General features: G+C 48.2%; 1 protein-coding gene and 1 long non-coding RNA gene across 2 annotated transcripts; both read left to right on the top strand.

Annotated features, from left to right (window-relative positions):
- Positions 1 to 8,372: 8,372 nt before the first annotated feature.
- LOC130544547 (uncharacterized) lies at positions 8,373 to 18,534 on the top strand. The gene is made up of 5 exons (XR_008960918.1): positions 8,373 to 8,595; positions 9,663 to 9,819; positions 10,663 to 10,847; positions 11,518 to 11,682; positions 17,233 to 18,534. It is a non-coding gene; the product is annotated as an uncharacterized LOC130544547 (long non-coding RNA).
- A 27,822-nt stretch (positions 18,535 to 46,356) lies between these two features.
- Positions 46,357 to 70,392, top strand: POU2AF1 (POU class 2 homeobox associating factor 1). The gene is made up of 5 exons (XM_057316889.1): positions 46,357 to 46,472; positions 64,281 to 64,411; positions 64,904 to 64,946; positions 65,032 to 65,297; positions 68,261 to 70,392. Exons 1-5 carry the CDS (start codon positions 46,457 to 46,459, stop codon positions 68,573 to 68,575), a joined length of 771 nt encoding a protein of 256 aa, XP_057172872.1. The 5' UTR covers positions 46,357 to 46,456; the 3' UTR covers positions 68,576 to 70,392.
- Positions 70,393 to 71,023: the final 631 nt, after the last annotated feature.

Here is a 71,023-nt window from a genome sequence, read left to right as displayed (position 1 = left end):
CAAGGGCAGTGTCCCCTGGCTGGTCTAGATCTTTCTAGATTTTACTTCTGACTTTACCTGCTTCTTCACAGCTTCTGACAGGTTGGGGACTTCTTAACTTCCATGATTCTGAAGTCCTTTCAGTCTTATTTTTTTTCCTCTGTTTTTCCATTTTTACTTAAGTTTTTTTTTTTCCTGGAATATGGTTGATTTTTTTCTTGATAATTTTTTTAGAACAGTTTCAGACTTACAGAAAAATCACAAGGACAGTACAGAGAGTTCTCATACACCTCACACCCAGTTTCCCCTATTATTAACATCCTACATTAAGTTGATGTATTTGTCAGAATTAAGATCCCAATACATCATTATTAACTAAAGTCCATACTTTGTTCAGATTTCTTTAGTTTTTACCAAATGCCCTTTTCTGTTCCAGCATCTCATATTACACTTCGTTGTCACGTCTCCTTAGGCTCCTCTCGGTTGTGGTCGTTTCTCAGACTTTCCTTGCTTTTTGATGATGCTGGCAGTTTTGAGGAGGACACATAAGGCATATCGTAGTGTGCTCCTCCATTGGGATTTGTCTGACGTTTTTCTGATAATTAGACTGGAACTGTGGGCTTGGGAGAGGAAGACCATGGAGACAAAGTGGTGTATACACCACCTCACTCCAGAGGGCATACTATCGCCATGATGCATCACTGTTGATGTTGACCTTAGCCACTGGCTGAGGTCATGTTTGTCAGGTTTTCTCCACTAAAAAGTTGTCTTATTTTTCTCCTTTCCATAGTGTGCTTCTTGGGGAAAAGGGAAGACGTATGTCCCCCCCGCCCCCCATGGTGGGGCATCTACATAAAGTATATGGAATTCTTCTGCATGGGAGATTTGCCTTTTCTCCCCTATTTATTTATTCAATTATTTACTTATATTAGAATGGACTCATGTATGTTGAAAGCCTTTTTTTCTCCCTCCAAATGACCCAGTGTTAGTCGTTGGGAGCTCTTTCAGTTGGCTCCCGAGTCCTTTGACATAACCCATCATTGTGGATTTTATTTTTTAAAAGTATCTCCTTACTTTCTGGCACTATCAGAGGCTCTGGGCTCATCTTGTACACCTCGTGCCCTGGTCTCAGAATCAACCATTTCTCCCAGGAGTTCTGGTTCCTGTTCGGAAAGAGTGGAATTAGGAGCCAAGGTCTGGGAGCTCGGCACGCTCTGGTCTCCTATGTTTCAGCCACTTTCCCCTTCCGTTTCTGTTAGGTCTCCTGTTCTCTGCCCACTGACCACAGGGCTTTCCTAAAAACGAGTCATACATTCAAGCCAGCAATAGAGTCCTGACTCTGCACCAGGACTTCGTGGGAGATAAAAAATGGATAATGTACAGTGATGGAGTTCACAGTCATGTGTGGGAGGTGGATGCACACAGACGTAAAGCCAATTTCTAAGGAACTAGTGACCCACGCAGACTATGGGATCCGGGAAGTCTCTGAGCTCAGAGCTGAAGGAAGGGTCTACAACCTCTATAGCCTATTTGCAGACTCGCATCAAATCTGCCTTGACTGGGGCCCCAGGAAGTGGTCCTTCTCTGGATGGAGCAGCGGTTGCTGATGCCGAGCTCCCCACTTCTCCATCAATGCTTCTCCCCTTGCTTTTTGGTTGAGTGTGTGTGTGTGTGTGTGTGTGTGTGATTTTTGCTTTTTCATTTAAAGCCAGTTTACAAAGAAGGAAGAATATGTCTGTTGACTCTTACACACTTATTCTGTGAAAAACCCACCCAGATGCCTTAATAGGCTCTGTCAGGAGTGAATGGTCCCACGGCTGCTTCCCAAAGCCCATAGAGAGAATGAGCAGACCCTCTCCAGAGCCCTGAAAATATATGTGGCACAGAGAACTTCAGCAATACCGTAACATTTTATTTCTTAAGTTGGGGGTGCTTGCATGGGGGGGTTGTTTTTATTTTCCTCATTCCTTTTTGCGTGGCTTAAACATTTCATAATCACATTTGAAACACATTAATGAAGAAAAGGGAAAAGACGTGTGTACGGCCTTGGTCTACGTGACCCTGCACCCTTGCTCCTGGAGCAGACTGACCTGCCAGACACTGACTGCTCCCAGCCCGGAGCCAGGGAAAGAGCATCTGGTTTGGGCCAGATGGGTGTGCCGGAGCCTGTCTGACCAGGTGTTGCTTGGTGTCGATGTGACTCAACATCTAGGTGGTGTGGCAGAGAGAGAACTACCCCTTCCTCCCATTCTCCTTGCCCCCTCATCGCTGAGGCCCACCTCTGACTCCCCAAGAGCCTTAGAGCCGTGGCATAGAGCCAACCCTTTCCCTCAGCAGGGACTTGCGGCTGGCGCCATTCTATAAGGGCCAGGGAGGACTTGAGGTCTGGAGAATTATTACCCCCTCTCCCCCATCCTATGGCGACATCTTTGCCTCTGTAAAAATGGACTCACACTTCCTCATCTCCCATCTAAAGCCATCTGTGAACAAAAACCTGAAAAGGGCAGCTCTAGGTCTGGCAGCAGCCAAGAAAAACCAAAGGTCCTGCCAGCAGCCGAGACAGGTGGAAGGCAGAATAAGCAGGAGGTCAGCTGGGGATGCTGCCCTGGGCCAGGGGTAGGAAGTGTGTCGGAGTCTCTGGGGGAAAGAATGAGAATGAGGCCGGCACCCAGTGTATGCAGCCTGGTCACTGTGATATTCTATTTGCAAGGCTAGGCTACGCAGACTTCAGGCCCAGGACATTGTTCCTGGTGGGGCTGGTGGCTCCTGACAAGGAGGCATTAAGGATGTCTGCAAATTCCCTCCTCCTGAATTTGCTTGACTAATGAAACGTGGCAGAAGTGAGATTCTGGGATTTCTGGGATTTGTGAGCCTAGGCCCTCTGAAGCCTTGCTGCTTCTGTGCCATTCTTTCAGAACATTCTATCGGGGAGCCTTGATCTGCGATGTAAAGAGTCTCACTACCCTGAGACCGCCATACTGGAGTGGCCACATGTAGGCCCTTTGGTCAACAGTTGCAGCTGAACCAAGCCTTCCAGCCACACCTACTACAGCATAAGACCTGAAAGTGAAGCCTCATTAGACTGGCAGACCAGCCTATCGGTCGGTTGAATACCACAGAGTAATCCCCACAGACGTTGCATAGAACAGAAGAACTGGCCTGGCTGAGCTCGAAACACATTTCTACACTACAGCATTGTGAGATGTGATGAAAATTATTGTTGTTTTATGCATCTTGGTTTTGGGGTTGTTTATTACACAGCAGCAGATAACCGAGACAGCCGGGGTGCCTGCATCGAGGCCACCTGTCTGATTATCAACTTCCAAATCCTGCATTAATATAAGAGACAGGGGCTCATGGTTCCTTCTCAAAATGGCATGGCAGAGGGTCTGCAGGCGAGACTAAATGTACTGAGCATCTCTTCGAAATGGTGTCCCAGAAGCTCTTTGCTTGAGCTAGTCCTATGGGTCCTAGGGGTGAATTGTTGAAGTAAATAGGAAAACTGACAGAGAACGACCAGGTGGTGGGGGCAAAGGGTGTCTAACTGTGGAGAGGCTGGGTGAGCCTGGGAGGCTGAACACTGTCTGGAAGAGGAAGAGAATCAACTCCGAGGACTAGGAAAGAAGTGACTGGATTTCGGCAGGAGGATGTGGGGGCCAGAGCTTTCCAAGGAGAAGAGCAGGGGGTGGTGGGAGTATGGGAAACCTTGAGTTGATGTCTGGCCCGGGGGTTCAAGCAGCCCCTGGGGCTGGCACCTTCTCCCTGGCTCTGCCCGCTGCTGGGCTTGGCTCCCTTTAAAGAGCTCTGCTGGGCGCTGGTGATCTCACACGAGCACTGCAGGTGCAGGCCTGGCCCGTAAACCACAACAGGGCCCCGTGCTGCTACAATGCACAGGGCAAAGCATCCAGAGGGGGATAAAGGCTGATTATTTGTTTAGCATCATTAGCAAGAGTCCCAGAACTCGTCAGAAGCAAAGCAGAAACTTTTGTATGAAGGAGATTAAGCCTTAAACTCAGCTGAGCGAGCTCTGCTGTGTGGAGTGGCTTTGTTGTGCCTGGCATTGTGTGTGATTATATGCAAATCACTGGGAGGCCTCCCTGGGGTCCTGACCACAGAGGCTTAGCTGCCCTCCCAGGGTAGGAGTGGGCAGGAGAGGGGCAGGCATGTGCACCGGCCAGAGAGCACCCAGCACTCCAGGCAGGGGAAGCCTGTTTTCCCTCAAGTTCAGGAAATTGGGGTTTTAAAAAAGTGTTTAATATGCCATACAGAGGTTTCTGATGGTTGCATAGATGCCTAGGGACAGAAGTGCTACTGGGGAAGTATCACCGGAAATGCAGGGCACCATGCAGTGAGGGTGGGGGTTGCCCTTATAGTCAGGGTCCCTCTGACCGTAATACCTGGGGCATTCTCTAGCAATCTCTCTTTTGAAACTTAGAGTCATATATATGGTTGCCAAGATGGGAACATATTTTGGTTTTCTTTTTTTTTCCTTTTTTTCTCCATCAACCCCTAGCCAGAAATCCTAGTGGCCAATCAGAAGGACTTGAGATTATCCCGGATTTATTGATCCAGAAAATGTTTAATGTTTGCTCTGTGCAAGCTACACTGCTAGGTGTAGGGGGTGGGGAGTGGTGGGTGGTTGGTGAGAACAGAGATGAATAAGATAGCTCTGTTGTTCAGGAGTTTACAGATAAGATGTGTACCCAGATAACTAAAATACCTGGGGGAATTTGGCAAGTGCTGGAGAAAAGGCCCTGAGAGAGTGCTTGACTTCAGTTAGGAAGGGATCAGGGAAGGCTTCCAAGAGCCAAGCCCTCGAAGGTCTGGAGGCCAGGGTGGGCAAGGGGCGAGGGGCTGCACAAGCCAAGGCGTTCATGTTGGAAAGCATAGGGCACAGACTGGCAATGTGCATGGGGACACATTGTGTCCCTGGGGATTTGCCAAAGCAGCTTCTGCATACTGGGCCCAGTCTCTTTTTGTGCTAGAATTTGGTCTGACACATTGGAGCCCACAGTCTAACCCACAAATGTATGCAGGGAGTCTGGGGTCCTTTTCAGCATCTGTGGAACAGATGTCCCAGAGACTTCTGTGTCCCACCTGCCAATGGCTCTGTGGGTGCCCCGGTATCCTCCTCCTTTGCGTCCCCCCCACCCCGGACCTGAACAGTGTCTTCAGCTGCTTCTAAGTCCTGGAGGGCACAGTGAGCTTGGACATCTCTGAGGCTCTCTTCCAGGTGGGCATAAAATGCTGCCCAGCTGGGGTCAGGGGTGAGAGTCATCAGTTCCTCCCCATGAGAGGCTATGCGCCTGGCAGGGGTCCTGCAGGTCTGAGCTGAGCATGAGGGTAGAGTGAGCTACGCCCTGGGCTCATTGTATAAGATGTGTTGGTGATGGAGATTGCCCAAGAACATGATCAAGGCTGAACAGAAAACCCAGGAAGGTTGGGTGGCCAGGCCATCAATCAAAACCTGGACAGAACGGTAGAAGCACGTAGGAAACCATAGGATGAAAACGGGGGCACCCAGCCTGCGTTTCCGAGTTGCAGAAAGCCCACGCCATCGGAGCCCTAACCTCATCGTGGGCAGAGAGGTCACTCAGAGCCTTGCCTGCCTCTACATGCTATTTCTAGAGGGAAAGACACTAGCTCTCGGTCGCATGCAGCTCTTGGGGCCAGATGGAAGCTTTGAGATTTGGGAATGAGAACTACTAGCTTTGAAGACAGAGCTACCGATTCCTTTCTACACCCTCCACTCCAGTCCCCATCAGAGCACCTGCCTCCCCAGGGGCCTCTCAGGGGCAGTAAGAAGCTGACGGTCACCGGGCCCTCCTGCTGAGGGGAGATCTGAGCTCTGGAGGATGAGAGTTATGGTCTACCACCCACAAGATACAGTCCTTTCCTTTTGCCGGATGTTCCTGTGAGCATGGGGTCCCTGGGTTCTGAGGGGTGTAAAAGATGGAAGACTCCCTCCACCCCCCCTCCAAAAAAGAACCCAAACTCAAACCAAGTTGCTCTTTGGAACTGTGTGTCCTTTGCCCATCAGAGGAGCAGATGCTCCTGTGAGGGCGCAGGAGATATTGGGGGGCTCCAGTCAGGAGCTAGGCAGGAAGCCAGGCAGGAAGAGCCCCAGAGGATGGAGGAGTTCAAAAGAAGTTTGTAAAGATATTGTCTGGACTGGGTTGAATAAAAGACACCGGCAGACGGGGCTGTTCACCTGCTCGGCTTTTGTTGGGCTCTGCTGTGACCGCTCTCCACACAGCACTCGGGGTGGGGTGGCACTGGGGAGGGCGCGCTGTCTGCCATCTGCAGGAGCAGTACAACAAACGCGCACGTGCCAGCCAACGGAAACTCTCGGCAAAACAAACACGCGAGGAGGGCGCCGGCCTGCAGTGTGGTAGGGAGGGCGGGCGAGGTGAGAGGGCACCTGCCAGGGGCGGGTGGCCCCAGGGACTCTGCCTCGCTCTGTGCCCTGGGCCGGCTGCCTGGCAGTGCCGGGGTCAGGCAGCCAGGTGACAGCCTCTCCTTCATTCAGCGGCCAGGTTCGAAGAGCCGGGGGTTAGAACCCATTCTATAGATCACCAGTACCCACGGTCCCACCCTGGGGTCTTCAGCAGGGCATGCAGGGTTAAGCAGCTTGGGTTCAGGGCCTGGCTCTGGCGCTCTGCTGAATACCTCTCTGAGCCTCTTGGTTTCCTATCTGTAAAATGGGGAGATGATAATGCCTAACTTAGAAAGTTCTTCAGAGAATGGAAATGATATCTGTGAAAAGAAACTTTGCAAACTGATTGTCACTAACCTGTTACTTGTGAGGCTGACAGACTGGATCACAGGTGCTCGCTCCTGGCCTGTGACACCAAGAACATGTATACATCAGGGAGGAGACCTCCAGCCTGGGCAGGTGGCATCTGGGAGGTCCCTCAGCTTATGGGGAAGAAGACTGGACTTACACCGGGGTTCAGGTGCCTGGGCCAGTGAGGAAAGTGGGAACCAAGGTGGCATGGGGTGGGGTACAGAGTTAAATCTGATGGCTTGGTGGCACTAAGTGTTGGGCTCTGGCCTTGGCAGGGGTTGAGACTGGAGTATAGATCTTCCCCAACATCCTTGCTGTCCTGGCCATCGGCGTTCCTCCCCTTCCCCTGTATCCACACCTCAACACAGTGAGTGGCAGCTGGGGCCAGTGTCCACAAACCTGTTGGGACAGGGCAGGCCGCTTGTTTGCTCTTCCCAGGGCTAAGCCTGGTGGGCAGGACCCAGAAGTATTATGTTACTTAGTCAAAGAATTCCTTTCCTTGCCTGCCTCCATTATAAAGGGGAAATAAACCCTGAGCTGTCTGCCCTAGTGGCCCCAAGCCAGGTCCTCAAGTGTCATTTCTGGGGAGCTGCTCTCCCCAGGGCAGGGTGCAGCCTCCAGGGAAATACAAGCCCTTCTTCCCCTTCCTACAAGTGGTGGTGGTAGTGGTGGGCCTTCTCCACCACCCCTGAGGAGGCCCTGTGTTCTCCAACATGACCCTTGAATATTTTTCTCATTCTAGGTCTGAGCTCTTGAGAGCAGAGTAGGGCTTGGAGCTCTTCTTGTCCCAGTGGAGGCCGGGACTGGGTGGCTGGGTTTCTGGCCCAGCAGTGGGTGGTGCTGGTGTCGGCACTGGTATGTTCCAGCAAAGAGAATAATCAAAGAGGTCTTTTGCCATCGCCTGCGGCCGGGTGCCCTCGTCTGTGCTTTGAGAACCTGAGATGGGTTTTGGATCCCCCAAGGCTTGAGCTGCTGTACTTCAGAGTTCTGGTCAGAACCAGGCAGGCCTGGAGGACCCTGCACCAGACTTTCTGAACTGCATCTCACTGGAGAGTCCCAGGACCAGGTGAGGTCTGAACTTTAGAGATCCGCCAGGTGAGGTCCTCTTATTTTGCCCCCAGAGTTGGAATACCTGATGGAATGCTTTCCAGGGAATCCTCTGGAATAGTGTGATGTGCATTTCAGGACCATTTTATATCTGTGGCCCACTGCCAACAATAAATGCTGGTTTATGAATGAAGTCGAGGCATCCTCTCCTTCCTGTCTCCCCTGCTGGGCAGAGTCCGCCTGGCTTGGCCCAGCTGTGATGACAAGGGCTTCTAGAACTACTTCTCAGAGAGACAGGTATCTTGCTTGAGAAGCAGCGGCAATCAGATTCTGTTTCTGAAGAATATGAAAGCTTACTTTTTTTTAATAGCGTGAAGTCGTATATCATTAAATTTGGCTAAGACATCTCCCTGCTTCCAGACATGTTCACATTTCTTCTACCTGGCAGCACAAAACTGTATTTGACTTGCTAGTCTCTCCCCTGTCTGTTCTTTTCCTTGCATCTTACTGAAGTATTGGACTGCAGTGTGGATTGCCATGTGTTCCCTGAGCACCCATAACCCAGCTCTGAGTGATCCAGACAGAGGCGCCATGATCTACATTCTTTCATGCTGCCCCTCAAGGAAATGTCTCACTCAAGCCTTCTCCAAGACCGTCAGCACCTGGAGAGCCAGGATCACCTGTGTCTTCACTGCCCTCCCTCTTCCTGCAGGAGCAGTGCCTGGCAGCAGTGATACTCAGTGAATATTTGTTGAATGAACAGAACATCAGAGGAAGGAGTAGTAGGTGCCCATAAGTGCTCACTGGTTTACTCTGAGCCACTTTGTCTTGCTGTATCCCTCTGATGGGCTCGGTGTTACATTTTCCCTCTTCTTACCTCTCTGACAGTCTCCTTGGCTCTAGCTTCGTGTTCCTTTTTGTTCAGTTCTCTGGCTTCTGCTCTGATCCCTCTAAGTGTCCTCACTGGGAATTCCAGCCACTCTTGTGTTGATGGCTATAAACTCTGTGTCCTCAGCTCTACACTTTGCTAAGGTTGGGCTCATCCATCTCCAGCTGACGGTGGGCTAATGAATGGAGTCATGGAGTATTAGTGTCAGAAGGAATGTCAGCAGTTACCTGACCTAACCTTGGCATTCACCCTCACCTCACTCCCCATGATTCTTCTCTACTCTTGTTAGGAGGCAGCCTGTTTCATTGTCGGCCAGCCCTGGTGGCTGTCCTTCATCTCACTTCTTTCCCTTCATCTGTCATCTTGTCTAAATCATTAACCTCGGATAGCAGGAGCCATATCTTATGCAAATCAATTAACATTTGTTTATAAACAGTGCATATTTGATAATATGAAAAGTTTGAATATTTAACTTAGGTGAGAGGTACTCTTCCCCAAATGGGTTTTGGGGGTTCTCTCCTACCCTCTGGTTTTGGAATCAGAAAGCCTTGGGTTCGGATTCGAGCGCCATCATTTAGCATCTATGAACCTTTAGGAAAGTTACTTCTCCAGGTCTTGCTTCCCTCCTCGATGAAGCAGTGATAATAGCAGTCCCTACCTTGTAGGCTCGGTAGGTGGATGCATGAGATACTGTAAATTCAGTGTATAGTGCAGGGACGGACATGTATCAAGGGCCCTAAAAATGGGAGTTTTTGTTATTATGAGCAGGCTGACACTGATACTGAACTTGGGGCTTCAGACCAGCCACTAAGCAATATGTATGCAGTTCTTGCCTGTACTTCTCCATCCCCAGCTCACCTCTGAAGACCATGCTGAAACTGCAGTCCTTTGTTTCCTGGGTGAAGGTACAAGGATCAGTTCTCCCTTCAGATAAGTCCATTAATTTCTGCTTCTGGATAGGGAACGATTCCACGGCTGCCACAGACACTATGGAGCACAGAGGAGAAGAAGGAAGCTGGTCTATATGGGGGTTGCTGTGCTGAACTGCTTCTACCTCATGATGCCTGCCCTCAGGGTGCTTGTAATCCGGTGGGAAGGAAAGGCCAGTGTGTGTGGAGTAAGTAGGAAACAATACCTGCTTCATAGGACGAAGGGTTACATTGTGATGGGACCTCAGCTGAGAGGTCCATTAATATGGCAGTTCAGAGATTAGGTTCTGGAACCACAAGGACCAGGACTCTAATCTCGGTTCTGTGGGGCTTGGAGTGAATTACTTGACCTCTCTGGGCCTCCTCCTCATCTGGGTTTCCTGGGGAGGATTGAATGAGGGCACGCACTGAACAGTGCTCAGCACCGCACAGCACAGCTCCCTAAGCGTGACTGTTGTTATTATGCATTCTGCATTCAGGGGGAAAGAGAGCTCACTGACGCCTCTGCTAATCGGAAGGGGTGAGACGTAGACAGTTAGGGGGAGGGGAGAGTGCTTCGTAGACGGAAAACAACAACAGAACACAGCGACAAACAACACATAACAAAAACTCACAAAACAGCAATGGCCCAGAGCCAGGAAAGACTAATGTTTAAGGACAGTGGGATGTGCTTCAGGACCGGATCAGAGAAGGAAATCAGGGAGGATCTGAGACAGTAGGAGGGACCAGCTGAAGGACACCTGAGGTTGGACAGTCCCTTCTTTGTATCCTCCATTGTGCCTCTCGTGGCATTTGGTTCAGCAAATAGTTATTGTTTGTTGCTGAAATCCTTGGTCTAAGCAGCTGGGCTTGTGTCTCTCACAGCGAACGTACTTCGTAGGCTTACTGCCTTCTGAGGTGTTTCTATTTCTTGGTTCAAAGCCCCATAAATGCCCCTTTTTCCTAATATCCTCACATTTGGTCAGCAAATTCAGGGGAACCTTATCTGCACTATTTATCATCAGAAAGCTATGACGTATCTTTCTTCTCAGGCTTTATCTTCCAGACAGAGGTCTCCGCCTCATTTTGGAGTCAGAGCTGACTTCACCAGTTACTGCCTGACCCGAGAAAGTTACTCAGCCTCCGTGCTCCACTTCCTCACGTACAGACTTCAAGGAACGTGCCTGTGAGCAGCCAGCGCGTCTCACGGCCCCTGCTCTGCAACGCTGGCTGGACTGTAAGCCTGTCTCCCTCCCAAAAGTGTGACGTCAGACGTTGTCAATAGAGGGCGCTGCCTCAAAAGTTTGCTCTTGTGAGGAATGGCTTAAAGGGTAGGGGGTTTCTGTCTGGGTGATAAAAATGCTCTGGATTAAATAGGGTGATGATTGCACAACATTGTGAATGTACTGGAAGTCACGTAACGGCATACTTTGATGTGGTTAAAATGACGGATTTTATGTTTTGTGACTTGTATCTCAATAAAAAGAAGTAGGTTGCTATGAAGATGGGACAAATTTGTGATGGGAAAAGTTGAGAACAGTGCTTGGAACATAGTGAGTGGTCTGATACAGTGACTCTAATTTTGCTTAGTGACGTAGTGGTCTGTCACTGGACCACCTCTTCCTTAGACCCTCACACTGTCTTCCTGGTTATTGGAGCCTCGCTGCCCCAGAGCCGATTCTGTCTCTCAAGCTGGTGTCTCTCACACTGGCTCCTCAGGGAGCAGAGTGAATGCCTGCACTCCCCGTTCTCCCGAATCTCTCCAGACAGCTGGTGGCTGGGGCCTCGGTGTAGCAGCATAGGCCAGAGTGGCCAGATCACGGAGGGGAGTCAAAAGAAAGGATGTAATGTTTGTGTCCCAGGGCTCTGAGCCCTTGAGCCAAAGTTTGCCTGACTGTTCTCCCCAGGGCCCCGCTCTGGTCTGCTATCCCCCGTGTGGTGACTGAGGAGCCCAAGTGTGCAGTCCCCAGCTCCTTCTCCTCTGGTTGGAGGCTTTGGAAAGTCTGCAGAGCAGTGGAAGCTGTGGAGGCTCACAGGACAGGCATGCAAAGAAAAGCAGCAGGAAGCACGTGGTAAGGTCGGAAGAACTCCTGAGGGCTGGTTTGGGGAGAGCTCTCTTTAGAAGATGATTGTAGGTGATGATGCAGGGAAAGTGCAGAAAGATGGGGAGGTATCCTTCACCTCCTTCCTCTTCTGTCTGTGTAATAGTCCTCCCCAGGTGGCTGAGCCTGGAAGACCGGTGTTTCCATTGCACACAATGTCGTTCATCCAAACCCAGGGTTTTCAGGACGGCCTAACTCAGGCCTGTCCTGATATCCCCGTCTTACCCACGCACTTGTGGGACCACTTGGACTGTGAAACCCCTCCCCCTACATCTTCGCATGGGGCTGCTTGCCAGGGAACTGTCACAGAGCAGGAGGGGAGCATGCTGTGGATATGGGCTGCCTCCCTGCAGAGCTTGTGTGTCCTCAGCCTAATGCTGGGAGTGGGGGACACTAAAAGCACGTGCCTCGTGATGTGACATCTCTGTCACTCTGTTGCCACTTTCCATTGAGCTGACTCAGGGAGCTCAGGAAAGCAGGCTCGGCTGCTTGCTCTCAGGGCTCCTGTATCTAACCCCTATCCCCATGAGGTGGCCATAGCTTCATGGTGGCATTGGTTTTGGGGTCCCCGAGCTGCTAGGGTCTCCCTCTGAGGGCTTCCCTCAGACACAGTTACCAAACATGTTTTTCATCTTTATTAATCTGCTCGTCTTCTCACGTTTCCCAGGGCACAGCTGCATTTCTTATCTGATGGGCTGGCTGCCAGCCCCATGGAGCCTGACAGTTACAAAGGGTGGATTAGCTGCAAAAGAATATTTATTAGAAAAAAAAAAATCCTTTTTATTCTTCTGTCCTTTTTGTGGAATTAGTCATATATTGCCTGGGTGAGATAAGAGCAGCCCTTTGTGAGCTAGGAGCAGAGGTCCGGCATCTGGGGTATTGGCAATGCCAAGGTGAGTGGTGACAATCCTCCTTGCCTGCCGTGGACCATCTCTCTCCTGGCCTCTCTTGGAGGATCCGGCTCAATTTCACGGCTCAGAGAGGTCTATGATGTGGCTGGCTTTCTCCAGAAAGAGGAACATCTTTTTGTGCACGGGCCTCACTTTTCTTCTAAACTCCAGGGCTAGAGACAAGTAGAGAACTGACCACTTGGTAATTCTTTTTCAATTTTGTAGCTCCCTTGCCGGGGTTTGTTTAATGGCATTAAGAGAGAAAAGAGATGTTCCAATGGAAAAATGGAAGCAGCAGTGACTTTCCTTAGGCATTGATGGAGAAACTCTGCCACTGAGGGAGTTCTAGGTTTCCAAGGAAATCAACTCCTTTGTGGGAAATTGATTTTCATTCTGCTTTTGAGACTTTGGTGGTAGGATTGCAAATTGAAGGTGTTTGCATTTGGCTACTGCAAGCCCAAGAAATGTCCCAATTGTGCCACTCAGAGTCTGTGGGAGCTCCCAGAGGACAGGCTCTGTTAGGGCACATCACTTTGAGTAAACTCTGAAAAGATGTCAACTTTCCCACCACAACCTGGGAGCTGCCGTGCTAGACCTGCCTGGGCCTGTCTGCTTCTGATGTCGTGTGATACAGGGGAGGTAGGTAAGAAGCCCTGGCCAACGGGGTGACTTCTGATCTGGTCCTTCTGATGCCAGTGGTGGTCATCATCTGGAATTTGGGCCAGCCTGGGCTCTTGGGGTCATGGGAAAACCAATGAATCAGGATCTCTAGATGAGGAGCTGGGGTCTCTGAGCGTGGAGGGAGAATTACTGTCAGAGGAGAAACCACAATAAAGTATTAGGGCCCACAAGGGACATGGAAGATGGAGACCATTGTTCACCCATCACCACTAGAATTCAAATCCCCTTTGATAACTCCACCACATATATCACACATATTTCTGGTATATTCTCTATTGCATAGTCTCCTTGAGGAGAGACTATGGCTTTTAGAAGAGAAAGTGTTTTTCCAAAGAGTTTTGGTGTCCTCAAGAGAAAAGAGAAGGTGCTAAGATCTTAAGGAGACACGAGTGCTCACGAGCTAGACCCCCCCCGCCATTTTTTTTTTTTTTTTTTTTTTTTTTTTTTTTACTATTTTTCATTCACCTGTCCTTCCCATTGGCCCTTCCTTCATAGTTTCTTGGCTAGTCTCATCTCTTTTTGCATGGAACACTCCTTGTCTCTTTGGTGGGCAGAACACAGGGCATAACTCACATCCACTCATCATTGCTTTCCCATCCCAGCATTCTCCTGTTGACTCCCTGGTTTTGGATGATGGCACCACCATTCTCTACATCACCTGGGCTGCACAGCTCAGGTGAGCTTTGTGCTTTTCTTTTCTTTTCTTTTTTTTAAGATTTTCTTTATTTATTCGACAGAGATAGAGACAGCCAGCGAGAGAGGGAACACAAGCAGGGGCAGTGGGAGAGGAAGAAGCAGGCTCATAGCAGAGGAGCCTGATGCGGGGCTCGATCCCATAACGCCGGGATCACGCCCTGAGCCGAAGGCAGACGCTTAACTGCTGTGCCACCCAGGCGCCCCTGTGCCACCCAGGCGCCCCTGTGCTTTTCTTGCCCCACTTTCCATAGCTAGTCAGTTCCCAAACTGAGTGTGGTCTCCCTGGGTAATATCTCTTCCACTCATGCCTTTATTCTCCTTGCTACCTGTTGCCCTGGTGTTGATCATTATTTCTCATCTAGGCTGGGCTTTCAATTTTTTCCTCTTTCTCCTTAAATTTGCTTTATACTCTGGGGCTAGATTCATCTTCCAAAAGGCTCTGATCATAAACTTGCAGTATTACAAACTGTCACTAATTCCCCAGTGCCAACCTGAAAATCCTTAAGCTATTTAGAAGGGCAACGCTGGGGGTTCTCTAGTCTCCTTTTTCGGCCTTATCCTTGGAGGGACTGTAAGTGGTGAGGTCAGAGACCTGTGTGCTTTGTCTACTGATGTATCCGTGTGCTCTGCACAGAGCCTGCAGATAGCACATAGGCCCTGGCATGCAACAAGACCTCAGCAATGCTTGTAGACTTCTTCCCTGCACACAAATGCTGCTGCCTACCGGGAACCCTCACTGCTTCCCAAGGATACCCTTCATTTCCCCGCCTTCACCATTACACATATGCTCCCTAGAATGAAGGCCGTACAATCTCTGTTTGTTCTACTCCTACCCACTTTCCAAAGGCCAGCCCAAATCTCGCCTCCTTCATGAAGCCCTCTATGATTCCCCAGAGAGACACGGTCAACCCCTCTCTGAAATGCCATGGTGGTTCTTACTCTCCCGGGGCATTTGGCATAGTTTGCCCTTATTTGAGGACTTCTCATGTCTTTCTTTACTAAGGTTTGAGCTCCTTGAGGGCAAGGATCTTTTTTATTCATCTTTTCAAGACCCTCATACAGTGTCTTCCTCTGGATGTACTAACTAAAATATATTGAATACATGAATACGTATATCTTATCTGCGAGCCTGTTTGATTAGTAACCCCACAGTCTTACAGCTTTAGTGATGCTGAATGACTTTGGGGCATTAGCATTCATTTATGTAACGGCTGCTGGGGGTTGATTACCTCTAATAAATGTGAACAAATTAGCATTTGTTGTTTTATGGCAAAAATTACATCGAGGTGAATCCCATGCCAAGTTGTGAAGCGCTGGGTTACAGAAACGGGCTGTGGGTGGGCAAGGCTCTGAAGCTGCACCCGTGAGGACCGCCAGCCTCTCCTCGGCTGACTGCGCTCCTGGATCCTTTCAGAGATGCACTTCCTGGTAGCCGTCAGGCAGCAGATGCCCATCAAATCCCTGAGCCTGTGCTCCTTCCCTTCGCCTGCTTTGCTTCTCCAGTAAGCCTTTGCCTCACCAGCACTGGTGGTTCTAGATTGTGAAGATCCGGGGAGGGCCGCTCTGGGGAACTCAGTGCCCAGGGAGGGAGAGGAGCCCCTGCCTCAGAGGCTTGCTGGTTCCCGGTGTCCCCCCTCCTCAGGGTTCTCACCTCACAGCCCCTCAGCAAAAGTGACACCATGGGCGGGGGGAGCTGAGCTTTTATCCTGGCCTGTCACCTCATCTCTCTACGCCTCAGTGTCCAGGAGGCATCAGCTTCATGGGGGGACGGGTTGCAGAGGCATTGTGGAAGATTAAATGACATAAGGAATGTCAAGGTACTCCGAGAACCAAGAGTGTTATGCTATCACTCATTTCATGGGCATTGACAGTCTGTTTAGCTGCCTGTGCTGGGAGAGGGGAGCAGCGTCTAAGAATGCCTTTGGGAAGGTCTTGACCAGCTCTCTGGGGGGCAGTCAGTGTGCACACTTAATGGAGTCGCCTGGTACACATGGCTCTTTGAGGCGGGCACAGTGAGGACCCTGGAACCCATCCCATCAGTCTGGCCCCACGCTGGGTTAAGGGCCTGTCCTGGGTGTCGTTATCAAGTTCTGCTTGAAGTTCTGTGTTGTCTGCGGAGCCTGGGCAGTGATACAAAGAGCTGTGCTTCTGCAGATCTGGCAGATAAAGCCGCCGTAATTTGGCAGTGGTGGATTGAGGGGGAGCTGGAAGATATTCCTGGAACCTAATTTCACAAAACGGGGACTAGGGGAGAGACATCCCACAAGCCTTCCTGGGCGGGTCACCGGGCGAGCTGTCAGTAGGGGGAGCTCTGTCACTGTGGTGACTCCTCTTGCTGCAACTGGGGTGAGGGTCTGTCTGGGGTCCGAGGAGGGGCTCAGGGAGAGGCCAAGGGAGCTCTCTTCCGTAGACATGCGCCGAAGAGTAGCTAGGTCCAGAACTGTGGGCTGCAGGAGCCTCAGCTAGGAAAGAAGTGGAAATCCACTGGGCCTCGTGCCCAGGGGTTGGAAGGGTGCTTAGGGTTAAACACACGGAGAAAATGCACAAGTATCCCAACTGAGAGTGTCCTAGTTAGTGAGGAAGAGACGCAGGGGTGTGGCTTCACTGAGACTACAGCTGCCAAGCATCTACCTGCTAGAGGCGCCCTCGCTTCCTCACACAGGGCTGCCCGCGGGGACAGGCTGCAGGGGCCCCGACACGGTGTCTGGAGTTCCTGAGCGTGTCCCGTGTGGGTGCCTGTGTCTGTGCTCCCTGAGCAGCCCTCGTAGAGCTGCTGGGGCCTGGCCCTGGCCGATCTGCTGCACCCAAAGGCAGGAAGGTTCTAAATGAGAATGTTTCCAAGTGGTAGCAAGGCCTTGACTCAGGTTGGCTGTCTTCCTGTGCACCCAGCCCCCAGCCTCAGACTAGGAAGAGGTGAAGATAAGATTGTCCAGATTAGAATTTTTGGATTGTGAGGGACCCAATACAAGGTCAAGTCTTTAGATGAGAGAGGAAGCCTGAGGGCTCTTTCCAACCTCAAGGCCTTTACATAATGGTGCTCTTTGTTATTTTCCTGGCATATTCTTCCCTACCATATCCCATCCTTTTACCTAGGCAATTCTCACGCATCCTTCAGAGCCCAGCCAAGCTGTCACTTCCAAGGGAGTCTTCCCAAACTGCCCAGCCTGGGTTCTGGCATCGTCCTCAATGCTCTTGGTAGCATTTGCCACAATTGTAAATTGTGTAACTGATTATTTTCTTTTCCCTCTTGTAGAATGAAAGCTTCATGAGGCTAGCGCCTGTGAGTTTGTTTACCGCCCATCGGAGTGGCTGGCCGAAGTTGGATACTCAACAAATAAGAGCTGAATGATTGAATAAATGGGGTCAAGAGTCACCAGTGGAATCTCTCCCACCTCCTGTCTCAGATTGTGTGGACACTGCTTTCTGCTCTTATCTATTGAAGGGGAGAGCAGCAGGTGGGCTAAGTACTTCTACTGCAGCTCCTGTGAGTTTTGAGGCTTAGTTCTTGTGAGATGATCACTAGTCCCATCCCCTCCTGTTTTATCTCCCCCAAAGTCTCTGTTAAGTTCCACTCTCTACCATGCCCACTACCTTTTTTCTTCTGATTCTTAGCTTCTGCGTGAAAAATGTGGCTTTTTCCAGGTGAACCTCAGAATGCTACGTGGCCCTGGGAAGGTTGTTGGCTGTTATCTCCTGATACAGCTCCAAAGCTAGAGCTTCTTAGCTTGGTCTGCCCTGCCCTCAATGCAATTTCAGGATGAGATTGAGGAGCAGGTCATCTGGACCAGTGGGATGTTTTTGGAAGAAGCTTTAATACCTCCTGAAGAAGTCCACATCTGTTTTTTGCAAGTCCTCGAACTTTGTACCTTGAGACCCGGCTCAGGGGCGGCTGGGAAGCCTGCCTGTAGACTTCCCTTTCTCTAGAGAACTGGACTGTGGCTTGCTGGCTGAGCTCTGAGAACCTTGAGGCCAGACTCGCTGTGTGTAGTGGGCATGCTCCAGCCCAGCCACACCCTCATCTGCTGTGCTGAATCAGCAACATGCCTCCCCCGCCCCGCTATCTTGGCATTGTACAGCCCAGCTAAGCCAAGTCTGGTTACAATGAGTCGGTTCACCTGGAAGCTCGCATCCTGTATTCCTTTCCAGTGTGACGTTCAGCCAACTGGCACCCAACAGTAAAGAACATCCTTGGGAACCAAGGCTGCTGAGGACTTAGGACCTTGCACAAGCCAACAGCAAGGGCCATGCCGAGGGGAAGGTCGTCCTGCCACCAGGACTTTCTTTCTGTTCCCTCTTGGTTCCTGTCCAGCAGCATGTGGCTCTGGCTGGCAGTCAGCAATCCATTGCTGGTACCTGTGCCTGGCTTGGCTCTCCTCCATCTAGCCAGGGCATTTGGACCTTTTTTCTAGTTCTGCTTATGAGCTCGGGAAGCAAGGAAGTAGGTTTCCTTGCAAATTGTCTCTGTCGCTGTCATTTTCCATCCTAGTCCCAAGGGGAGTTTGTCTCTTTATTTCCCCCACATTGACACTGATCTTGCCCTTGACTCAAATACAGAAACCTGGGAAGCACCAATGGGGAGGGGAAGGGCTGATGGGGCACATATAAGAGGTGGGGGTGGCCAAATATTTACATTTGGTCATCAGTGATAGACGAAGCCTTGAAAGTCCAGGGTTGCACGTCATCCAAGGAGGGAGGTAGTCACAGGCCTATTTCCTGGCCCCTGGTTTGATTGGCTGTGGCCTTTGTCAGGAACTCTCTGGGACATCTGTGAGCATCAGTGTTGATGTCTGTTATGGGCTGAATTGCTCCCCTCCAACACCAATTCATAGGGTGAAGTCCTAATCACCAGGACCTCAGAATATGTCTGCATTTGGAAGTCAAGACTTTAAAAAGGTAATTAAGGTAAAATTAGGTCATCTAGGTGAGCCCTAATCCATTATGACTGGTGCCCATACCAGAAGAGGAGATTAGGACATAGACAGGCATGGAGAAAGGCACGGAGAAGACAAAGAGGAGGTGGTCACCTACAAGCCAAGAGAGTAGCCCTGAGAAGAAACCAACCTCTCCAACATCTTGGTCTGAGACTCTCAGCCTCCGCCATCGTGGGAAAATAAACTTACGTTGTGTAAATCATCCAGTCCGTGCTCCTTTGTTGTGTCGGTCCAAGCAATCGAATGCAGCCTCCTCCAGCGATGACGGAGAAGGTTTGCAGAAGGGCCAAGGGAGCAGTGGATTGATCGGACGATCACATTTTGACCATTTTTTCTTGGGCTCTCAAGAGTGCTGGTATCCTCCGCCTTCTCCAGTTCTTTCTTCTTCAGGCAGCCACCGACCTCAGCTTGTTTTGGTGGTTAACCAAATAACTATCATCATCGGTGGTGAATAAATACAGCATTCCTCTTCTTCTGTTATTTCTCCTTGTGATACGAACTGCAGAATCTGACGGCCACGCAGCATGGCTGGTCCTGCCCTCTGGAAGCTCACGTTCAATGGGGAAGAAAGTCATGAAGACCATTTCACTGCAGGGTGGCAGGTGCCATGATAGCGGTCAGCAGAGGGATATGGGACCACAAAGGAAGACAACCTGAGGTTGCCTCGGGAGGTCGCAGAAGGCCTCATGGAGGCGATGGCAGAGCAGAGAGTCTGTCGCTCTAGGAAGGCAGAGCTTTGGTCTTGCTCACCTTGCTTCATTCATGGAGTCCAGCATGGTGCTTTGCACACAGTAAGTGCTCATCTAGTTCTTTGGGTGAATGACACTCTCAAGTCCCTTCCAGCTTTATGACTCCATGATTCTGTGACCTTGGAGGCTCCCAGCTGTCAGGTAGTGGAAGGTGCCACCGGCAGACAGCACGGCGAGGAGCAGATGCGGGGTTTTGCAATATGCAAAGTCATTTGTGAGCAATTAACCTGGAAGTGGGGGAGGAGAGCATAATGAGCTTCCCTCCTTAGCATTTCTGGGCGCATCCTCAGGCGTAACAACAGGAACCCAGCCAGTGCACCTGCCCCACGTGCATGATCAGAGGCGACGTCTCACTCTCCACAAAGCAAAGGCTGGTCAAGCTCCTCACAGCTGTTTCCCGGAGAGAGGAAAGCCCCTAAGTTCCCAGGCAGTGTAAACTGACCGTGTGTTTATAAAATACGTGCTGTGGCCCCAGAACACGAACACGTCTCAGACGCACGCACGGAGCAGCAGCTGGTGCGGCAGGCAGTCGGGATGCTGGGGTGCAGGGTGGAGAGCGTGGGAAAGAGAAGGATTGAATGCCAGAGCTGTGTGGCTCTCCTTGGGAGAACACCCAAACGGATCTAAAACCGAAGTTTAAAAAATAACAAACATACAAGCCTTCTGAATACAAATTGTGCCCAGACATCTTTAAGGCTGAGTGGTTGACCCCTAGACAGTGCAGACCACCCAGCACCCAAATTAGTGGCAGCTCCCACTCCCTGTCTGACGGGTCCAAGAGCTTAGATTAACACCCTTCCTACCCCGCTTTGCACCATGGAATCGAAAGAGCCCCCGGGGAGAGGACCGGAGAGTGTGGAGGGCTGGGCCCCCACCCTCGGCAGACAGCGTGCTGCCTTCGGATGAGCTGTTTTGTTTCACGCTGCGCTGAGCTCACCTGGGAGATGACCTTGTGACAAGAATACCAGGCTGAGTCCAGATCAGCAAAGAGAGGACAGGAAGAGGAAGAAGAAGAGAAGCAGAGGCAGCCAGGCGAAGCAGTGACTGGCAGAAACTGAGGCGGAACGGCTGGTGAGCATCATTTTTAACCCTCAGTCAGAGTTAGTAAAGCTCTGACAAGGGCAAGTCCTGGTTGTTAATCTCTCCGTCTATAAAAAAACAACGTAGTTCACACCCAGGGACCTAAGGCAGAGGAGTTGGGGTCACTGAACTCTGTCCAAAATGTAGGCCCACCCACCGGCAGCACTGGGCCCGAGTCCCCTCAACGTTAAACAAACAGACAGCAAACCGCGTGCACTCTGCCCCCTCCAGGGCTCACGGGGACTCGGGAAGGGCTGGGGCACTGGCTTCCCCAAAAGCGTACTCTGAGAGAATTCCCCACAGGCCCAGAGAGCCTATGGACCCGGGGAAAAACAATCATAACAATGATAAAAATAAGAAGGATGACTATTATTTATCGAGCATTTTATCTGTTCAGATCGATGTTGTGCTAGACATAGACGATGTCTCATTTAGTCTTTTCAAGGATCATTATGAATCCCTTTCTACATTTGAGAAAATGGGACCCAGAGAAGTCAAATGGCTTTGCCAAGGTCACGAAGTACACGGTGGAGCCAGAATGCAAATCCAGGAGCGCTGACCCCAAAGCCCGTGCTCTTAAGGGTCACCCTGTCCTGCCCTGGGCAAATAACCTTCTAGGCCTTCTGGGGGTTCCAGGCTGTACTTGGAAGGAGGCACAAATATTGAATTAGAAGCTCGGCATGCTCTGGATTTACCTGAGGACCTGAAGGGTCCCAAATTATTCCATCCCATTGGCATGGCTGATGGCTTCGCAAATCTGTTCTTCTGACCTGAGTTCAGGAAGCCAGAGTCCTCTGAGGCCTGGCGTGTGTATGTACGGGGACCCCAAGTGAGGGGCACATGTTATCTGGGATTAAATGTAATAATATATCCAAGAAGAGGGCACAGGTCTTTCCATCCAGGATCCAGGAAAGGAACTGATGAAGACTCACTCTGTAGACTCAGTCTATACCCATTCCGGCAACCAGGCTACACCATCAGTAATGCCCCAGCTGTCCCTTCGCCACATGCTCTAAGCCAGTCTCTCTTAGCAGGTGGACGTCCTAGGTTGCCCAAAATGAAAAATAGCCTGAAACTGAGCAACAAAGGAACTGCCACATTCCACTGCCTTTTGAATCTGTGGGCCTCTGGCTCCTCTATATGTCCTCTGCCCCCACCCCTACCCTCGCTCCCCAGGACTGCCATATCCACCCCTTCCAGCTCTGCCACCAGGTGGACCTCATCCTGGAGGCCAGATTTTCTTCCTTGTTTAATGTGGATGTGTCTTGGGAGGCTGTTGGCCTGGCCACTCAGGCCACTTCTAAATCACATGGGACCTCAAGCCATATTCGCTTCCTTTTTGAACACCTGCTATTTTGAACATCAGGAGATACAAAGGAATCCCGACCTCCCTCTCTCCCTCTCTCTCCCGATCTCCCACTCTCCCTCCTTCTTTCTCTCCCTCTCTGTTGTCTTCTCCCTTCCTCCCTCCACCCCCCACCTCTCTGTACCCTCCCTGGCCTGATCTCTGGGACCTAAAGTCAGGGAGCATGATTCTTTTTAAAATACAGGAGAAATTTCTAATTCTTTTACTCCTGTCCTTTCAAGCTGTGTACTGCTATCTTTTAGGCTCATGTCCTCTGATTTCTCAGTGAACGTTAGCATCCTGGGGACTGGTCTGACCAGCTGCCAGCTTACAAAGTAAAAGGGGTCTGAAGAGGAGTGGAGGTGGAGGAGAAGCCTTGAGGGAAGGAGTGATCAGAAGGAGGCTTCTCTCCTCTCAGCCTTGTGGAACTTGCTGGTCATCAGCAAACCAGTCACAGGGTTTTACTGAGCAGGGCTAATTCTGCGTTGAGCTCTGGGCAAAGCAGGTAGTTCCCACCTCTACATCCAGAGGAGTTCGAGAGGAGTTAGTCCCTATCTTGGGGCTTCTTGCAACTGGAATCCCATATCGGAGCCAGCAGGCACACGGTTCGTGCGCATGGCCACGTATGCTTTTTGGCTGTTTCTCTGAGCATATATGACTTTCTCCTGTCTTTCCAGAGCAGTCTGCTCCCCTTTCCCCGGGCCCCCGGAAGACTTGCACACTGAGCTCTCCTGTAAGCACTCGTACCCCCACCCCTCAGGGCTGGGGAAAGTGGCAGCTTCTCTAGCAAGCTCCAGTTTGCCGTCTCCCTCTCTGAGGCGCTGAGTGGGCAGCCCATGCAAATCACTTTTGCCTGGAGACCTTCTGAGAAGAAAGGGAAGCTCAGAAGCATTGATCTTGCTCTGTGTTTTTCTTTGCTGCTGCTTTCAAGTGACCCGGATCTCATTACAGATATTAAAATGGGGTGTGATTTTGGGGAGGCGTCTGAGAAATGGGAACTTGGCTTGTGTGCTGCTTTTGAGGGTCGCTGGGAGAGAACCACAAGCCTGCCCAGATCTTATCTCCTCAGGAAGGGGCAGGAAAACAACACAGCAGAACAGTTGCCCAGATGAGAGCCTCACCTACTGTGTTCACACCACACGCCCACGTGTGGTGGGGCTGCCATTTCTCATGAATGCGGAAGGGAAGGGTGAGGCATGGCAGGGATTCCCTCGGCCCTGGACGGGGAGGCATGACTGGGCAAGGAAGGGACTGCCAGGGCCACTGTGGGGGTCAGCCTCCCCCCACTGTGGGACTGGTCACCTCCACCCCATCTGCTGTCTCCACGGACCTGGGAGAGGCCGAGCCGCTTTCCTTCTCTAGAATAGGCCCTCCACCCCCAGAGGCTTATGAAATCCACAGTGTGTCTGTCTTGTGCTCTGGGGAATCCAAGTAAAGAGAAGACAGTCCCGGCCCATGTGGAACTTAATAAAACTTGAGCGGGACACCAACTACCAATAAAGGAAAAGTTAAATAAGGCACAGCACACACACACATCACACGCGAGAACAGTTACAAGTGGTACATGACTAATTGGCAAATGAAAGACACGTTGCTCTCGGTTTGCTCCCACACTGACATTTCACTGAACGCAGCACAGAAGCACACCGGGCGGCTGCTGGCGGAGCTGGGGGAGGGCAGGGGAGGGCAGGGTGCCCAGAGCCGGGCAGCGCGGTGCGGCGGGGGGCCACCTCGGCACGTGCCGCGCTGCAGTGTCAGAAAGACTGACGTTCTGAAGTGGGTTCAGAGCTGCTGTGCCAGGCTCTCAGAAGGCCTGGCTTATAGGTCCTACCAGACAACGATCAGACCTGCTCATACCTGCTCATACCTGCTCATCTTTCCATCCCCACCGCGGGAGCCTTCCTCCACGGCCGGCCGTGGCGCCCTTTGCTACGGGGTCTCTTCCTCTGGCTTTCAGGACGGGGCTGGCCACCGCGCTCGCCATTGTCTCAGCCGGGTGAAGGGGTTAGCATATTTGAGCCCTCAAAAAGAGAGACTATTTCGGTGTTTTATAACCACAGCTCTCGCTAACTCATCTTGCCAGATAGAATCACTTTCTCTTTGGTGTCACTATGGAATATTATCATAATAATATATAGTTATTTCAGTAACAGCATATATAATACTATGCTATATGTAGACCATATGCTATATATATATTATATACTTATGTGGTATAACTATATAGTGCATAATCTCTATTCTATATGTAGAAATACTATGTGTATGCTATATGTTTAATAGTATATAAATATATAATATGATAATAATAATAGTAACATGATAACTAACTTACCAAGTGCTTACCATGTGCAGACACTGTTCTATGAGCTTTGTGTGTATTAATTCACTGAATCCTGACAAGGTAGATGAGAAATTTTTGTAGGTGAGAAACTGAGGTACAGAGAAGTTAAGCAACTTGCCTAAGGATATGAAGTTAGGAAGAGGAAGAGCAGGATTTGAAACGAGACAGGCTGGCTTGGGTGGTAGAGTTTGCCATGTGTGCACTTTGCGTCCATCCCTGGACGCCTTGCTCCAGGTTTGCAGTGGTCTTGGAATGCTCGGACAAGCAGATGCCATCAGCAAACATGCCCTTGGTAGCTAAGAGCTGGGAAGGGAGGACGCTGGCTTCCTGGGGCCCCGGTGCCCACAGCCCTGGCCTCCTGCTTATTTGTAGCCCAACTACATAGGCTCTCTCTGAGCCTGGCAGCAGATGGCAGATTTTTTTTTTTGCCCCAGGGCAAATCACTTAGAGTATACAAGATGCACTGTGATGAGACAAAATGACCACCAAGCTCGTTAGAATAAGAAAGACAGAGGTTCATTTTGCAGTTAGGGACTGTATTAGAAAAGTCAGCCGAGGTGAGGTGCTGGGCACACGCACGGCTTTCAGCATGGGGTGGTCCAACAGTAAAGAGAGATGATCCTTGGGGCACTAGCCAAGGAGACAGCCTGTTGGAGAAACAGCCTATTCTGAGCCATCTGCCCCAGCCCCACTCCGGGCACGATGGGGCCTGTCACCTGAAGGTCATTATCTCTACTATCATCAAGAGACAAGAATGGTGCAATGAAATGAGTGCAGACGGTTCACAAGTCACTGATGTCTTCTGATCTTAAATTTCCTCTTATCCTCTTAGCAGTAATAACATCTAACCTACATATAGGACTTACTATATGCCAGGAACTCTCCTAAATGCTTTATATATCTTTAATCCTCACAACACTCTGATGAGACAAGTAGGAGTATTATATCCATTTTACAGATGGAAAACTGAGGCACAGAGAGGTGAAGCAAGTTGCCCAAAGTCACACAGCTAGTAAGCAGCACAGCTGGCATCCGAATGCAGGTGATCTGGCTCCCAATCTGTGCTCTCAACGCCGTGTGGTTAAGATGACTGTGAGCACGTGCATTGGTAGATGTCTCAGGTGATCCTCCCTGCTCCCTGCTTAGGGGAGCTCTTGGCACAGAGGAAATCGGGCTGTTCTTTGCACTGAGCTCAGTCTACTTCTTGGAGAAGGTTCTTGAGTCTCTTCAGAGCCCAAACCTGGGAAAGGTTGCCTGATGCTTGCAGGAAAATATCAAGAGGGTCATCTTGGTTCTTGAAGGGAGGCCAGATAATCTCTCCGAACTGTCTGGGTCCTCACTGTTCTGACACCTCGGTGCCCAGCAGAGTCCCTGGGAGCTGCCCCTGGCTGCAGTACAGATCCGTCAGCAAAGCAGGTCACAAAAATTCATTAGGCACTGACATCGTGCCTGCACGGTGCAGGGGACCAGGGGCATGACGCATAAAAGAAATAGGGTTATTTATGGTCTCCAGTCACGAAAAGTTAGAAGTCGAGTTGGAAAGATCAAACAGAGGAAAGAACAGATTAAGATGACAAGACAATACCGTTGGGTAACAATGTGATAACACACAAAGTTGTTCAGTCTTGCCAACATAACTGTGGGAGGTGAATGGAACCTGTCGCTAATCGTGTCCTCCTTCATGTCCTGGTTTTTTTCCCCCTCAAAGTTCTAAGTTTTCTTTGGGACACTGTACCCAGCATGGGTGACCTATCTTCCCTTCCCAGAAAAGAAAAGAAAATTGCTTGCAAAGAACATTTTTCACGCAGCAACTCCTTCCATGTTCATCCGGACGTGTGTCTGTCCCTTCCTATGTATTTCTTCGACAGAGCTGGAAGGGAAGGCAATTTGACTGTTGCCCCTGCGGAGTGACTGTCCTAGCACTGTGAGCAAAGGGGACTCGAAGCCAAGGGGTTAAGTCTGTCAATGACCTACCTACCCTCTACTCCTTTCTTTTTGTGCTCTTACCTCCCGTGTCCCATTCCCTTAGGACCTTTTCCATCGACTGCCTGGCTAACCTGATAAGTATCATGCTCTCCCAGTGTGGCAATGGCTTACCTGGTCACCTCACTCAGAATATATCTCTGTGCAAGGTTTCAGAGGCAAGGGAGTAACTTGCTGGAAATCCATGCTGACAATTTTAGTCCCTGTGGTGGGACAGTAAGGGTATTCGTTTTGGTTGGGTGGCCTTTTGGATGCCCCTCAGATCACCTGTTAGGCCATTCCCAGAGATAAATTCTTCCACTGAGTTCTTCCTGTTTTCCCATGAATAACAGTGGTAACAGTGCAGGCAAAGGAGACCTTAGCCCCCTAAAATCATTTCCCTTTTCCCCATTAATTATAGTATCATGATAAAGAGAAGATCATTTCAATTTCAGTCTCTAATAATGGGAGTGCCTGGAGGAGAACAACAGTGTTTGAGGTTGGGATTCTGAAGCCTAAAACACAGAGTTAATTACCTTTGGCTTCCCAGACAGATTTCGTGTACACAACTGCGTTTCATCTTTGTAAGCTGTGGCTCTGCTTTGAGGGTTTCTGAAGTCGAGAAATTCCCTGAGCTGTGTCCAGAGCTGGGCCCAGGTTAAGAGCTTGCACGTAGATGGACAGAAATACCACTCGGGGCCCCCAGAAGAGAAGCCTTTCTTTGGAGAGGTGTCTCTTTGGCGATTCACACGGGCAAAGGGACTCTTGGAAATTTTTGCTTGGGGGGCTCTCCTGAGAAGTCCCACTCTGCAAAGGGGTGTTCAGTTCCGTTGAATTTCTTCACTGAGTCCACACAGATTGCAATGTGGAAATGAGTGTGCAGAGACATTTCCGATGTGGGATTTCTTTTTTTGCCTTTGGATGAAAACACACTCAGACCTTTGTGCACAATGTGGATTCTGAGAAGCCGTGGAAGGCAGAGTGGGAGGATGTCTGAGGTATGTCAGGGGAACACTGAGCACAAACACAGCACAGGCCAACTTGCCTCAAGGCTGGGAGGCTGTGGCCTTCTCCACCAGCAACCCCTCGTCCTACACACTCACCCAAAGGAACTGGAAGGCATCCCCTTGGCTTGTATGTGAGGCTTGATCCATTCATCCACTGAACAAATATTTATTGAGCGTCAGCTAATGCCAAACCTATCCTAGGTGCGGGAAGACAGCAGCAAACAAAAATAGGCAAAAATCCCTACTGATACAAATTTCACTTTTCCTCTGATTGGCTTAATATTGTTGTTTTGCTATCTTTGATTATGTATGTAAGCACCTGTATTCTTCATATACATATATGTATATCCTTAGATTTTATATGTGAACCTTAAATTTCTCAGATTTATATGTAATCCATAATAAAAATGTAAATATATTTATATGTAGGTAAAAAAATATTATAAATACATCTTCTTAGACTGTTACAAAAGTCAGGGGTAGGGCTTATCAAACTATCTTTGTACAAAGTCTAGAATACCATCATTCACTCACTTTTTCATTCATTCACTCATCACATACTTTCGGAGTGTCTGCTTTGAGTTAGGTGATGGTGGTGCTGTGATGAACAAGACAGAAAATCTCTCATACAAATTATAGTGTAATTTAGCAAATATGGAGGCAAAGACAGTGATGCCATGGTTTCTGATGCACAAATCTCAAATCTTACGTCTGAAAAGATATACCTGGGGCGCCTGAGTGGCTCAGTCATTAATCATCTGCCTTCGGCTCAGGGGGTGATCCTGGAATCCTGGGATTGAGCCCCGCATCAGGCTCCTCCGCTGGGAGCCTGCTTCTTCCTCTCCCACTCCCCCTGCTTGTGTTCCCTCTCTCGCTGGCTGTCTCTCTGTCAAATAAATAAATAAAATCTTAAAAAAAAAAAAAGCAAAGATATACCTTGTGTCTAAAAAAAAATGCCATATTTATTGCTAGTTGACACATTTTCAGCATTAATGACTTTACCCACACCATGTAGTCTTTTTTTTTTAGCTTTTTATTTTAAGACAATTTTAGTTTTATAAAAGGGTTGCAAAAATAAAGTACAGAGAATTCCTGCATACTCGTCACTCAGCTCACCCTAATGTTAAGATCTTATATAACTATGGTAAACTTATCAAAATGAAGAAATTAATATTGGTATAATACTAGTAACTAGATTACAGACTTTATTTAAATTTCTCCAGTTTTTCCATTAATTTTTTTTCTTTTCCAGGATCCATTCCAGGATAACCCATTGCAATTAGTCATCATATCTCAGGAAAGCCTGGGGACTCATTCATACTAACATGTAAATGACTGATTCCACTACAAAGTATTTGTACTTTAGAAGGACCACTACCTTTCAATGGAGATAAACACATACATGGTTCTCAGCCTTGGTCATGCATCAGTATCACTTGTGGCATATTTGCAATACAGAAGCCCAGGCCTCAGTCAAACTGTGTAATGTTAAAAAGCTCCACAGGTGATTCTCATGCACAACCAGGGCTGAAACCATTCCTAGTTTAAGCAGAGGTTTTTAGTATGTGGTCCCTGGACCAGCAACATCAGCATCACCTAGGGACATAGGAATGCAAATGTTGGGGCCTGAATCAGACCTCCTGAATCAGAAAATCTGGGGATGGGGTCCCCATACTCTTTGTTTTATTAAGTCTTCCATGTGATCCCGACACATGGTAAAGTTTGAGAACCACTGCTTTGAGCAAAACGACCAAGGTCTAACTGGGACATTTGAGTCAGGAGTGGGGAAAAAATGGACGGAGGGCACGAGTTCCCCGAGACCACGTTCCATAAATTGTTGTCTTGTCTGTGTACACATAACGCCATCGCTGGGTCCCTGTCCTTTGACTGAGGCTGTCTCAGATTTGCAGACCATCAGCGGTGTTGGAACCTCTTTTTCCAGTAGGAAAGACAGCTTTACTTAAAGCGGCAATAATATGCTGGGTAAGAGTACTAACTGGTGGTGTCTGTCGGTGGTCATGAGTCCCCCCTTCCTTCCTCTTGCGTCCCACAAGCCACAGACCACAAGAGAGGCTGGTGGACAGGGCAGAGGCAGAGAATAAGGCTGTGGTATGGAAAGTAAGTAATTTGATTTAGTAAGCTGAAATGGCCTGAGTCTGACGTCATGGAGCTCTTTTGTGCTGTTATTTCTTTCTCTCTCTCTTTTAAAGATTTTATGTATTTCTTTGTCAGAGACAGAGAGCGAGCGAGCACAAGCACAGAGAGGGGCAGACAGAGGGAGAAGCAGGCTCCTCACTGAGCAGGGATCCCGATGCACGACTCGATCCCAGGACCCTGGGATCATGACCTGAGCCGAAGGCAGACGTTTCACCGACTGAGCCACCTGGAGACCCCAACTTATTTAATTATAAATTTAATCTCAAAAACAGTGATCCCAAAGCCCTCCCTTTGAAGGGTAATGTCTTCGTGGCCCACAGCATTGTATGTGGGGAAGATGTCCTACATGTTTGGCTGCAATGTGAGACATTTTGATTATTCTACTCTTGGAACTGGACTGATGAACAAGAGGTCCTTGTCGGTGAGCAGGAGGGTCACTGTCCCGAACCTCAAGATCTAGGTGGGGAAACAAGCAGGGGACCTCAATGAAGAGGAGACACAAGAAGGAGTTGAGCATCTGGTACTTTCTCTGATCTGCTATCTGGGGCTCAGGTAAGTCCTCCCTGGGTCAGTGAGTGTTGAACAGGAATCAGCCAGGTGAAGGGATGCAGGAGAGGGAAAAAAAGGGTGGGGAGAAGAACCTTCTAGAAGGAGGAAGAGCTTGTGTGAAGGCCTGGGGGTCAAAGGAGAGCCTGGTGTGGAAGTTTTAAGAGCTGCAAGCTGAACATGCAGGAGAGCGCAGGGCATGGCATGGAAGATGGGGTTGGAAAGGCACAAGTCCGGATCCCCGCGGGCCTAGGAAGTCAGAGGAAGGATTTGGACTAAGGCCTAAAGGCAACTGGAAACCACGAAGGGGTTTAAAGCAGTGGAAGAAGATGATAGATTTGCATGAGAAATAAATCTCTTGGCTGCACTTCGGAAAGTGGATTGGTGGGGGGAGCAGTGGTATTGGGAGACAGGAGCTGTCTATTATACGGACTGAACTTGTGATTGTTTGCTTAGGAAAAATACAAAATGAACTAAGAAATTATGAGATTAAAATGTATTTCCTCTTGTGTTCTTCCTCAACCCAGGTTTTGTTCTTTGGATGAAACATCTATAGCAGCTACCTTCAGTGTCTGGATGCCTCCTACATGCGGAGTTCCTAGTCAGTGGCACGAGTAAGTCAATGGATACAAAATTGAACACTAGCCTCTTGCAAATCACAATATAAAACACAGGGCTGGACACCATGCGGAATCCCAGGAAGCCTTTGTCCTTGCCCACAAGAAACTAACAGTGCAATTTGGAAATAAAACCATTTAAACGGTCAATGAAAATTCAAGCTGTGTGTTATTACTATCCAAAAATGAGGATGGAATCATTAATGCTCTAAAAGAAGTAATAGAAGTCATTTTGTGGGAGATGTAGGCCTGGGGCTTTGAATAAGGCTTGGAAAGCTCGTGGGTGTGGACAGATGGACAAGCTGAGGGAGGTCAGTGCAGCAGGGGGAGTGGGGTGAGCAATGGGCGTTGTGGTTCGATCAACATTTGTGGTTTCAGTTTGTCTTGATTTTCAGGGAAAGTCAACTGGGCCTCAGACATAAAAGAAAAACACACTAGCTTTTGGCAGAGAATAAGGGAGTAGCAAATGCCCCCATCTTAAGTAGTGGTCACTTCCCGGCCACCCCTGCTGGAGCTACAGGATCTGGAAAGGCGCATTGGGTCGACGGGGAACAGGTGTTGGGGAGGACAGAGGGGGCCCAGCACTGCGGCTGGGGAGTACAGCGTGCCTTCCATAACTCTGACCACCCCAGAAACCAGCGTGCTCTGCTTTCCAGAACCTTACCTAGTGCCAAGACAGTTCAGAAGTTATCTATGACAGAAGGAGACATTTCTAAAGTCACACCCGCTGGGAACCCCTGCTCTTTGCCCCTCAGCCCCTTAGCGCTGAGGCAGTCTGCTCTCATACAGAGTTCAATTGTACCAAAGGGTCAACTGGGCTCTGAGTTGCCCCTAAGCCCCAGGTACAAGTTGCCACTTGATGGCCACCCGCCACCACCCTGGACAGGAGGTAGGGAGGAGGTGGGAGGGCAGAGGGACTAAAATTGGCTTTGCAGCAGCAGAGGACCCTGCAGGCCAGGCTGAGAGAGGACAGGTATGACTCTGGGGGACACCTGGGTGAACTGTGGGGGCAGTGCAGGGAATGTGTCTCAAAGTCTGGCCAGAGACATCGGTCTGCAAGGTGAGTTCAAGGGGGATGATCACAGGGCAGAATGTTTCCAATTATGTGCGCTCTTGGAGATGCCTGTGGGCTGCCTGACTGAGGACCAGGGAAGCCAAAGGAGTGGGAGATCCCAAAGACAGCCTCTGGACCTCAATCTGCCTAGAGTTAGTCGTCTTCTACCTGTTTCATACTTTAGAGATCCACTTAATAATTGAGTTGAAAAAGAAAAGGATTCTGATGATAGAAATCAGTTGAAAATCTTTGCCCATCGACTGGCCGTTCCACAGCATTCTATCTTGATCCCTACTTGAAGGAATATCCTCAAAGCAGGGAAGATACTTTGTGGAGCACCCGACTCTGTGAGGTGCACCAGGGTGGAAGCGCTGAGCCCCAGGATCTGCTCGGCATGTACAGACCAGCCAGGGCTCTGCTAGGGTCGCTGGGGGGCAGGGATGGGGAGCAAAAGCCAGAGAGCTGCCAGCAGGAAGAACAATGGGCTAGTGTGAGCGCGGCCCGCAGGGGCTCGGTGGAGGGGACAGTCCGCCGGGGCTGCGGAGGCGTGTTTGTCCAGGCAGGAAGCCACAGGGGACCCTGAGCCAGCCTCCCCTGGCACATCTCCTGACCGCACCTGCAGCAGAGCCCCGGGCACCTTGAGGATGGCAGGAGTGGTTGCTGGGAAGCCCGCCCCAGCCCACCTGGCCCTGAAGATTTCTGACTTCCTGGTCCTGCTTGAGGACTGGGCCCGTCCCTGTCCCTGTCCCTGACCTTGTCCCCGCCACTGCTCAGGGAAGGATTCCCGGTTGTGTTTGGGTTGCTCAGCCTTCTCCCACAGCCACCTCACTGCCTACCATCTGGGAGGCATTTCCTGAGCGGGGAAACTAGGATCTAATGCAGCAGCTTCTGGAAGGGTGAGGCGGGGACAGGACACCTCCTAGACGCTCATCAACATCCGTGGAACGAGTGATTTTAGGAGCGTGCTGGGGCTCTCCCCTGCGTTAGGACTATTGGGCCAACACAGGTATAGCTATTCTTGGTGAGTGGGAGTAATTGTATCACAAGGAGACACTGTTCCTGGTGTTGGTCACATGGGGAGGAGGCCTGTTTCTCCGACCAGGCCTGGGCTGGGCACAGGCATCTGAGCGCGGAGTCAGAGCGGGCCTGCGTGGGGATAAATAGAAGTGAGGTGGCCATAGAGATGAGCCACACCATGGCATCCATTTGAACATCACGTAGGGAAAAGGCAGGACCCGTGAGCTGTTGGAATGAGCTGGTTGTGGCAAGTTCTAGAAGCGGACTTGGTTGGCATGGCTCCTTCGCCAAGCCTGGTGTTCTCTGGGCTCCTTCCCACCGTAGTCTCTTCCTCAGGTGGTGCTTAGGAAGACAGTGGCGAACCCTCGCCGGGCATCTACTCCTGCCAGGACTGTGGTGCTCCTTTTCATGTAATCTTTGATTTGATCCTCACAGTAGCCTGGTAAGGAATTATTATCTGTGTTTTGCAGACAAGGAAACTGAGGCATAGAGTGTGAAGTGACCTGCTCACGATTACAGTTCTAAGTGGTAGAACCAGAATTGGAACCGGGACTGATCTAATTCCAGAGATCAAATTCTTAACTGCCTTTTGTTGTGGAATCCTCTGGACGGTGGCAGCCTATCTTGACTGTGCTGAGTCAGGGGGTGGGGGTGGTGGTTGATTTAAGCTCGGAGGGAGGTTTTGAGGGTTGGCAGAGCTCCTGGGAGGACAGAGTTGCAGGGTGGGGCTGGTCTCGTGTTGTGGGCCATGTCACTTGGTCACTCACCCTCCCTCCGAGAGCATTTCCTTCCCATGCTGCACCTTAGACACTCTGTTCTTAGTAATTTAGGAGCCATCCCCCACAGCTTCTTTCTGCAAACTCTGTCCCGGGGCCCCCAAAGATGGGAGTGGCTAATGAGGACATTCTCCTGGGGTTCTGGTGGTGCATCTGAAATTTAGAACTAAAGTAGGTCTTCAAATACACAGTTCTCCGGAGGCCAGCATCCCAGGGACCTGCACTCAGCTACTGCCTGGTTTCAGAATGTCCTTCTCACGGGGACTGAGAGCCACGGTCAGCTGCCAGTGCTGCCTGGGAGCATTTGGAGGGCTGCACGCGGCAGGTGCTCAAATGTTTGATGCCAGCCATTTACTCTGACTGATCGAATCCAGCCAAGCTGGCATCCTATTCTTGGACAGGTGAGAGCAGAGGCCTATCTAGATTACATTGTGTGACTCACCATCATTTATAAACTGAATCAGTAACCTGGCTCCTCAACCCAGAGAAATAACAGGGAGCTCCCTGACCACGGTGGACTTGGAGGAGGCTTCGGGGAGATCTATGTAGGATCTCTCTGTGCTTCTAGTGATCTTTGCACTCACTGGTAAGTATGTTTATGACTCCAGGTGGCTGTATCGCGTCACCTACCGTCACTCGGTTACCTGTCCTCATGCCCCTCCGTGGTGCAGGCAGTACCGCCAGACCCCCCCTTGGGGCCTGGGCCCAGCCCAGCCGCAGCACTGGGATGGTCACGGCTGTCCCTTTTAGATGCTTACTATTTGCCAGGCACTTTCAGCGGTTTGCAAATATTTACTAATCTAATCCTTACAAAATTTTTAAAATCTATATGCCTAGAGAAGATAACTTGCCCAAGATTGGTGGATGTGTTGGTTCAAGACTCAAGACTCAATACCTTTAGCAGCACGAGTTTGAGTCTATTGTGAGCCATTGTACCCCGCAGGCAGCAGCCTGAATAAAGTTCCTGGTGCTTGGTGACTGCAGTTGGCCTTGATGGGCTGGGGAGGCTGCTCTCTAACTCCAGGGGCCACCACTGCTGTCCACGTGGTTGTCTCACACTCTGAGAAAGGATAAATGGCCAGTGATCAACACATCCATGAAACTTTTCCGAGCACATACTCTACAACGGGCATTGTGTCAAATTTTCTGGGCGCAAAAGAAACCCAAGATGCTTCCTTAAGGAACCCACTCTTCTTGTAGCAGAAGAGGCAGTTCGCCATGGTTTTTGCATTCCAGAGCTTGGTGCCATCAATGCATCGGGCCATCCATGCTCAAGCTGAGGGGGCTCTGGGACTGCTGAGCAATCTGTCTATAACTCGCTCTAGAGTCTGTCACCTGCCTGTGAAGGCCGCCTCCCAGTTGCAAAATGGTCACCTGGTTGCAGAGGGATAAGTGGTCTGAGTTGCATCTTCGGCTGAGCAAGTGGGACTGGCAGCCTTCGCAGAAAGAGTGAAGGCAAGGACACTGGGGTCTTATGAGACTTTTTGGCTTCTAGGCTCAGCATCCATCCCGTGGTAAAACTCCTTTAGGCATCTGTGGCAGAGTGGAAATCCCACTGGAGCCCTTGCGCCATCTTCCGCTAACTGGCTGAGCTTGGGCCTCCTTGAACTCAGTCTCTCCTTTGCCATTGTGAGGGCCGTGGTTGGTGCTCAGTTGACATTTGTTGAATATCCGGATTTAATGTCATCGATGGCTTTTATCTGTATCCCTTAGCTGGGTTTTTACAAAAATGCTTTTCTGCATGTGCATATTTCTGTGGAAATACGTATATTTGGGGAGAGGCTTTCTGACCCACTGCTTTCCCTGTTCTGGTGTGAGTATTTGTGCTGATTGTCTCTCCTCCATTCCCCAAACCCCACTAAAATGCAAGTTCTCTGAATTCAGGGACTTTCTTTGTTCACTACTATATCCTCAGTGCTATATACAGCCTGGATAACAGAATGACAGTCATCAAATATTTGCTGAATGAATACGTAGATGAATGATTGGTTGTTTGAAACTTAACTCTCTTGTGGGGAAGTGGTGTTACATGGTTGATAAGAGCTGTTCTCATCACAAGAAAAAATGTATAACTCTGTGTGGGGGTAGATGTTCATGAGACAATGAACTGATCATTTTGCAGTATATACTTACATCAAATCATTGTGTTGTGCACCTGAAATTGATATGTCAATTGTATCTCAAGTAAAAAGAAAAAAAAAGAAAGAAAGAAAAAAGAAGAAAGAAAAAAAAGAGCTATGGAATCCAAGTGCCCAGGTGGGATCCCAGGCTCTTCTTAGGAGTTGTGTGTTTTAGCCAAGTTTCTTAACCTCATTCTGTCTGTTTTCTCATCTGTAAAATGAGGCTGATACTTCAAAGCATTGCTATGAGGATTAAATGAAATAATATGTGCAGAGTATTTAGAACAGTTCCTGGCATATAGTAAATGTCCAGAAATCTTGGCTATCATTGGCTTTGCAACTGGGAGGTACATTTGATCTCTGCCTCCCTCCTCTCACTTTTATTTTATTTATTTTTTCATGGTGTGCCTGTGTCTATTTGTGGAACATATTAACTAAGGGAGATTTGTTTTTTTTTTTAATATACTCATGCCAATCAATTTATAGTTATTGTGTGCCTGTTACATTTCTAACCCTGTTTGTGTTTTTGTTTTCCATATTTGCTCTCACAGGTAACGGCAGAGATATTGGGCTTGAGTCAAAAGTTTTCATATGAATTAAAATATTTCATATTAAAAATAATAGCAACGACAACGGCCACCGTTTATAGACTTTTACTATGTGCTTGGCATTGTACACTGTGGTGGCTACGTGATGGCCCAGACCAGGGACAATGACGTGTAGGTGTTGACTGCCAGTGTCTGACTTTGTCTCTGGGTTCACTGAGCACACGCTTAGCTTCCTTGGTTCACTAGTCTCTCCCTGGTCGTACTGCGGCCACACGTACCTCGCACAGTTACTGCTTGATTGAATTAACAGCTCTGTCTTTGAAGGCAGATCTTTTTTTTTCTCCCCCCCTTGGACCTTTAAGATGTCTAAAATTTTGAGTTGTCTTTCTCTCTTTCTTATCCTTTTCCTCTTTCTCTTCTTTCTCCACTCACACTTCTATCTCCTTTTCAACTTCTCCACCTCTTCATTCATTCATTCAAGTTGCTCTCCCACCAGACTACAGCTGCCCGACAGCTCCCCCCATGACCAACGGCCGCCCAGGAGCACGGCACACATGCAAATAGACTTGCCGTGGCATGCTGCAGCCTTCTCCTGTCTGTAGTCAACTAAACCTTTGATTCACAAGGAAACAGACCTTAGCTTTATTGTAGTTGCGATTTCCATAGTGTTTGGGCACAAATCATGAACTACACCTGGTGAAAATCCTGAGTCACCAGAGGGCTTGGTGTTGCAGGAAGAGGAACTGGAGAAGATTTTTTTCATCGGACTTTAGAAGGAAAGATGATTGACAAACATCATTGGACAAACTCCCTTCCCTTTACTCTTTTGAGCCATTAGCTCAGACGTCCCTGATGTCTGTTGCCTGGGGGGCTCTGGTCACTTGAGAGACTTTCAACCCTGCACAGAAAAACAGTGAGACTGAGTGGTCTGAGTCATGGGCATGCCGAGTGGGTACCAGGTCAGAAGGCCACCTGATCACTATTCCTCGGTGGGGGGAATAAAGGAAAGGGATTTTCTCTGGGCACACAACATTCATGGTGCCAAGTGCTTCTCTGTGTGGGAAACGATGGTTATATGCTTCCCTAGACAAAGGATCTTCCACGCTACACTTGAGCTGGAGATTTTTGTTTTTCTTCTTCATCAGGGCTTTCTAGGGGCATTCCAATGAATAAGAGTTTGAAAGAGGACAGATAGGAAAAGAGATCTTGAGAAAAAAGGAAGGACTCATTTTTTTAAATTCTAATGATGAATGTGATTCATATTAACAGATTAAGAAAAACAATGTGACTATTTCAGTAGATGCAGGAAAAGGATAGGACAGAACACAGCATCCTATCATCATGTACATTCTAACTATACCAGAACAGGAAGGAACTTCCATAATCCGGTAAATTGCATCTTTAATAAAGCCCACGGTGAAGAGCACACTTAATGGGAAAAGAGATTTGGAAGTTGACAGGCTGTTCCTCTCACCACACTTATGTGGGAGATGTTTGGGTTTTGGCCCAGGAGGGTGAGGGGAGAAGGTGACCCATAAGAGATACTCTTGGAGTGCCTTGAGCTGCAGATGGTCAAGGAGGTCACCAATCAGAGGCAACAGCCACCCTGGGCAGGCACATGTGTCAAATCCAGCCAGTTAAAATCCTCCCTGGAATGGGGTCAGTCACATGAGGCTGTGCCCGGACAGGGGAGTGAGAGCAGAGGCTGCTGGCAGGGCTCCGGAGCCTCAGGAAGGACTAGCTTCTGATTGCCTAAGTTAGTGTTTCCTAAATCCCAAAGTAATGTCACCTGAATTCCTGACTTTTTTAAAATAAAAAAAAAAAATAGCCAATAAGGTCATGGTCCACTCCCAGACCTACTGTGTCAGGTTTTCTGAGGCAGGATCCAAGGATATTTCTCTGTAATAATTATCCTGTGTAATGTGGATGGAAACCACTCTTTGGGAATTCTTGCAGGACTTTCCATTTTAAAAAAATCTGATTTTTCCTATCAGTGATAATTGCTTGGGGACAGGGGCTGTGTCTTCCTCGTATGGAATCCTTAATGTCTAGTGTAATTCCCAGTATAGAGTTAGTGCTCAAAAAGCATTTGTAGAAGTTTAATGGAAGCTGTTTCTCAAAGGTGGCCATCGACTGTGCAGACCGTGGGGGAGGGTACTGTTGACTCGGAGGTGAAACTGTCAAATTAAGCCTATTACTCAGTGTGTGGTGCCAAGTAATGGTAAAGCATGAGAAAAAAAAAAAAAAAAAAGTCCCTTTGCCCTGAAAGGACCACATGTGTGTAGAGGAGCCTAGAGACTTTCTCTTTTGCAAAGGCTGTTTTTTAAAGCTCCAGGGTAACAAGCAAATCAAAGGTAATAACGACTAAGTTTTCTTGACTACCTTCCAGGATTATTTATGGCCGTCTTGAGCCGTAGATAACAATTAAAGCCACCTGGTCCTTGGTTTTCTCATCTGAAAAATGGGCACATGGACACTTGCCAGCTGCTTCTGTCGAAGAGACGTTGTCAGTATGACTGGGGGCCATCTGCTTAGCATCAGGGGGCACTCAGTACAGCCATAAAAAGAGCCAGCCATCCTCCAATTTGTCAAGAACACCAGGCTGCTATATACAAGAAAGCCCGCGCTTCTGAGTCCTGGCGCCCATCCAGGCCACTTTGCCTGGGGTGTATGCAGTCTCTATTTGATCAGAATGAATGTGATTTCCTTTTTAATTGTACCTAGTCATATCATCTAATTATTTAAGGCATAATAAAGCTGGAAGTGCCAACCATGGAGGCTACTCCCAGCTACGCACCTACCATGCAGCGGTCAGCCGGAGTTGCAGATGATGGCTGGAACTGGGGTGACAGGACGCGGTCTGAATCCCACCACTCCTTCGGCAGAGGTAGCAGAAACGGCTCTTATCTTGGAAAAGTACAAACCATTGAAGCTTGAAGGGTCCCTAGAGTGCATGAATGTTGAGAACAAAAACATGAAAGGGAATTCAGTTATTTAGTCTCTCGGTCAGAACGAAACAATGAAAATTAGTGAGTGCAGAGGACTTACGCTAGGCTATTGCATTTAATCATTGCAATAACAACAATTATTATCCTTATGATTACTATTACTATTATCTTGGTTTGGAAGAGGAGGACACTAGAGCTAGGAAAGTTGAAACGCCTTACCCAAGGCCACCCGGCTAGCAGTGCAGCTAGATTCCATGCCGGGCTTTCTGACTCTAAATTAAATTGTGTCTTCACCATGCTGTCTTGCCCAGAGGCAAATTCTATGGAAGAGTGAAATGATACTTGTTTTCAGGAGAAATGAGAAATGGGCTTAGCTGACTGGGTGTGTAAAGGAAACATGGGGGATTGCCTGTAGGCGGAAATGAAGTTTGATACTATACCCGTGGATTACCCATTTCACTTGGGGCTCATTATTGTTCTAGCCAGACTTATGCAATGTATCTTTCATGTATTTAAAATTTTGATATCATAGTTTTTCTCTGAAATAAATGGTGGTTTTCAACCTTGGCATTTTCATGAACTCTACAGACTGTCTCCCAAGGAAAATGTATATATGCACATAGGACCCCCCCACTTTAAAATCACTGGGTCCCTCCCTCCTCTCCTACTCCACCCCCAAGATCAGGAAATCTTTCCCTAGATATGACTTTAGAAATTGCTTTGATTTTCTGGGCCACAGAAAATCTTCATCGTCTAAGGGATGTTCAACCTGTAGGCCATTAATTTTTTCTATGCCCTAGTCTGTCCGTATCTGCATTGATGATAAATCATTCATTGGAAGGTCATACGGATTTTTCTGTCCCCTCAACACCAAGTATCTGGCTATACGATGCTGACAATTTCTGTTTTGTTCATTGCTGTATCCCTGAAGCCTAGAACAGTTCTTGGTATAATTACATGTTTTATTTTTTGTGTTGAATATGTGTTTTTAAAAGTTGTTGTGTGCAAAAATGTTTGGAAATTAACCACATACATGTAATAGGAAAACTTTTGGGGGGGGGGCAGGGAAAGAGGGAGAAAGAGAGAGAATCTTAAGTAGGCTCCATGCTCAGCACAGAGACCATCAGGGGCTCCACATGGGGTTCGATCTTAGGACCCTGAGATCATGACCTGAGCCAAAATCAAGAGTCAGATGCCTAACTGACTGAGCCACCGAGGTGCCCCAGAAAAATCTTGTTCTTAAAGAGAATTTATCTATAATTGCTCCATTATGTACCTCATCATAGATATTTGGTATATAAACTTTACCAAGCTAAGAAAATTCTCTTCTAATCCTAATTCTCTAAGGGTTACTATTATTTTTTAAAATTACATTTAGATGCTGGACTTTATCAAGTGTTGAGACATTGAGTGGGGTAATTTCATAATTTTTCTCCTAGAGTGTATTAATGTGATGAGTTACATTGATAAATTTTCTAAGAATAAATCATCCTTGTATTCCTGGGATAAATCCTACTTTATCATGATGTGTTGTTATTATTATTAGTATATCACCATCATGTATCAGCAAACCAAAATTTTATTTGGGATTTTCGAATCTATGTTCACAAACTAAAACGGGCTTGTAGTCTGTTCTTGTATTGACCTTATCTAGTTTCAAAATTGAGAATTACATCAGCCTTTTATTTTCAAACTACTCGTGACTTTTTCGTGTTGATTCTATGTGAGAGACAACATAGTATTGTGTTTTTTTGTTTTGTTTTTTAGAATTTAAAATCAATCCAGGAATCTGTATCTTTTAATTAGTGAGTTTAATTTTTTAATATTTATTATAGTTATTGTGCTGTTAGAACTTATCCTGTTACCCTAGCTCTATTTTCCATTCACTGTATTTTTTTTTTAATACCCCCTTTCTGTTTTCCAAAGAAAGATCCAGTTTGCTTCAGCTGGTTTAAAAATGTAACATTCTATATCTGCTCTTATAGTAAGAACAAAACTGGCAGTCACCCCTTACTTCTGATCCATACTTCGGTTTATGTTTTCCCTTGTTGATTTCTTAAATTTATCAATACCTATATTTTCCCTTTTGTAAAACAAAACCATTAGCACATTTTAATTTCTCTTTGATCTCCCCCAGGGCCACACATCATGCCTCTGCAAATTAAACAGAATATAAAGTGAATGGAGTCCCTTGCTCTTGAGCAATCATGCTGATATTTTCTAGATATTTTGTTCTGGGTGGCTTGGGATGTATTTTCTCTTTCTTTTCAGCTTAAAGAAAATTCCTGTCATAAACTTTACCTATGGGTCTGACCATGTTTTGCTCCCGTATTTCTTGAAATTCTCCTGGGTGCCTTTTTATTTTTTTTATTTTTTATTTTGAGTGCTTCTCAAAGACCAATTTAATGTGAGGACTTGTCTATCTGAGGATGTTTTTGTTATACTATGATATTTAAGTGATAGTTTGGCCAGCTTAAAATTATAGGCTCAATGCTCTTTTCTTTGATACTTTAAAAATATTTCTTCATTGTTTGCATCTAGTTTTCCTGTTGAGAAGAATACTATTAATATGATCTCGTTCCTCAGTGGTTAATATACTCTTTTTCTCTGTACGGTTTTAGATTTTCCTCTCTGTATGAGTTTTTTTTTTAAACTTCATTATAATGTGTCCAGGTGTTAGTTTTTCGTCACCTCTATAGTTTGACTGTCCGTCACTCTTTCTTTTCTTAGATCTTTCATAATTTCTTTTTAAATTTTAGGAATTTATCTTCATCATACACAAGACAAGGACAAGACAAGAATAACCACTATCAGCATTGCTTTTTATCATGGCATTCACTAACCCTATAAGGAAAGGAATAAGAGATATAAGCATTGGGCCACCTGGGTGGCTCAGTTGGTTAAGTGTCTGCCTTCAGCTCAGGTCATGATCCCGGGGTCCTGGGATTGAGCCCTGCATGGGGCTCCTGACTCGGCAAGGAGTCTGCTCCTCCCTTTCCCTCTGCTTGTGCTGCTCCCCCTGTTTGTGCTCTCTCTAAATAAATAAATAAATAAATAAATAAATAAATAAATAAATAAATCTATCTTTAATTACTAAAAAAGAGATGTAAGGATTGGAAAGGAAAAGAGAAAACCACTATTGTTAGCAGAAGAGATGATCACCTACCTAGAAAGACCATCATAATCAAGAGACAAACTGTTAGAACAAGTACAAGAGTTTAGCAAGGTTGCTTGAAGTAAGATAAACTTACAAATATTATTAGAATGTTTCAATAACATCAACAGCCAACTCAAAAATAAAATAGAAAGTAAGATGCCATTCACAATGTCAACAGGATCCATGAAGCAAGTAAGAATAAACTTATCCGGGCATATACCAGACTTCCAGGGAGACAGTTTTAAAACTCTAATAATAAAGAATATGGAATATGATCTCAATAGAGGGAGAGCTATCCCCTGCTTAGCTGAGCCAAATTAATCTTATAATGATATCAGTCCTCCTTAAAGCAATCTATAAATTCAATGAAAAACCAATACAAACTCCAGTTGTATTTCTTTGGAGGAGCTTGATAAACATATTCTAAAATTTTAAGATGTACTATAATAAGTAATAGTGAAAACTTTCAAGTATTGGTACAATAACAGACGAGACCAATGAAATACAGTGGAATTTAAAGACAGGCCCATGTACATAAATTAGGTATTTCTACTTAAAAAAAAAAAAAGGACACCACAAATAAAGTTAACAGATGCCAGATTAGCGGAAGAAATTTATATTGAGTAAAACTGATAATATCTAGAATTTTACATGTGGAATATACAAAGAACTCCTAGTCAATAAGAAAATGACAGCAACCCCACTGGAGAAATTGGCAAAGGAATAAAGAGTCATTTTAGAGAGCAGGAAATCCAGAAGGTTAGCAAGTGTAGGAAGAGTATGTATTACTATGCATTAGTATTAGTATTAGTATTAGTAATGTAGAACAAAACCACAGCGTGCTATCACTACACCTATTAGGTCAGCAAAAATTGGGAAGCTGGATGGTGCCAAGTTTGGTGGTGAGATGGAAATCCGTGAAGCTGGTGGGAGTCTTGGAGACCAATCTGGTTGTATTTTGTCAGCTTAATTAAATATATCCATACATAGTAATTCTACCTCTGGGCATATAGCCCACAAAAGCATGCGTATCTGTAAAAGGATGCATTGAAATATTCATTGACGCTCTGATTGTGCAGGGAGAAGTGGGAGACAATCTGGGTAAGTAAAATGCCGTGTTTGCATTCCGTGGGCTCCTTTGAAGACATCAGAAGAGATAGACAGAATGTCTACATGGCAGAATAGATGGACCTTCAGCATAATCCTGAATGACAAACTCAGGAACAGTGTGAGCGCTTACAATAAATTACCATGGACATGAAAAAAAAATCCGTGCATGCAAAACATCATGTAAGGACAGGTACAAATGTCTACAAGTAAAAGGACTGACATGAACCAGATGAAAATACCTGCTTTGACTGGTATGTGATGGAGGTGAGTGGTGACAAGAGAAAGACTAGGCATGGGAGAATGGAAGATGGGGTGGGAATGAATGAATGAATAAGTGAATGAATGAGTAAGAGAGGAACCTTTCGGGGGCCCATGATGATAAAGTGCCATGACTGAAAAGGATGATGAAGGCTCAAATGGAAAGGGGAAAGTAAGGCCTACTCTGGATGATGGCACATAGTGAGTACAAGTAGATACTTGTTGACTGAAGGAAGGAATGAAGTCTGCGGTAAATCCTTTTTGCAAAGCTAAGGATTCTTTTGCAATGCGAATCAGTGCTCTTTACTGAATTACTATTTTTTTATTTATTTGAGGGGGAGGGAGGGAGGAAGGGGGAGAGAGAGAGAGAGAGAGAGAGAGAGAGAGAGAGAGAGAGAGAGAAAGCACAAGCAAGGAGGAGGGGCAGAAGGAGAGGGAGAAGCAGACTCCCTGCTGAGCAGGGGCATCTGATATGGGGCTCGATCCCAGGACCTGAGATCACGACCTGAGCTGAAGGCAGATGCCTAATCCACTGAGCCAACCAAGTGCCCCTTTATTGAATTATTTTAGGAGTTTTGATTTCGATATATGAAAGTTTTTTAAAAATGTGAGCACACCCAAATTTGAAACACCTGGAGGAGTTAAAAGAATTTTTCCTTTTCCTCGACTTCTTAAACATGGACACCTCCTCCCCTTTTGAACTATGCCATGCAGTTTGGCTTTGGATTCTCAGCCACGGAAAACGTCTTCCCAACAAATCTTGGATCTTTTGACCAAGTCTCGGTTCCCAAATACCTGCTTATATGTGGTCATTGATGTCCAGAGTCTTTGCTGGAAGCACTGAGCTGGAATCTGGTTCCTGAGCTTCAAGGCTGTCAAAGGTGGCAGGGCTTAGAGCTGGGCATGGCGGTGGGCCTACGTACTGACATTTTTTTTACCTGCTGCTGTACAAGATCTGAATTGTCAGCACACCTCTAGATTTGTCTTCTTCCTCCCTTCTTTCCAGAGGACAGAGAATTATCCCAGATCGTCCACTGATCTGTTCTAGGTTTTAAACATGGCTGACATTTGGCTTTCACTGACTTCAACTTAACAAATATCTGTCGGTGTGATTATCTAAAACTCTGGCTCTAGTCAGATGAACTTGGGTCTGACAGCCAGCCTATCACCTACCTAACAGCCCATGACACTGGGCCAATTAAACTTCCTGAGTATTTGTTTCTCTGAACCATATGGATAGAAGTTTCCTCACAGAGTTGTGGTAACTTGATCAGATAATGCAGTTAAGGCTTCACATAGAGCTCGGTGCCTAGTAAGTAGTTGTTATTATGATGGTTTCATGGAAATTATTATGCTAGGCCGGGAGGAGAGACCAAGATAAATAAGGAAAAGTTCTTAATTTCATGGAACTTGGAGAAATAGGACAAAATTCAGAACAATGTGAGGCAGGAACAGTGAGGTCACATATCCTCCTGAGAACCCCATGAGACATTCAGAGAACTGCTTCTTCATTTTATAAACAAGGAAACAGAGACTTAGAGTTACGTGACTTGGTGAAGAGGACACAGCCAGTGAGTGGCACAACTTCACTGGGAACCCACCCCTCCTATGACTGAGCCAGGTTGGATGGATGTCCCTTGGTTTCCAGTGGACAGAGCTGTGTCAGATGGCTCTGAAGCAGTGTGGGGGACAGAGCAGCAAGGGGGCCTGGGCTAGGGAGCCGTAGTCAGGGGGTCAAATGATTGGGTCCCTGGGGCCTGAGCATGTGGATTAGGATACACAGTGGCAGGAAGCTTCCATACTGGGAGGGAGTCAGTGGCCTAATCCCCATATGCTATGAGGTGGTGAGCCTCACTACTTTTCCTTTGAGAAGCTTCATGCTAGCAGGTGGGTGGGTAGTAGGAAGGAGGCCCTCTTCATATTGTATCGTTAAATAGCATGGGTGTCTTCTCTCTTCCCTGAGAGAGTTGGCCTCTTTCTCCATGGGTGTATGGACCATTGGAACCAGTGTCCCCCATATTTAAGCATGATTAAGCCTTGCCATTTTGGTAGTGGCTAGGGGGCAAGGGAGGGGCTATTGTGTTTCAAAATGGAATAAACAGAAAACCAGTATTAAAAGAATGAAGAGGTTGTTTAGTGAGGCTTGAAGAAACTACAGGTGTTTCCTTCTGTGTTGAGAACCAGTGACCCCTGGGAATTGCATTTCCCGTTGAGCAGGGCCCATGGCGGACTGGGTCCTGCTGACATGCCTGTGGTATAGAAGCCTGAATAGGCACCATAGAAAACCCAGAGTTTCCAGGGGTCTTTTGGGCTCATCGTGGGTGTGGAGGGGTCCAAGACTTGACACGCGTGCTCGCACGACTCACGTCCACGGACGTGTTCACCCTCCCCACGTGCATCACACTGCACTCTGGGGCTGCATCTGGATGACCACGGCCTTCTGTGCTGTGTCGTTGTTCAGATCCAGCTGGCTGGCTCCGTGAGTCAAGCGGCCTACAGCCGGGGGGCCTCCGAGGGCGCACACAGTGGGGTGACAGGCAGCCTTGCTGAAGAGAGAGTGCACCCGTGCCTGGGGTGGGAGGATGTGATGACGCGGTGCCCCCGCGCAGCGGGAACTCGGGCCTTTAAAAAGCTGAGGAAACAGCCTCTGAGCGAGCAGCGGCTACACTGGAGGAGAGCACACCCAGGTCTCACATTCAAGAAGCCAAACTGTCTGCTTCAAAGAGAAAAGGCAACATCCTGTCACAGGCCATGCTCTGGCAAAAACGTAAGTGGTTTGGCCGTGGCTGTCAGAGCCGTGTCAGCACAGGTAGGCACCGGAGCTCACCAGTGAGCCTGGGACTTCTCAGAGAGGATGTGGTCGTGATGGAGGCAACAGGGGTCTGGGTCCCCAGCCCGGGGAGAACGCAGGGGTGAGGTGGGCGATGGAGCCCGGTGGAGAAACCAACCTGTCAGAGGTGATGCTAATTTTCCAGGCGGGAGGGGAACGAACTAGTGTTCCAAGGTGGGACAGCTCATCGTGCCTCCGCTGCGAGGCATGAATCACCGTGGTGAGGAAAGGCCAGTTCATGATTCACCCCACGAAAAGCCAAATGTGACATTGGTTTGGGGCCGACGGGGGAAAGCCGTGGAGTCCTTTACATGACTGGCTTTATTTTTCATAAACAGCTGCTCTTGACCTTATGGTTCCAGTCCTTGGGCCTGTTTCTCTCTGAGTTACTTTGGTTTCTGCTGAAGGCATGACTTGTTTCTGTGAGTGCCCTGGGACAATGTGGAAACCTGGCTTTGGCAGGCATGTCTTCACTCGCTCCCGGCCCTGCCTCTTGTCATTCTTCTTCGCGCTCTGTGGCAAGGCTCGTGTGCCCCCGTGCAAGGGGGCAGCGGGTTTATCTTTAACCTTCATGTTTATCCCTGGGGTTGGATGGAACAACTGTGAACTTTATTTTCCATTATGTGGGATCAAACAGAGACTCATGTTATTAATAATTGAAATCATACAGAGAGTGTCTACAACATTCCTTTCTTGAAATAACAGAATCAACTCGACAGCCTCATGGGAGTTGAACCTTTTTGGGGCTCAGTCCTGTACTTCCTCAAGAAAGAAATATCACCAAAAAATCGCTCTGTCTTTTCAAAGGAGCTTACGTCTTTAAAACGCCTTTTAATGAATTTATGTACACCCTGCTTCAAGCAAACTTAATATAAGAGAATCTAGATTTACAGGAAAAGATAAATTGGGGAGTGTTTGTTTATTTTACAAAAAGATATTCTCTTGGAGGCCTTAAAGTTCTGAAAATATGCTTTCACCGATTAAAACATAACTTACAGTCACTTTATCACCAACTCATTGTTTCCTTTATTTCTTGTGTAAATTCTCTGGGATTGAGCTTGTTAATATATAATTTGGAGGAGTGATTTCAAAATTTCTCCGATTGTGAAGTCTCATTGTTTGATACTGGCCAGATGCAATTTTTTTTTTTTTTTTAACAAAAAGAGATGACTTTAATTTGGGCTTGGGAGCTATGGAATCCTTCCAAGAGAATTAGAGATATGCTAATATGGGTGGGGCGCAGGGCTACCTGAAGGGTAGAGGAGAAGCAGCCTGCCCCAGGGAGCGCAATGTGGCTGAAGGCAGGTGGGCACGGCTGTGTTTACTGGACGCTGCTGAGTGTCGTCTGCCCTTACACTTGGGCTGAATTGGTGGGTTTTATGTGAGCTCTTGAGGAACTTTTGCCTTGGTTCCTACCTATTCAGAGCAAATCACTTTCCTTTTTTTAAAAATTGTTCATTATTTTTAATTTTTTAAATCTTTAGGTTTGTCATATGTAAAATGGGGTAAAAATAATAGCCATTCCTCAGAGCTACCCTTCCCGTGGTAAGCTGGGGCGCCACTGAAGTGGTGTTGGTTGCTTCGGTTTTGCTTCAATGCCTGAGATACGGGTGGCTCTCTTCCCTTTGTGAGCTACCGTATTCCCCACTCTTGGTTGTGCACTATATTCTTCCTTAATTCCTCTTAAGAGATTAGCAGTTTTTTTTTCCCCAAAGGAGATGCTGGAGGCATGTTTCCTGCTCACACTCTGGACGTCAGTCAGGTCTAATAAAATTCCATCCTTAGGGAGACCACATTGTAAGCTCGTCTGTGGAATAACTGGGTGAACGGTTCCACATGATCAGGTGCACACAGTCAAAATTCTCTTTAATTATCCTTTGGCACCTTAAAGGAATTTAGGAAAGGCCCTGGGCACTGGACCCATCCCCTTACCCGGGATCTGAGTAGAACCTTTGTCCAGGGGCAACGAGGGGACCTGGGTGCCTAGACCCTGTGGGGAACGAGTAAAAACAGGGCAGCATTGTCAGCCCACTTAGAATCACCTGATGGAAGGGCAGAGTTTGAAATCAGACACCAAGAGTGCTGAAAAGGCACTTTCTTTTTTCAGAAAACACCCTCGGGCCATGATCTGAAATGACTGTACTATGGTGTTCTGGAAAGGGTTAAGAAAACATCCACTCTGTAAATGCTGCCTCCTCCCTACCTGGCCCATGATCCCTGTCGGTGGACCAAATGTGCACACTGACTTTGGTTCGGATCAGCTCAGAACCGCTGGCGCACAGAAGTGGAAATCTGTGAGTACCACTCACGGTTCTGAGCTTTGCTTGACTGGCCAGTTAGATAAAGGAGTCACTCGGCCAGCAGATTCTCCTTCTGGGTCCTGGACTTGGTGCTGCAGGCCCCACGCGGATGTGAATCCACAGCCACTCCAACAAGAGGCCTTGTTCAGGCCAGCTGGTCACAGCGCGGCAGAAACGGCCGGTGCGATCGAGTGAGGCAGGTCCGGGTTTGAAAGCTGGCTCTGCGACTTAGTAATTCGACCTTCGCAGATTCTGAAAAATCTGCAAAATGGGGGTTTTAATGCTTGCCTTACGAGGTTTTAGTCGGAGCGAAAGTAGGGAGCGTGGGTAGTGTCATCAAGTGTCCGGATAGCGGTGAGGGAGCACCTTCCATCCCGTGGCACCTCCCCTGTGCCCATCTGGAGGGATCAGGGTTCCTCTAAATTCCTTCCTGTCTATCCATTTCCACACTTTGATCAGAATAGTTAAAAAGGCATGATCAAAATATTCCTTAGTGAGAGGATCTTTCAAATCGTTTTCCAAGGGTGTAAATCAGGGGTCTGCAGACCACGGTCTGAGTGCCAAATTGGCCCCAACCCCCATTCTTGGAAATAAAATTTTATTGGAACATGGCCATATCTCTTTGTTCACATGTCGCCCGGGTCTGTTTTTGCTACAACAGAAGCGTTGAGTAGGTGCCATGAGACTATATACATGGCCTACAAAGCCAAAAATATTTACTATCTGGTCCTGCATAGAAAAAGTTCGCTGACCTCTGGACTAAATGATTTGGGTCATACTTTACATGCTCATTTCCGTAGGTTTCTCTGCATCCTGGGGTCACACAATGCCAAAACCAGTGGGAGATAAAACTTGCAGTCAATTGATTGAATGATTTGCATAAAGCCAAAATCTGATTTGATTGACTTCTTCCTTAACAGCTATGGAACTGTGTACAATAAACTCAACACCATTTGTTAGAAAATGAATGAATCACATGACTGCTTTTTATTGTTGTTATTTGTGTAAGGGAAAGATTTACATGATAATGAAAGGCAGGCTGACTTTCTTTGAATTGGCTGCTTGTCTTGATGTCCCGTAGACATGGCCCCAGTGTGCAGGGAGGCAGGATAGGAACAGGAAATAGTTATGATTAAACTATTACAGCATGGATGTGCCTTTGCTTTCAGACAATTTCAACAGAGCTGAGGTTCCCAGACAGGTAAATTAGGGTCTCAAAATTCTCATTCACATAGAACTCTGGCTTTATTTCAGGGTTTCACTAAATAGCCAATTTTTGTAGGGAAGCCAAAAATTTGGTTAAACATAAGGAAAACCTGTAATAACCCTGTAATATTTGAAACCCTATCACTTGCAGAAACTCAGGCAAACTTATAACAAGAAGTAATTTAGGTCTGTCAAGTACCTCTAGCGTTTCTGTTGTGTGTTACCACCTTTGTCCACTTAATAAGCACCTTTACTTCGCACCAAGTTTATGTATTGATTCAGTGGTTCTTGTTGATAAGGACACGTAGGGTCTAAAGGACAGACACAAATTCACTAGCACAGAAGGAAGTGAAATAAGGGACAAACATCTACCAAGCACACAGATTAGTTGGTGAAAGAGCAATAATTTTCAAGGTGGACACTTTACTTCCTTCTCCCTGTATTTACTAAAGAAAAATGCCAACTTTGTTTTTCTCTATACCCAGAAAGTTTGCAAGCCAGAGGTTTGGAAATCTCTCTTCCAGTTCACATCTGCAGATCTGTTCTGTGGTGAGGAATGAAAAGAACCAAAGTTGTCTACACTTAATTAGCTAAAAATCTGGACATTTAATTCACTTAGAAGTTCTGTAAATTTTTGCTTTTAAACCTTCCCAGTACAAAATAAAGGTATCAGGTTCTTTCCCCCCTCTGACTTCTTTCTAAAGAAGTTTATTTTCCTACTAATGAAGATGTCCACCAATTTCTGACTTTGATCCAACCAAACCAAAGTTGGCTGATTGATTATCCGCATACGTTTCCCGGTTATGAAATACTTATCGATGTTCTAGTTTTTTCTTTTTTGTAGAACAATTGTTTGATAAGAATGGGTCTGCCAGGGATGGAGAGGCCTTTCCTGGAATCTTCTTGTCCTGATTGTGTGATACTATGGACAAAGCATTGTTCTTGCAGGCAGGATGTGGAGTTGACTTTCCAATCTACAGGTTATTAGGTGTGGGGCTTTGGGCAAGCCGCCTAAACACTCTGGGTCTCAAGCATCCCAGCTGTAAAACGGGAATTGCCTTTACGTGGCTAAGAGGCAGGGAGATTAAACTTGATCCAAGTTCTTTTCCAGCTATAATTGCTGAGCTTTCACGAGGGCTTATACCAAATAAATCCATGTTTCAAACACAAGTCTTTAATCTAACAGAAGGCATTCCTCCATCAGCACAGAGCAGTGCTTTTCAACCTTGGCGACATGTTGGAAGGCTCTGGGAAATTTAAGAAATATTAATGTCCAGGTCCCAACCCAGAGGTTCTCATTAAATTGCCCTGGGCATTAGATTTTCAAATCTTCCCAGACAATTTGAATGTGAGGCCAAGCTGAGAACTAGTGACCCGGAGGTTGCAGGGAAGGGCTTCTAATTTACCTTTGGACAATTCACCCGGCGCCCAACACGTTCCGTCCTCTCCATAGGAACACGTACCAGCCCTGGGGCCTGAGTACTTACTCAGCGCCCTGCGCTGTACCAACCGATCTGTTGCATCAGTTTAATTGCATTTGGTTGCTAGTGAAGAGACCCGAAACAAGCTGGATTTAAATAAGACAGTGGTGTACGTTCTCTCGCATCAAAGTCTGCAGTAAGCCATGCAAGACTGTCTACAGAGTGCAGGGCCAGCAACGGCTCCCGTTACTTCTGTTTTCTGGTTGGCTGTCCTAGGCATGTGGCTTTTGTCCTCAAAGCTGTTTCATAGCTGCTACTTTAGCTCCAGCCACCTCATCTGTGTTTTAGACAAGGAAGAAGAGAAAAGAACAGCAAAAAGATCATGCCTTCCTGCTGCCCCCACCACCACTACGGACGTCTGCCCGCTGTGCCGATCTGCAAGGGAGGATCATGTCACTGTCTAGCTGGTACATGACTCCCCCCCCCCATAACGTGGGGGTTGTTAGTAAGGAGGGAGAGGGCCGATGTGGGGTGCCGCAGTGGCCAGTCTTTGCCACCCTTTGGATGGATTATCTCATTTAATCCTCATAGAAACTCCAGGAGGCAGGTTCTGGGTTAAGCTCCATGTCATAGACGGGAAGACTGAAGCTTGAAGATTAGGTTAGTAAGTCAGCCTGAATATTGTCTTACGAAGCTGTCCCGTGTCTCCGCCGTGGGCCTTGGCTCACCCACAGGGCGTGGGAGGGTGCTCTGGGTGAAGGCACAGGCCTTCCACGTCAGGCAAAGGAGTGGAAACCCAATGGCAAAAATGAAGCGGCCGGCTGGCGGATTACTGCGCCGATGTCACGGACTCAGTTTGATGCGTGTTTCATCTGACTTACTGCGAGGAATAAGGTCTATGCAGCTATACCTCCTCCACTGGGCTCTCTGCAGATTTCTCGGCTGCAACCGGACGGCTCGAAGGGGAGACAGCCACTTAGAATCGTCTGCCCCCAAACCCAGCCTCTCTGTTTTCTGGGCAGCATGAATCAAGAGCCCTGTGTGGCAGCCTGAGCTGGGACCCAAGGCTTCTGCCTCCGTGGTGCTCCTTTCATTTTGAACTGTCTAGACTTTGGAAGAGTCAGGCTATCCCTTCACGCATGTGTGCATGTGTGTGCACGTGTGTGATGTGGCGTGGAAAGCAACATATAGAGAGCGGGGTTTATTTGGAATTAGAGAGTGGTGTCTCTGTTCTTTCTATGCCATTAGTGGTTTAAAGCTTAGCCTCTGGGGCAGGCAGATCTGAGTTTGAATCCTAGATTTAATGCCTCACTGGTTGCACGGTCCCGGCAAGCCCTTCTGCCTCACTCTGCTGCCACTTCCTAAAGCATCTAACGGGACCACAGTTTTTACCTCTTTGCTTCATGGGGCTGTGGTAGGTGTTTACTACCGTGCTTCGCATTAAGCCAACGCTCAATAATAAATATTAGTTACTATTCTTATTTTCCCGCTCTCTCTCACTCTACCTCTGAGAATAAAACTTATGCCACTAATTATAGATAGTAATTTCTGTCGCCTCTGAGTTCTGCATTTCTTGTGAAACGGCAGGGCGTACATTTCCAGTCTTGCAGCTTGTGGTGGGTTAGTGATCAGGGCTAAGGCTGATGGCTAAGATGGCCATTCTGTGACCAAACTTGGAACTCGGGCCACCATTTTCTTCCACGCCTCATAAGGCAGCAGGCTCGTACTGACTGACAAACTGTGTTTGTTTTCTTCTAATTCACAAGATTGGGCTGAGGTGTTTATAATCTAGCTGTCAGGAGACTGACCCTTGAATTTTGCAAGAAATAGCACAAATGATACCGAAAACTGAAACAGCAATGTGCTGCCTTTCTTAGTAATGGTTTCATGAGTATCACTTTCTGGGAAGAGCAGGCAGCCAAAGAATTATAAACCAGAGTCATTCTCAGACCAGGTGTTGGGACCAAAAAGGATTTGACCACACTTAAGAAAAGCTGAATTACTTTTTAATCCTCTAGAAAGACTCATAAATTTAACTGGAAGATAGGAAGTGTACAAAGATTGTTATCACTTTCCAGGACTGCGAAATGCCGGAGAGATAGAAAAAGGAGAAAAAAAGGGAGGAGAGTGAGTTCAAAGCAGGAGCAAGTTTTAGTGCTGGATGAAGGCAACACTGATTCAGGAAAGAAAGGCATAGAAGGAAAATCAACAAACCCTTTGTTGTCCCATGCATGCATGCATCCACTCAATAATGGAATTATTCTTAGTAGAAAAATCAAGCACTGTCATAAATTGTCTTCAGCGGGGGGGGTGGGGGGAGACAGAATCAGGGTGTCCTGAAGCATATGGCATTGGGTATAGATCCTCAAGGATAAATGATAGTTAGACTTCTTGCTTAGATCTGGGGAGACGAAGAGGCATATTAGGATATAACATATGAGGATTGGGAAGAAAATCCAAGGATGTCTAGGTGTTTACAATATTTTTTGGCACAAATGTCTTTATTCAAACCAAACCTACAGTACAACTCCAATACAAAAATAAAAATGGAGCAGTTCTGGGGGGATACTGAAGCTCTGATTGCTCATTCACACCCAGACTCCCCTGCTTCCTTCCCTTTGTTGGTAACTACAGGGTCTCCACTGTATTCCAGGACTTTCAGATCACTTCTTGACAACCGTGACCTGGAACAATTCTCACTCCTTCAGCCAGATCCCTGATAGCTGCTCACAGGTCCTCGGTTTAAATGCTTCTGGGGTAAAGCCCACACTCCTAGAGCAAAGTGAGTCACTGTGAAGCATGTTGTATTGGGCTCCACAAAGCTTTGAAGCTGTGAAGGTCATGTTTTCAGTCTATGTCGGTGTCTTGTGAACAAAGCAGGGGTATGTTCCTCAAAGACTCAACTGGTGACTCGTTTCCCAGGCTTGCTCTTCTAACAACTGCTTCAGGGCCCTTCACAAGGAAATGTCCCCACATCCTGAGACCATTAGTTAGTACATCAGAGACTTGGCAAAAAAGCTCATCTTGACTGGCAGTTACGTCTCACATCATGAACCAATTAGGAGGGCTGACTTCACTCACGTGGTCTATGCCCTGGGTCGCCACAAGCCTTGGGGCTGGAGCACTTAGACCCGACCCCCAATGTGTAGCTGGTGCTGGGTCTGGAGAGTCCTTCCTCCAAGGAACTGGTCAGGAAAAGTTGATTTCTTCAACAAGAATCTCTTTGGTGTGGAAAATCCCAAACTAGATAGTTTAAATCAAGGAACAAACAACTGCATTTCTTCTCCTCCAGCTGCCTGACTGTAGGTTTCTCCTGTTCTCAGACTGGTAATTCTAGATTCAGGTTCTGGGTCTTAATCTCACAAAGAAAGATATTCTGTTTCCTCCGCTCAATCTCTTCACTCTGGTGCTAGCTTGCTATGGAATTTGGATGGGCACCTTGGGTTGGCTCACCCCCAATATGGTCTCGTGCTCTTAGTGTAGTCCCTCTCTTTCCCCATTCTGATCCCTGTTGCTCTCGATAAAGCAAAAGCAATGCCCAATATTTCCGCCAGAATTTTGCCTTTCTAATAGTCGATAAAACTTCCCTCCCGGACTGCCAAAGAGTCTTCCTGTGTATGTTGCCATGTTTCCATCCCATGTGGGATATGTGCTCCTAGGTTTCTAGCCCTTTGGAGAAGTATCATGACTATGGCCTCAGTCATGGCCCTGGCCCTGTCCTTTGGGAGATACACAGAAGTTCCTTGAGGGGCTACATCTGAGGTCAAGACAAAGGCATGCCATCTTACTCTGTCTGCCTCTCAAAAATCTCTAGGTGCTCCTGCCTGGAGTTGTCCTTTAAACATTTCACTCTGCCACAGACCCGCTCCTCTGCTGGCTTCTGAGGAAAGAAGTCCTTCTGCTCAGCTCATGGTATCGTTGCAGGAGGCTGATGCTAGGATTTCGATGTCTCCTGTCCAGGCTTGTTCTGTCTGCAAGTGAGATCTTCGACCAGGCTCTCTGCAGCATCATGGGCCCCCTGTCTCCTAAACATGGCTGTCCTGCTGCTTGAGGACACCAGGCCCAGGTACCTGAGGCATGACTTCTAAGAGCACAATGAAGGCAGGTTGAGATAGGCCTTGCTGGCAGCAGAAGGCTCTGGGTGTGTTGAGGATAGAAACACTCAGTACCAGGATATAGCAGGACAAGGGCAAGTTAGAATCACAACACCAGGCCTAGCTACTTCTCTGATGAGTGATAGGCTGAGATCACAGGAGAAACAGCCATTTGTTGAACACCTGTTATGTCCTAGGTGCTTAAATGTGTTAATTTCAAACAATCCTCATGATAATCCCATGAAGTGGATACCATTACTCTCATTTAGCAAATAGGGAAACTGAGGCACATACATGTTAAGTGAATTGCCAAGGATCACACACGATAAGCTACATAGTAGGCTTTCCAAACTAGGTCTGTTTGAGTCCCAAACAACATCATACCACTTCTCAGTGCCAAGGATTTTAGGGTTCCATTAGATGCTTCTTCCCTTCCCAGTGGAAGTAAGTCCACCCTTAGATGGAGGTGGGTTCTTACTTCACGGAGAACAGTTGTAGCCTGACTCAAAAGCGCCTACAGATATGAGCCTCAAGAAGTTAGATGTGAGACAGTGCGGAACCTCTGGAGCCAGCTGATTTCCATCTTGGAATTGGAGTTCCTAGGGTTGGTCTTCCTCTAGTGGGCTGATCAGCCAAGAGAGGAAAGGACCAGTTGGTGAAACGTCTTTGGGGTTCATCTAGGGTCCTGAGGCTGGGGATGAACCCTGAACATCTGGGACTACTTTGTCTGTGTTGGGCAAGACTCACATTCATGGTGTAGGCTGAGCCTCACCCCAGACCAGACTCCCTGCATCGAAGGTGGAACCACTACGCCTCTCGCGTTCTCCTCTTTACATACCCCTGCAGACTGGGGACCCCTGCTCGCTGCTCATGTGAGTCCTACTGCATCAAGTGGAGGTGGAAACCAGCCCAACCAGCCAGGACGCAGCTCTGCCACACTTTGTGATTCTAGGTCTGCTGATGCATTTGTGTAATTGATGTCCACCCCACTTGACTAGATGGTGAGCTCCACAATGGCAGGGACCTGGTTTACTCTGCTTAGCAAGTATTTGTTCAGGGCATGCTCTGCCAGGGCTCTCTTGGTCTTGTCCCCTACTCTGGGACTCAGTGTATCTCAGATGGGAGCCCTTTCTGCTCCGGTGACCCCAGTTTCTGTAAGAGACGGGCAGATGCAGCTGGTTTCTCAGGTGGACCTATCCACTGTCATTTCAGTCGAAAATACCAAAAATAAAACTTTGCGGGAAATTGTTCAGGTCTCTCAGTTCTCGTCACTCATGTGAGCAGACTGCTGGTAACCTTCTCATGGACTTCTTATTCCTCTCTCAGATGGGAAATACTATTTCTTGGGGAAATTGGTGGTCAAGGGAGATTGGATCAGGGTGGTCCAAGCCCAGGCTCTGACATGAAGAAATGAGGGTCAGAATGGGGCAGGGAACATTTGGTGACTGACCTCTGGGGGTTACCCAGAGAAATAAATGGACTTGCTCACGCAAGGGGGCAGGCAGGCAGTGAGGCAGAAATGGACTGAGCTTGGAATCAGAGGTCTTGGGTTTAGCTGATGACGCAGCTATTTACAAGTGAGGACTTGGACAAGCCACTTAATGTCTCTGCGCATCGTGTTCTTCATCAGTGAAAAGGAGGGTGAAGACCTCCCCTGCCTATTTCAGAAGTCGTGGCAAGGCTTCAGATGAAATCATTTGTGTCAGGGCTGTGTGAGTCACAGAAAATCATGCAAAGGTGAGCGTGGTGATTTCTGAGTTCCTGGGGGTTAAGGTCGTGACCAGGAAACACAGAGACCTTTGGCAGGCATGCATTCAACGCGCCTGAGTCTTCACGAAGAAAAGGCAGAACCCTGACACTGTCTCTGGGAGTAGAGAGAGGAATCCAAGGGCCTTGTGCACTCTGCTTGTTCTGCAGAAGGTTTGGAGGGAGGTGGACACATGGTGTGGAATGCACCGAGAGCCCCTGGGGGAAGGATGTCTTGGCAGCAGTGCCTGTGAAGACAGTCTGAAGGCACTGGCACTAGTGGCCTTTTAGCTGATCTCACGCAAGGTCATGGAGTGGGACCTCCAGAACTTTCAGGATAATCCAGGTAATCCTGAGGCTATGGAGTGGGAACGCCTCAGGCAGGAACTTGGCGGATGAGAGCGGGCGACAGGTAAACTGGCTCTCTCCTTAAAGCCTAACATAATCTGGGAGGAGTGTGTCATCACCCTGGGTGTCCATTCCAGGCTGTCCGGGGCTTCCCTTAAACAGGGATCACTTGGCTCCTAGACCCCTTTGCTCTGGGGCTCTGTGGTTCTAAGACTGAACAAGCCTCTGTGGTCAACCCAGATGTACTTTAGGATCCTCCCCTGGCTCTTCTTTCTCAGGTTGGCCCACTCAGCTCTGTGGCTCTTCTCTATCCTTTCACAGTGACCTCCTGGGATCATGGTAGATCACTTGAGGGTTCTATTTAAATGATGATCGATCAAGTGATGGTTGATCACTGAGCTCTGTGGGGCTGATGGGAATATGCCTCTTAGAATGGGGACCAAGAGGGCAAATATCACTACTTTCCCCTTCTCTTCTCTGATCAGACCAGAGAGTCTGGGATCACCCGCCATCTTGGAGCTCTCCTGATGGAGACATCCCAGCCTACATTTCAAGACGCTATGGCTTTTACTCCTTTTCAGCTGCCCCAGCTGCCCCAGCAGCCTTACAAGCAACATCAGATTGTAATTCCGTTGAGGTTCCACTTTCCCATATCTTCTGAACACCTTTATTTTTTTTTTAAGATTTATTTATTAGCGAGGGAAAGAGTGTGCTTGCACAAGTGGGGGGAGGAGCAGAGGGAGAGAATCTTCAAGCAGGCTTCCCGCTGAGCATGGAGATGTCCCAGGAGCTCCATCTCAGGACCCATGAGATCATGACCTGAGCCAAAACCAAGAGTCAGACGCTTAACTGACTGAGTCACCCAGGCACCATTCTTCTGAACACATTTAAAGGCACTTTTTTGTCCATCTATCTTTTTCCACTCTACCCTGCATGTTATCCAGATTGCTAGAATATATGAGTGACGTGGTGATACTTGGTGGCTACAGAGCCCTTTCAGTTCAAACATTAGTGAATGGAAAGCCCGCATTTACATGCATATGAAATCTCTTTGTTGGCCTCCATTAAAAAAAAAAAGTAAACTGCAATCTAGTGTAAATTGGGCGGGAGAGGCTTTCTGTAGCGTGTCAAGTCCAGTCTTTGGCCAAAGCCCAAGTTCTTTCTTCCTGTTTGGAAAAAAATCAGCCATTGTCCATGAATGGAAAGAACAAATTTGAAAACTTTGACTCAGATCTTCAGCAGAAGATGAACATTCACATTAGTGTTTCAGTGAAGGATGTGGATAATCCTTTAGCCGACCTGAGCTAAACTTTCCCAGGAGCCCTCAACTACCTTGGGCCGAGAACACAAACAAGCTTCTTTACATTAAAGTGAAAAGTGTCAGCAACTTTTATGACTTTGTTTTCAGTTAGAAGCTAGGACAAGTTTGTTAGCCTTAGGCTTGAATTTCTATTGTTCAATTATTTGGTTTTGGTTTTGCCACAAGTAAAGAGAAAATTATTTGTTTTTCTCCTTAGAGTGGATTTAAAAAAAAAAATACTGATGTTTCAGCAGCAAAAGAGAATAATATTTACTGTGGTTACTTGGAGGGATCAATAGTGTGCCATGTGTCCTTCTGGGCTAGGAAGGTTTTATCTTTCAAAATGGCCTTCTGTGGCTGCAGGCCACACCAGTCAGTCATAAATGGAAAGCAGTGAGCTAGATTGTCAAGATGGGTGGGATGGGTGCCTCTTCCTGGTTCCCTGATGATAGAAATGTAGGCATACCCTGAATCCCAACTAGCCTTTAGAGCAGCAATCCTAACTGGTGTTCAACTTACTGCCTGGCCCTGGTGGCTTATGGGAAATCTGTACCAGGACAGTAGCTTAGAGAAGAGTCTTCTTTCAAGAGGATCTTGGAGGCTGTTCTAGGAACACCCATCTGAAGAAGTTCTCTGAAAGCTGCCTGGAGAAGTTACGGTGATAAATGCCTGGCTGTTGGCTCCACTAGGAGTCATTAGGAGGGACCTACCTCCTTAGCCAAGTAGCTTGCTCACTGTGGTGTGAATGTGGTTTGCATGGGGTCATTAAATAAACAAGTGCTGAAAATTTTGCGTATGTACTTGGTGATATTTATTGTCCTTCTTCAAGGAACTGGAGGGCCATGTTTATTTAAATCAGTAGAATCCATATGTTCCCTCAGCTCGGTGCAAACAGGCACAAGCAGCCAGAGCACTGCCTAAAGTGACCAATTGGCTCGGTCTGTCATGCTCTGTGCTCTCCGGAGGAACAACAGCTGTAGGACTCTTATTTTTGTGATGTGGAGCATGTCTGGGTGTGTGGCAGGGGGAACTGAAATGTCTTCTGCTGACTTTTTATACTTTCAGATTTTTTCGTCGCTCATTTTGGAAAAGGGAAGACCTCACTGGGGCCAAATTTATAGGTTTTTCTGTAAATGAGCTTGTTTTTTGTTTTTTTCCCCAAACTCCACTGGTGACTGACTTCCAGTGTGGGATGGTAACATGGCTGAACTTCTCACCCTGAAAAAGGAGATTCCTAGCGAGGCTCATGTTTAGGCAGGAAGACTTCTCTCAGTGGCGGACAGTGGATGCTCCCAGGAGACTTAATGGGCCTTCAAACCTCGAGATAAATGGTGAGCAAGCTTCAGGCTTTGAGGACATGCTACCTGGAGCTGCAATTTGATGAGGGGATTGTTAAAATCTCTGGTCAGCTCTGCTCTGGGACACTGGACTTTCATCCTTTCTACTTGTGTATTAGCATTTTGACCTTCTGTTTTATTTTGTCTCTTATTTTAAGAATCTTAAAATTTTTCTTTCAAATATTCTAGTTTAGTTGTTTTAAAGCTAGCTTAGTTCAGGGATCCAGAAACTCCAAGGCAAAGCAATCATGATTTCAGACAAACCTCTTTTCCTATTCCAAATTTCTATCTGTGGTTTCATTTCTCATGCTGGTGGCGGTAGGGAGTGCAGTGTTTACTGCAGAATTAGCAACGTTTATAGTTGCTTCCCAAAGGTCGGTGTGAAAGGCACCAACTGCAAGTTTTGGCTTTGCAAACACACTTGGCCATTGGGCTCCTTTGCGGATCGTCCTGAGGCCTCTGATTCCGATGTGTCACGGCCACTTTGCAAAGACACTGTCGGAAGCACCGTCGCTCATGCCTGCACACTTGCGGCCAGTTGCAGGACTCCCTGGCAGCTGGTTGTGGACTCATAGGTGGTTAGGCAGGATCCTTGAGAGCTGTGGGAGTTTTGTGACTGCAATAGGAAGAGGTGGGGACTTAGAAACTGCTCTCCATATGGTCGTTGTGCCGGGCACACCTGTTGACACTGTGGGTTCTAAGGAAGTCCAGACATCAGTGGCTGATACCCTCTGCTCACAGCACCTCCCCCAAGCCCTCTTTGTTCATTGATTCGAAAACAACAGGAGGCAGGAAGCTGTCACTTGTCAAGATCCTGGAAATGCCCAGCTGGCCCCTTTGCAGCCAAGTGTTCGATGTGTCCACTTCCTGGGAGGGAGAGGGCTCAGGAGTCCTGTGGGCCCTTCCCCAGAAGTGTACATGCAAATTAGAGGGGGTTAGCCTGGTACCTGTCTTTGAGCTGGTCTGAGTTGCCGGCCTGTGGGAGTGAGCCTTTCTTGTCCCCCAGCTGAATTAGGAGTGTGACCACAGTGCTCAGACCCCCAAATAACCCTGTCCCCTGAGTTTCTCTCCAGTGCATAATGCCTCAGGCAGTACTCTGTGCCTCAGAATAGCAGGAAACCCAATCGCAGACATGCATAGCTTGAGTGATATGGGTGTGAACAAAGCCCATGTGGCTGTGGGTGACTGAGAATGAGTGAGCAGAGTGTGGGAGGGCAGGTGGCCCTGTTCTCTGCCCCGTCAGGCCCCACCTGGGCTCCAGGGCCAACGCTGGGCATCATCGATCATGATGGGAAATGGCACATGGAACCTGTGCAGGGGTGAGGCTCCCAGAAGGAAGGTTACAAGGAGGGATTAAGGAATAGCTGGAAGGATGGGATGTTCATAAGACTCTACAGGAGACCTGGTATCTGTCTTCAGATGCTGGAAAAGGATCCTGCTACTAACACGAATGATAATATTAGCTCGCATTTACTTAACGCTTCCTCAGGGCAAGCTCTGCGTTAAGCATTTACCCTACCAGGCACGTACCCTTAGGATCCTTGCTGTGTCGATGAGAAGGCCGTTGCTGGATTATGATGGCGAGTTTCATCAGAAGACAATGCAAGGAAAAATGGTGCTTGTTACCATGTGGCAGGTCAAGCGGGGAGGAGAGCTTCCTGACGTTGTAGGTCCCCAGAGGAAGGCGGAAGTGGGCGGGGGAGGGGAAGGAAAAGAACAGGGACCATAGGTGGACGTGGCTTTGAGGGTATCCCGTGTATTACTACAGTGAATCCTCACAACCACTGTGGGAGACATGAATTAGTGAGGCCCAGGGGTGTTACAAAATCACCTGAGACTTTTCCACCAGTGAGCAACAGCCCCGATTTGAATACAGGTACTTTTGGCTCTCAAGTCCATTGTTAAAGCTGCTTATAGGAATACCGGCTCACAGGCAGTCCCGGGGCACTGGCACTGGGCTGGATCTCTCTGCTTCACACTCCAGTTTTGGCCTCAATTTCACAAGTCGGACCTGTTCCATTGCTGTGTCTCCCGCCAGATGCAAGATGCATGTGGGCAGGGCCCACAGCTGTGTTGTTCAGTAATGTGTTCTCAGTGCCCCGGGATATTGGAAAGAATGAATGAATACCAATAGAGATCCCTTGTTATGATGGAGGAAATTAAAAAGAAGATAATAAATCTCCTATTAGGATGTTAGAGGGAGATTCTTGTATTAGATCAGGGATGAACTATCAGTGGTTCTAACCCCGCCCGAGGTTCAGAATCTGAAGGACTTTTAAAATATAGATTCCTGGGCCCACATCAACCCCCCCCCCCCCCCCCCAGGATCAGAACTCTCTGGGAGTCCGGGTATCTGCATTGTGAATCCCTTCCTGGTTAGTTCTGCCACTTGGCCAGGTTAGGAAGCCCCCTTGCATGCATCTGAGTCTGGGGTCTTCTGCATCATGTGTCCCTGGGGTTCTGTACGTCCCCTTCCCCTCTTTCTGCTGCCTCTCTCTGCCTCCTAGGCTTCAAGGCCAGGCTGTGCGTGTGCCTGGAGCATGGCTGGAGGACTGGTGCTGGGTCAAGCATGGGTTCTTATCAGCTGCGTATTTACTGAGCAAAGTTCAGCCAGGGCAGCACTATGGTTCCGGGTTTAATAGATACCCAGGCTTTCAGGCTTTTGAATCAGAGCCCAGGTCCCTGGAACCCTTATCGGTGGATGATAATGGACTCCCTGTGTGAGTCCCCAGGGCCACTGGTACTCATATTCTTGGCTGACCCAGGCCTGCCCTCCAAAGGCCCAGGGCCCTAGGCTGTGGGCCGTCTGGGTGGGCAGATTGTCACTGCCCAGCCATGCCTGCTGCTGGCTTGCTCTCCCTGGCCAGGAAGTACCCTGTTCCAGCTCAGTGCTTTGGTCTGCCAGCTTTGATGACAAAAGGCATAGGGAACTTTCTCTCAGCAGCAAGGCTGGACACCTTCTGGTCCCCAGTATGTGGATCACCATCGGGTATGTGTCCTGTCCTCGGGGCCACAGAGAACCCAGGAACCATTCACTGCAGCCCACTCTAAAGGTCCGGGAGAGGTGAAGGGAAGATGAAGGGCAGCACATTTCAAATCATCATCCAACTAATTAATCAACAAAGACCTTACTGAGCTTGCTACTGAACATGCTATCTGGGAAGATATAGAGAAAGAAGATACAATATCTCACCTTGACAAGTTCATAAGCTAGTTAGGGGCATAAGAAATTTATACCCAAAGGATTACTAATTATCATATAGCAGACTGCAAATTTACTAAATGCTCCCTCTGTACCTGATTTTATACTGAGCACCTACCGGGCTTCTCATTTACTAGGCCAGCGACTCCTTATGACATTCCCTTGATAAGAACTTGCACAGAGAGGGTTAGTAACTTGGCCAGGATCACACAGCTAGAACGTGGCAGGGGCAGATGTCGAGGCCTGTGCCACCTGGACTGAGTGCCTGCTCTTAGGCCGGCCTCTACCGCCCCCTATGCTGAGCACTACACAGTCTAAGAGGCTGGAGGAGGAAGCTACTTCTGTGGGCAGCCGTGGGCGGCCAGGAGGGTTACACTAGTCTTGAGCCAGGACGAGTCAGGAGGCTGAGCAGCGTGAGCAGGAATCCTGACCGTGGGAAATCTCAAGTAAAGACAACAACATGACATATGCAAGGAGCACAAAGAGAAGTTGGGGTTTATGTCCAGCCAGAGTAGGGGTGTAGGTAGCACTTAGTGTGCAAAGTGGTTGGAAAATGGGTTGAGCTAGCACAGCCCAGGACTTTCCATTGTCCATGATGTTTGCAGGCCTTAATCAATGGGATGGAAGGGAGCCATAGAAGGTTTGGGGCAGGAGGAGGGGCGATACTGGGGGAAACTGTCCAAGAAGTCTCGTGGGTCCTCCGTGTTCAGGCACAACTGAGGGGAGCGGGCACCCTGGGGTGGGGGTTTGGCTGAGAGGGAGATGAGCACCAGTGACATTGCTTTTCACAGCCACAGCTCCAGAACAAGCCCCGGCCCCACCACGGCCGTACCAGGGTGTCCGCGTGAAGGAGCCGGTGAAGGAACTGCTCCGGAGGAAACGTGGCCACGCCAGCAGTGGGGCGGCTGTCACCCCTACGGCGGTGAGGGGGCCATCATGGCCGGTGTGTGTGTATGCGTGTGTGTGGGGGGGTGGCGGGGTGTCCCACGGGGTCGGATGGGAGTGTACTTCTTTGCTCTATGGGATGCTCTCTGAGGCCGGAAAGCGACACAGGGCCATGGTGTGGCTGCTGGAGAACGGACCCAGGGTGGAACGAGTCAGTGACCCCCCAAGTAGGAGGGGGATGCTGGCTTGCTCAGCCCGAGGGAGCAGAGGACTCCCACATCCCAGCGTGAGCTGGGGGCTCCCCATGGGAAGGGAAAATGCCAGTTCCCTAAGTACGCAAGGTTCTTGCTAAACGGAAACACAAATTCCCCCAAAGTATGAGTGGTGATGGTGGGGCGTGGGGCGGGTGTTTTGCTCTCATAAGGAAGACTCTCCCCTGTACTCGCTTGCCCTGGGGCCCTGCAAGTTTTCTGCAGAGGGCCAGTTGGAGCTGGCTGAACACTGATCCTAGTCGTCCTTCTCCCTCTAGGTGGTGCTGCCCCATCAGCCCCTGGCGACCTACACCGCAGTGGGTAAGAGCTCCCACAGCCCTGGGGACGCCCCGCAGACCGCCATCTGGGTGAAACCGGCAGCTCTGCAATTTTCTTCTTCCCACAGGTCCTTCCTGCCTTGACATGGAGGTCTCTGCTTCCACGGTGACAGAGGAGGGGGCCCTGTGTGCCGGCTGGCTCTCCCAGCCTGCCCCAGCCACCCTCCAACCCCTGGCCCCATGGACGCCCTACACAGAGTACGTGTCCCACGAAGCTGTCAGCTGCCCCTACTCAGCGGACATGTACGTGCAGCCCATGTGCCCGAGCTACACGGTGGTGGGGCCCTCCTCTGTGCTGACCTATGCCTCCCAGCCACTCATCACTAACGTCACGGTATGTCACGCAAATGCATGGCGGCACCAAGCCACGCCAAGGGCACCCTTTGGAATGCGGGCTGACTTCCAGACCCCTGATCATTCCTGCTCCTGACCTGCAGGATTATGGAGTCGCCAAGCCCACCCTGTCCTGCAGGGAGGCCTGCTCATATTCTCAGTGACCTAAAATAGCTCCCACAAGAAGGCTTAGGACCTCTCTGGTCATAGACTGGGCTCCTCAGGGTTGGGGATTTTCTCCAGCGTCTCTGCCCCAGATCTCCCCTGCTGCCCCCAAGCGCCAAGTCTTGGTTGGAAGAGTAAGTTTTCAGTGAATGGGGTATCAGGTGGGGTCTGCACGGGGTCTTGTACCAGAGTCAGTGTCCTCTTTCTATTCAGATACCTCGGGAGGTGATTGTTCACTTAACAACGGGATTTTCCAAGTGATCTTAAGGCTAAGCGATAGGTGACACAACTTTTCTGAAAACTACCATTTTTTTTAAAGATGTATTTACTTATTTTTAGAGAGAGAGAGAGAGATAGAGAGCAAGCATGTGAGTGGGGGGAGAGGAAAGGGAGAGGGGGAGTCCTCAAGCAGACTCCCTGCTGAGCATGGAGCCTGATGCTGGGCTCGATCTCACGACCCTGAGATCATGACCTGAGCCAAAACCAAGAGTTGGATGCTGAACGAACTGAGCCACCCAGGCACCCCACAGAATCTACTGTTAATGAAGTCAGACCCACCTGCAGGGTAATGTTCTGAGTGCTGCCTCTGGCATCAGGTTGCCTGGGCTCAATCATTGTCCCTTCACTTAGAAGCTATGAAACCCTGGACTGAGTGACTTAATTTCTCTGAGCCCTGGTGTCCTCATCTGTGAATGGAGAATACTAACAAGAGGGCTGATGTCAGGATCAATTGGGATGATATGTGTAGAGGACTTATCATCGTTCCTGGCATACAGAAAATACTCCATAAATGTTATTACGGTTGATTAAAGTTGGCCAACAACATTAACCAAGAGCCGCCTCCAAGTGCCAGATGGGAAAGGAATGAAGAAAGCAAGAGAAATAGTTTTATGTGCATGGCACCTGTTTGAGCAAATGAATGGGAATCCCCCAAGTGTTCAGAGGAGAAGAGGCCTGTGGGTATAGCCGTATCCAGCTGCAGTTCAGGGAAGACTGCGGGGGCTGGAGCTGGGGCCTCATGAGGAGCTGCAAAGCCCACATTGATGTTGGAGCTTGCTTTGGTTCCCTGCCTCCCAACCATTTCCCTCAGGGGCTTAGCGTCATCCTGACGCACCTGCCTTTTCATCACCATCCAGGCAAGGGCCCCCAGAAGCCCTCCTACCCCATGCCCCCCTGGCTACCCAGCAAACCAGCTGTGGGGCCTACATGATGGTGGATAGGAAGGAGTGAATTCAACACCTTTCCCAAGCAACTCATTTCCATATCAGGAGCCTTGGGTGGGGGTGGGAGGTGCCAGATATAACTGTTTCCAGTCATTTCAATCCCAAGGATTTCTTTCATTATTTATCTTTCATTAACCCCACCTCCTACTTTGAAAGGCTCTGTGTATCAAACAAACTCTATTTATTAAGAAATAATTTATTTGTTTTGCCACTTTGTAAATGAACTCATCAAAGCTGTTTCGAGCTACCAGTTAGCACTCCCGATGAGCAGGAGATAAGACCTTTTGTAGCACTGGGTTGATGGAATTCCATCTCTGAGCCAAGAAACCTGCCATTGCAGGTGACCTGCATGGGTTTATGACTCAAAAAAGGAGGATTTCCATGAGCATTTTTGAAGCACTGGAAAGAGTAAGGCTTTGTTGGGAGGCTGGAAGGCCTCGGAGACCCTTTCTAGCTCTCGCATTCTATAGGAAAACACCCTAAAGCCTTGCTACTCAAACTACCGTGCCTGGACCAGCCACACTGACCTGAGTGGACATGCAGAGTCCCAGGCCTACCCCACACCTCCTGGGCCAAAATCTACATTGTCACAAGATTCCCAGGAAACTGAAATAAGCTCGTCCCGAAATGACTCTAATGGTTTACTCTCAAAACACAGTGGCAACCAGACAGGGATAGGAGGGGGGAGCTAGGGGCAGCAGGGGGAGATCTGGGCCTCGCTCGCATCATTTCACGCAGAGATCTTCCTCCTCCACCTGCTTCCTCAGCTGTAGACGATAGTGAGGATCCAGGCCCTGTGTCTTGTGCAGGCTTCACCTCAGGTTTGCGGTGCGCTTGCTGCAGAGGGGAGGGGCACTGTTTGCAGGGCACCTGAGAAAATGGCCCTGGGAGAGCCGTGGGGGGCCCAGCTCAGAGACAGAGGAGGATGAGCTCGTGGAAGGTGCTGGAAAGCTCTAAGGAAAGCCTTGTTTACTAACAGAGCGGTGCCTCCCCAGTGTCCAGGTCTGGCCCAGAGCAGGAGGGAGGGCAGTGGAGCTATGTTGGCCCAGGTGGACCTCAGGATGTCAGAGCTGCGGTATGGAGCCAGGACTGTCTCGGTGTCCAGGCATGACAGTGGCCACCTTTGGGATACAGCTACCATGCCAGGGGACAGTCTTGTTTAACACGGTGTATTTTCACTCATTTTTAAGACATACATTTCCTCCCACCTACATTTTAATATCTCTGAAATTGGGATGGAATGTATATTCAATTATATCTGGAAAAGCATCTCTAATTGGTTTAGCCCTATGGCACCAGTTCTATTTGTAACTCTCTCTACAGAAGAGAAAACGGACGCGTGAGGAAGTAGCATGAGCAAGGACCTGTAGCTAGTAATAAGGGATAGAGTCAGGGACCCAGCTGAAGTCTGTGTGGCTTCTCCCTTGGGGGAGACTCTGAGCAGGTGCAGACAGAGTCCCTGGGGGGAGCCAGCAGGAAAGGGGGATGGAGAGATCCCCATGAGGACAAGGACGGGCAAGGACAAGTGGGTCCCCCAGCGCTGCTAACGCTTGGTCCTGTGTCTTTCCCATCACAGACGAGAAGCGCGGCTGCGCCCACAGTGGGGCCCCAGCTGGAGGGCCCGGAGCACCAGGCGCCTCTCACCTATTTCCCATGGCCTCAGCCCCTGTCCACACTGCCCACCTCCACCCTGCAATACCAGCCTCCGGCCCCAGCCCTGCCCGGGCCCCAGTTTGTCCAGCTGCCCATCTCCATCCCCGAGCCAGTCCTTCAGGACATGGAAGACCCCAGGAGAGCCATGAATTCCCTGACCATTGACAAGCTGCTCTTGGAGGAAGAGGATGGTGATGCCTACGCGCTCAACCACACGCTCTCCGTGGAAGGCTTTTAGGGTGTGCTCCCGCCTAAGAATCCTGTTCCCTGAAACTGGGATTTAAAACAGGATTTAAAACAGGGAACAGGATTCACATCTGTTTGGAGTAGCCATATTACGACTACACTTGGCACCCCAAACTAGAGTGATAGACTTTCCCTCCTTCCCTTCCTCTCTTCCCTCCTTCCTTCCTTTTCCCTTCCTCCCTCCCTCCTTCCCTCCCTTCTATCCTTTCTCATTTGTTTTTCCATTTCTGTTCCTTTCGGAGAAGGAATTATAGGGATTTTAGTGATAATATTGATGCCAGTGCTGCAAACCTAAGACCCAGGTGTTTTTATTTCTGCCTCGTTTCATCCATTGGAGCAGGAGCCTGGCTGAGCTGTCTTCAGGCCAGTGATGCCCTGCCCTGCCCTCTGTCATGTTGAGATGGATGGGGTGTCCAGCGCCCCTCCAAGGGCCGACCCAATGCCAGAGTCCTTGAGCTGTCAGTCCCCCCAGTTGCTCCTTAGTTTGCTGTTCTCGGTGTGGCCAGATTTACGGTCTCAGGCAGCAGAGTCTCAAGGCCTGGGGCTCAGTGAGGCGGTGGGGGAGGTGGTCCCAAGAGAAAAGGGAACATCAGAGTGGGGCAAGGGCTGGGTCAAGGGACAGAGGAGGGAGGGGAACGAGATGTGTGTATATGGAGGGGGTAGGGTTGGGTTGGGTTGGGTTGAAAGAAAGGTTGGGCTGAGAGAAGGAGGGGCTGAGGACCTATTTAGCTCCAGATTACTGGCTTATTAAGAAGGAGAATAAACTTAAGAAAAATATTGGTTTAATGGCTGGTTTTGCTGCTCTGCTTGAGGATGCTTGCGAGGGAAGCTGGGCTCTTGTAATCAGGAGCATGAATATGTCTGACTGCCATCTCCCAGGTGCAGACCCTCTGTGGTGCTTGCCGGGGGCCAAGACCCACTGAAGCCCAGGGATGATGGGGTCCTCGCTTAGTGCTGCCTCACGTGCTTCTAGTGGGTCTTAAAAACCTCCGTAAGCCGCTGTTCTGTGGAGCCAAGGCCTCCTTCTGAAGCTCTGCCTTCCTGGAGGCTTCTAGAGCCTCAGCCAGAAGTACCGCTAGGTTTCATTTCAATTTTTACTGTTTCTCTGGGGAAGCTTCAGATTGGCAGGTGCTTGGGCGCAGTTGTTGCCGGGGGTGCAGAGCTGCTGGCAGCGGCTGTGTGCTTTGAGGACCGGCACACCTGTCCGCTGACACCATCATCAGCATCGGGCAGACACGTTCGTTGGTGGAATCCATGTTGAGGTGACAAACTTTTCTCAGAAATGATGGCTTCGTTGCCACATTTTCTTTCCCATCTTAAATAAAAACTCTAGAAAGTTGCCTTTCCCTGGATTTTTTCCTGCTTTGGGATTATTTTGACCCAGCTTTCTCAGAATCTGCCTAAAATCCCAATACGAATATTTTGAATTGTTTTTATTCAGACTTAATATTTAGATTTAAAAGGTTAAAATTTTCAATACCAAATTTACATCTTTGTTGGTACAGTGACGGTGAGTAGGCAAAGGAGACGAGGTCTCAGGCCTGTTGAGTTACCCAGAGAAAACACTATGCAAGATTTTTCAGCTTATTATTTGAGGGTTTGAGACAATGCAGAAGCAATCTCCACAAGGGAGTTTAAGTTGGCAAAAACTAGCATAGAAATAAAGTACTTTAAGTATTTGCTAAGATTTATACAGTATTTTTTTTCTCCTTATCTTGAAGTAAAAGGTCTTGGGTGTAATCGTCTCTCTAGGTTTCTTCCTGGGTTTTCCTGCTAAGATGGAAACATTTTAATAAAGATTTGCTCAGATTTTTCTTTGCTGAAGTGTTTTATTTCTTATCAAATTAATCCCCCTTAGCTTGCAGTCCCATGTCAGGCAGGGTGAGCGTAGGCAGGAGCTTACACGAGTATTGTTGACTTTGCAACTTGATCTACGGCAAGGGAAGTTGGAACTGGCCCCACTCGCCTGCTGGCCAGTTCCCGGGGCCGGAACATGTGAGGCCAGGAGGCTGGGTCTCCAGGAGAGCAGGGATCTGAGGCAATGAAGGAAAACTTTTAACTCTATTGCCCTTGGCATTATTCATGTTACACGGGTAAAGTCTCGTGATGCTGGGTGTTCAGAGGTAAGTTCAACCACTGGTGTTTCCACCTGTCAGAAGCCATCTCTCAGGGCCAGTCATCATCATGAAATGGAAATTCAAGAAGCCCACCAGTCCCCTCTAACATGAGTCCTTGGAGTAACAGTCCGGAAAGATCTTTTCCTGTGATTTTCTGAGTTACTAACAACTTCTGAGTTCACTGCCTTCACTGTTCATCTCTACTGGGATAACTTTTTTTAATAGTCCACTTTTTTTAAAGTCCACTTTTCAAAATTATTTGAGAGCAAGAATGCACACACAAGTGGGGGGGAGGGGCAGAGGCAGAGGGAGAAGCAGACTCC

The sequence above is a fragment of the Ursus arctos genome, unplaced genomic scaffold (genome assembly GCF_023065955.2).
Source record: "Ursus arctos isolate Adak ecotype North America unplaced genomic scaffold, UrsArc2.0 scaffold_22, whole genome shotgun sequence".
Classification (NCBI taxonomy): Eukaryota; Metazoa; Chordata; class Mammalia; order Carnivora; family Ursidae; genus Ursus; species Ursus arctos.
The sequence above is the reverse complement of the archived record's forward strand: the minus strand, read 5'-3'. Positions and strand labels throughout refer to the sequence as shown.

Bases quoted from the DNA above. Each gene is read 5' to 3' on its own strand.
- POU2AF1 (XM_057316889.1), top strand. The intron at 64,412-64,903 runs GTGAGGGGGCCA...TTCTCCCTCTAG, and splicing joins CGGCTGTCACCCCTACGGCG to GTGGTGCTGCCCCATCAGCC. The intron at 64,947-65,031 runs GTAAGAGCTCCC...TTCTTCCCACAG, and splicing joins GGCGACCTACACCGCAGTGG to GTCCTTCCTGCCTTGACATG.